This window comes from Ipomoea nil, unplaced genomic scaffold (genome assembly GCF_001879475.1).
Source record: "Ipomoea nil cultivar Tokyo-kokei standard unplaced genomic scaffold, Asagao_1.1 scaffold1034, whole genome shotgun sequence".
In the NCBI taxonomy this organism is placed as follows: Eukaryota; Viridiplantae; Streptophyta; class Magnoliopsida; order Solanales; family Convolvulaceae; genus Ipomoea; species Ipomoea nil.
In genome coordinates this window covers 989,396-1,061,484 of record NW_017617462.1, presented here as the reverse complement: position 1 = coordinate 1,061,484, position 72,089 = coordinate 989,396, and the positions used below count along the sequence as shown (strand labels likewise).

Genomic DNA, 72,089 nt, shown 5'->3' with positions numbered 1-72,089 from the left:
CCCAACATGAAAAAGGAAGTCGCAGACTTCGTGGGCAAATGTCTGAACTGCCAAAGGGTAAAGGCCGAACGATGCAAGCCCAAAGGACTCGTATAACCCCTTGAGATACCACAAGGGAAGTGGGACTCTATATCCATGGATTTCGTCGGAGGATTACCCACAACACCAACAGGAAAGGATAAGATCTGGGTAATAGTGGACCGGCTAACCAAGACAGCACGGTTCATTGTTATGAAAGAAATATGGACAATGACGCAACTAGCCCGGGCCTACCTGAACCGAGTAGTAAAATACCACGGGATCCCCCGAAACATTGTGTCCGATAGGGATCCCAGGTTCCTCTCACAATTCTGGAAGTCTCTACAAACAGCCTTAGGGACACAGCTGAACCTGAGCACTGCCTTCCACCCCACTACTGACGGCCAAATCGAGAGAACCATTCAGACTCTCGAAGACATGCTAAGAGCCTGCATGTTGGACTCCCAAGGGACATGGGAAGAACATCTAGACCTCATCGAATTCTCTTACAACAACAGCTACCACGCAAGTATCCGCATGGCTCCCTACGAAGCTCTGTACGGTAAAAAATGTAGAACCCCCTTATGTTGGGAAGACATGGTCGGCCCAGTAACACTAGGACCCCAATACTTACAAGACACCATAGCTAAAGTCAAACACATACAAGAAAGAATGAAGGCCGCCCAAGACCGCCAAAAATCCTACGCCGACCTAGGAAGAAAACAAGCCGAGTTCACCCCCGGAGACAAAGTCTGGTTAAGAATCTCGCCCACAAGAGGGGTAATGAGGTTTGGAAGAAAAGGGAAACTCAGCCCCCGGTTTATCGGCCCCTATGAAATCATAGAAAGAGTCGGGAACCTGGCCTACCGCCTCGCCCTACCCATCGAACTAGAATGGGTACACAACGTATTCCACATATCCCAACTAAAGAAATATATACACGATCCAAGCCACGTGCTGCAACCCGAGGCCGTGGACCTTGACGATACACTAGCTTACGAAGAAAAACCCGTAAGAATCCTGGACACCAAGACGAGAACCACCCGCCGGCGAGCCATAGAAATGGTAAAAGTCCTCTGGACCAACCATGGGACCGAAGAAGCAACATGGGAACTCAAAGACACAATGAGGGAACACTACCCCGAACTCTTCACACTAGGTAACCAAGACGAAAGCATAGGATAAGGGAAGAAGTCACTCAGCAAGGACCAAAGCTTCGGGGACGAAGTTTCCCGTAAAGGGGGGGAGAGTGTAACACCCCGTGTTACGGCCCATAAACCAATTCATTAATTACCCGGAAAGAAAGATTAAATCTCATTAATTAATTAGGAAAGGTCCACCACAAGCCCATGGACCCTTATCCCTAAAATCCAACCCTTAGTCCCATAGGAAATAGAATTAGCGAAATCCATGCTATTTAGATCCTAAGTAGGATTCTCAATTATATAAATAGGGACACGGGAGGCACCTAGAACTCACACCACAAATAATCTCTCACCACACAAGAAGTTCCAAGAATTCCCTTAGGAGAAATCAAGAAAGGAGAAACCTTAAAGAAAGACCCTTCATAGCCAAGGAAATTAATTAAGGCTAAGAGGTAAACCATGTCTCAACAAAACCTATTTTCTTCATTATAATCTCCTTCCTTGGCCTCCTTCTATATGCTTGTATCTTGATTTATACCTCTATGCTATTGTGATATATTCTTGATGATTGATAAGATGATTTGTGGTATTCTTGATAATCTAGATGATATTGATGATGAAAAGAGGTTCTTGATATTGATGTAACGATTCTTGACAAATCTTGATAATTCTTGATGTTAAAAATAAATTGTGATTTTGATGATTTGGGAGGGATTAGAGCCCTAGGATGGATTGGGAATTTGTGATATAATGTCCTTGATATATATTGGGTGGGAATTCGCATTTTCGGGTGTTGTTTATGTTTAGAAGTCGTAATAGGATGAGTTATACGTGATTCTTGCTTTTGATCCATTAATTGATTACGTGGTGTCGTGAATTGCGTTTAAAAAGTGTCTAAGCATGGTTTCGGGTTCCACAAAGGATCCCTGGACGAAATCGTGATGAATGAGTCAGTGGGGGATAGGTGGGGGTAGGGGTACCCGCCACCTACCCGCTGCCAGAAGATCAGCGCCGGGCAGCGGGCAGGCGTCCGCTCGCTGGCAACCCGCTGCCGGGCAGTGATCTCCGGCGGGTGATCCCTCACCCACCGGCTACCCGCTGGTCAATGACCCTTCCCGGGTCCCCGGCTTCCCCGTTTGATGTCCCCTATTCCCCGTGGCGTCCCAACGGACCCCGTTGTCGTGCCTGAGTCTAGCTTGATGTTTTGGGTGTTGTTCGTAGGATAAATGAATCTTAGGAATTGCATGCTAGTTGAATTGGTAACCCGTTGACCTAGGTGGAAGTCGTATGAACCCCTTAGGACGATTCTTAGTATGTGAAAGATCACACGTAAGCTTAATTATATGTCTCCCCTTCCCTATGTGCTATTATGTGTTATTATGTGTTATTGTGTGTTATGTGATGCATGATCCCCCAACTTGGTTAAGACCAGGTGGGCTATACGGGCAGTTGAATGGGCTGAGAACCATCCCAACTGTTAACCAGGCCGGTTAAGATCAGTCAGGTCCACTATACGGGCAGTTGAATGGGCTGAGAACCATCCCAACTGTTTACCAGGTTGATAAAGACCGGTCAGGTATATAAAGATTATATAAGACTAAAGGTCCACATGTGTAACACCCCAGATTTTCAGGATATTTAAAACTTATAAAATAAAGGTGAAATCTCGTTGAATCCCAAAACATAGTACAAGAGTATGGGGTGCTATGCCACACCTAAGCTAGAGAACTCAGGTGCACAGGCTAACTGAGTAATATCCTCAAATAGTATCAGTACTAAATCATGGCACACAGGCCGAAAGGGAAAAACTATCTAAGCTACGTCCAAGCTTCTAACGCGCTCCAGTGATCTACTTGTCTGTGCCTGAAAGCCAAATATATCTGTTCAGCGAGAGATGCTGGTAACCCACTCCAACGCGTTGAAATACAATACATATAGAGATACATATAGATATACGAAAACCATTTTGAAGCATGAAGATATATCCTACGAGACTCTAGCTTTTAAAACCGGGAATGACTCGACAGATAAGGCTAGACACAAGCAACAGTTATAACAAGCGTATACAATCCACAACAGGCAAGACAGATAAAGCTGAGCATAATTAATAATCATAACCCAACATAAACAATCCCCCGCATAAATCCCTTAGTCACATCCCCCAATATACTCATAAACACAACTCATCCATATCTCATCACATGGCACACTTGGTTGGCGCCACAGGACCAATCGCATGCCCATACATGAGGGTCAGCGCATATAGCTCTGACACGGCCCCGCAACACCCAGCCCCGTCTCACATTACGGAGGAGTCGATCGCAACCGACTAATGAACCGCAGTTCTATATAATATTTATATACCTGACCGGTCTTTACCAGCCTCGTTAACAGTTGGGATGGTTCTCAACCCATTCAACTGCCCGTATAGTGGACCTTTGTCCTATATAATATTTATATACCTGACCGGTCTTTACCAGCCTGGTTAACAGCCAGTATGGTTCTCAGCCCATCCGACTGCCCGTATAGTGGAACTTAGTCCTATATAATATTTATATACCTGACCGGTCTCTACCAGCCTGGTTAACAGCCGGTATGGTTCTCAGCCCACCCGACTGCCCGTATAGCCCGATTGATCTCAACCAACTCGGGGTAACATGCACACATAACACATAGCAAGCACATGCAACCCACATTAACACATTGGGAAGGGGGAGAAAACGTATAACAAAACCTATACGTGATCCTTCACATACTAAAAATGGTCCTAAGGGGTTCATACTCCTTTCACCTAGGTCAGCGGGATACCAATTCAACTAGCATGCAATATATAAGACTCATACAACCTACGAACGGTACCCGAAACATCAAACTAGACATAGGCACGATAGACGGAGTCCGTTGGGACACCATGGGGGTCGGGGAAACATCAAACGGGGAAGTCGGGGTCCCAAGTGTGGGAATTTCCAGCGGGTAGCCAGTGGGTGGGGGGCCACCCGCCGGCTGCCCGCCGGTAACACTGTTCCGGGCAGCGGGTCGCCGGCGGGCAGCTGCCCGCTGCCGGAACTGCCCCTTTTTTTACCGCGGGTAGGTGGCGGGTCCCCTACCCCCCACTGACTCATTAACACCAAAAACGCCCCGAGAACCTTCGTGGAACCCGAGACCATGCTTAGACACTTTCAAACGCAATTGATAACACACGTAGACGATTTAACGGATCAAAATCAAGAATCAAACGGTGCATAACCTATCATGCTTTTCTAGACCTAATAAACACCCAATCATGCGAAATCCCAACCAATATACCAAGAATAATACCATACGAATTCCACGATATAACCTAGGGTTCTAATTATTTTTAATCTAACAAGAATATGATTCGTCTTCTAATTACAAGATTCGGTAAGAATATCACATAAGCATCAAGAACGCCAATAAGAACATCAACCTAGGGTTCTAATTACTTTTATATCAACAAGCATACGGTTCGTCTTCTAATTACAAGATTCGGTACAAATAACACTTAAGTATCAAGAACGCCACACAATTATCAAGAACACCATATAATCATCAAGAACTCCACATAATCGTTAAGAACACCATAGTTATCAAGAATCTCCCGATGTCAGGATCACCCATGGAATTATCCCATCAATCATCAATAATAACATCACAAATCATCAATACACAATAATATGGGGAAAACCTACGGGGGAAATCATAACTATGAAAATAGGTTTTGTTGAGACATGGGTTACCTCTTAGCCTTAGTTAATTCCTTGGCTATGAAGGGTCTTTTCTTTAAGCTTTCTTGCTTTCTTGATTTCTTCTAAGGGGATTCTTGGAGCTCTTTGGGGTGGTGGAACGTTTATTGTGGTGGGGCGTTTCTAGGTGCCTCTCAAGCCCCCTATTTATATATTTAGGAGTCCTAGTTAGGAACTAATATTATAGGCTTGCTAATCCTATTTCTTTTGGAATTAAGGATTGGGTTTAGGGATAAGGGCCCGTGGACTATGGTGGGCCTTTCCTAATTAATTATTGTGATTTAATTCTTTCTTTTGGGTAATTGATTAAATGATTTAATTGATTTTAGGGATCGTAACACGGGGTGTTACAACATGGGCCTCGGTGATATGACCAACCGACCTAGACGCGCTAGGCGGTGTGTAGGGCCAACAAGCCGAGGAAGGCTGTAGTCCACCGACCTGAGTAATCAGGTGGTGTGTAGGGCTACGGCTGGCTGCGATCCACCGAGTGATGGGACATCGGTATGTAGGGTCGTAGTCTCCGAGGATCTTCGCCCACCGACTGAGTTTAGCTCAGCGGTGTGTCGAGCTTGATCCGCTACGGTCCACCGATTGTGCGCATCAACGGTGTGTAGGGTCGTAAGTCCCCCCTTGTAACGGGGATCGCGGTCTACCGACTGGGCGCATCAGCGGTGTGTCGAATCGTGGTCCGACGTTGAGTTCGTCAGCGGTTCTCAAAGGGTTGGTTGCGATCAACTCCCCTCGTACTACGGTACTGAGGTAGGGTGCTGCGGGGCCGTGTTAATGCTATAAGCATTAACCCTCATGTTCGTGGTATGCGATTGGTCTCGTGGCGCCATAAATGATTATATGATATGAATGGTGTATGGATGATGATGTGTTTTGAAATTGAAAAGTGATCTGTGACCTTAGATGTGTATTCCTTATGATGTTATCTCTACTTAACTGTTTATTGTTGGTTGATGAGCTTATCCCTATTTGCTGAGTCTATCCCTGGTTTTCACACTAGTGTCTCTTAAGTATATATCTTCCTGCTTCGAAATGATTTTCGTATATCTATATATATCTATCTATAATGTATTTCAACGCGTTGGAGTGGGTTACCGGCATCTCTCGCTGAACAGATATATTCGGCTTTCAGGCACAGAGGAGTAGATCCAGAGCGTGCTAGAAGATCATGGATTAGTTAGATAGTCTTTCGTTTCGGCCTGTGTGCCATAATGATGTATTGAGGATATTTAGTTAGTTTAGCCTGTGCATCTGAGTTCTCCAGCTCAGGTGTGGCATAGCACCCCGTACACTTATAATTAGTAATACTCTGTTTGAGATTTTATGAGGAATTACCTTTATCATATAAGCTTTAAAAGTTTAAAAATTTGGGGTGTTACATTTTCCATGACAAAATTTAAAAGGTAGGGAGGTAAAGGATCCCCCTGTCTGTGGCCTCTCCTTGGCTGGAACGGAGGAAGCTTCTCTCCATTCCAAAGCACCCCAATTTTGCTTTCTTTGAGGGTGAAGAGAATAAAGTGGATTAACTAAGCCGGGAACCCAAAGTCCATTAGAACCCTTTTCCAAGAAGCGCCAATCAATTCTATCGTAAGCTTTGTGGAGATCCACCTTCATAACTAAGGCGCTCTTTTTGCCTTTTTTCTTGTTAATGCTGTGAATGATTTCCTGAGCTAAAATGATATTGTGAAGCATAGACCTGTCCAGTAGGAAACTGTTTTGGTGGGGCCCAATGAGCTTATCCATTGATGGTGCCATTCTGTTGACAATGACTTTAGACACAATTTTGAAAATGACATTAAGCAACGTGATTGGACGAAAGTCCGCAGCACTTTCGAGATTATCTTTTTTCGGAATCAGTGTGATAAACACCTTCAACAAGCTGACCGGGATCGTGCCAAAGGTAAGAGCCTTGTTGACCAGATTAGTAACAGGCTTACACACCTCCTGCCAAAAGTCTTGATAAAAGGCTGCTTGAATCCCGTCAAGACCCGGGCTTCCCATTCTCTTCATCCCAAAAACAGCTGATCTGACTTCCTCTATGTCTGCCGGACGGACCAAGTTTCTGGTTTCGGAAGGGTCGAGCTTATTACCACAGTGAGGAGCTGGGAAAAAGGTTCCCTCTTGATCAATCTTGCAAAAAAAGTTAGAAAAGAAATGTATAACATGATCTTTAAGAACGTTACCATCCGAAGTCCAATCGCCATTGATTTTGAGGGCTCTAATTCTTCCACTGCTTCGTCGGATGATGGTGGAACGGTGATAGAAGCGGGTATTTTTGTCTCCGTCTTTAATCCAGGATTTTCTAGATTTTTGGAACCAGAGAAGTTCCTCTTGTGAAAATTTTTCTTTGCCATACAAAACTTTTCTGGAAGCTATTATTTCTGAAAAGGAACCAAAATCTTTTAAGGAGGCGATGACACACAGTGGTTGGAAAGAATCTTTGAAAAATGAAATTCGAGCCTTGGAAGACAATCAAAGTTGGACTCTTGAGCATCACCCACCTAGGAAAAGTGCTCTTAAGAGTCATTGGGTGTATCGAATCAAATATAACTCAAATGGGTCGGTTGAAAGACTCAAATCAAGATTAGTGGCTCTTGGTAATCATCAGAAAGAAGGCGTCAGTTACACTGAAACTTTTGCTCCTGTTGCCAAAATGACTATTGTTCATGCGCTTCTTGCCATTGCAGCCTCTAAAAATTGGGAATTACATTAGATGGACGTGCACAATGCTTTTTTCACTGTGATCTCAATGAAGAGGTGTGTATCATGCTTCAGCCAGGTTTTGAGGCATCCGATCCTAAATTAGTATGTCGATTGCGCAAGTCCTTGTATGGATTACAACAGGCACCAAGGTGCTGGTTTGCAAAACATGTTACGTCCTTGAAAGGATATGATTTCTTACAGTCCTATTCCGACTACTCCTTGTTCACCTTTGCTCGGGGTGGAATTCAGATAAATGTACATGTTTATGTCGATGATCTCATCATTTCTGGGAATGATTCTGCTGCTCTAAAGATGTTTAAGGCTTATCTCAGTGATTGTTTTCATATGAAAGATCTCGGCTCTCTAAAGTACTTTTTTGGTATTGAGGTTGCTCGTAGCTCTTCTGGACTATTTTTGTGTCAAAGAAAATATACGTTTGATATTATTTTTGAAATAGGATTTTTAGGGCCAAACCGGTTTATTAGTGTTCCTATTGAGCAAAACCACAAACTCGGCCTAGCTTGTGGCCCAATTTTCTCTAATCCTGCAGCATATCGGCATCTTGTTGGAAGACTTATCTACTTGGCTGTAACCCAACCAGACCTCGCATACTCTGTTCATGTGTTGCCTCAATTCATGTAAGAACCGCATGATGAGCACGGGAGGTAGCTCTAAGAGTTGTCCGTTATTTAAAAGGTACCCCAGGTCAAGGGATTCTCCTATGAGCAGAAAGTGATCTAACACTACAGGGATGGTGTGATTCGGATTGGACCATATGTCCTACTACTCGACGATCTCTTACTGGTTGGTTGGTGTTTCTTGGTCATTCTCCAATCTCATGGAAAACAAAGAAACAAAATACTGTTTCTCGTTCTTCCGCCGAAGCGGAATATATATCTATGGTGGCCGTTACTTGTGAACTCAAATGGTTAAAGGGCTTGTTGTTAAGTCTGGTGGTTCATCATCCCAAAACTATAAAATTGCTTTGTGACAGTCAATCGGCTCTTCATACACTACTACAGAAATGGGTTACAACGTCGCCTTTTTAACGTCGGTTCTTTACAAAACCGACGTTAAAAATTTAAAATAATTTTTATTTTTTTTATAAATACATATGGCGTCGGTTTTTAAGTAAAACCGACGTTTTTTGCATTTATATTTAAAAATAAAAAGAAATTAAAAATTATACGACGTTAGCTCGTAAATGAGCCGACGTCGTATAGTTATCGAATTAATTTTAAACTTTTTTATTGAAGTTACGGCGTCGGTTCTATGTAAAACCGACGCCGTAACTTTAATAAAAAAAATTTAAAAATAAATATTTAAGATTTACGACATCGGCTATATTGTTGCTGACGTCGTATATATATTAAATACCATATAAATCTAAAATTTCTAACCAAAAAAAAAAAAACTAAATCGCTCACAACCCTTCTTCAACACACACCGCCGTCGGTCGCTACTGCTACGGCCCTTGATCGACACTGCCATCACAAACCTCATTCTCGTCGGCCCAGCCGTAGCCCCCTCGACGAACGCCAGCAGCCGCAACAGCCCAACGTTGCCTCTCCGCAAAAGCTTTGCCGGACGTCGCCTCGCCACCACAGCTCGCCGCACGTCTATGCCTCGCCGCCACAGCTCGCCGCACGTCGCCGCAACAGTCGGACGTCGTCAACAGCCCAGCCGCCACAGGTACGGTAATGTATATTTATTTTTATAAAATCGTTTTGAATATATATTTTGAATTTTATAAATTATTATTGTCTATATTTCGAAATTATAGAAATAGTTGTGTATATATTTATAATTTTATGGGTTATTGAGTACATATTGAATCATATTTTGTACATATTGTGAAGAATGAGAAAAAAACAGGTTATAATTAGCCAAGAGAAATCTGCAGGGAATGAGTGAATTATGAGGCGGCAGAAAATAAAGGGCTATGAATCTTTCATTCAAGATATGATCATGTCCACCATTACCACCTATACTAGCTAGTATTTGTTTCTTTGTTGCTCCCTGCCTGCATGTTTTATTTGAAGTTCATGGCATGGCACCAAGGGGGGAAGACCAGTGGAGGACAAGTTCTTGCACTTTTTAATTTCATTTCACTTTCCCATAGCAAACAGCTTAAACTCTTTGATTTACAATGATTCCTTGCCTCTATGCTTGGTTTTGTTAAAGGTTTACACACTATTATTGCATACATTCAAATTATACATCAACCCTTTAGATAGCATGCATCTTCGTCAGTTTTTAACCTCTTTTATTGATGTACCATGAAAACTTTGATTCAATTTGTTGAATTCCAACCGTGCATGTTCTTTGATCATGATGATGAATTTGATGACAATGAGGATGCTAAGGATGAGGTGATGAACTCTTTGCCATGTTTATAGCTGATGGTGGTGATAAACAATTGGTGTTGTTAATTATTTGATGTATATGGAGGTTTTTGGCTAATAATGTATTTTTCAGCTGGTGCATTTTTAGTGTATGATTTTTAACCCATCTTATTGCACTTTCAGGTTATTATTGGTCCAACTACAGTTGGAGGAATTCAAGCTAGTGCTTTTAGAATTGGTGACACTACTGTGGAACAATTGATAACATTATTCAATGTATACAGACCTCGATCTGTTGGACTGTGAGTATTTCATAGACGCTCCTCAATTTGATAATACTTTACGAGTATAATTATTTATCATCATCTTTGTGTGTTTATGATTTTCAATCTTAATTGACAATTCATATATGATTTACAGTAGTTTCTTAAAAAAAAAAAGATTTTACTGTATGTTAAATCAGATAATGCTTCCCCAGATCTTTATAATACTAATTAATTGCCTCATTAAGTTGTATTTGTGATTGTTGTTCCAAGAGTAATATTGTTTCTCTTAAAATACAGGGCGGTATGTCTAATGAATTGTACAATACTATTGCCCGAGTGATAGATGGAATTTATGAAGGTGTGTCATTTTACTCTATTCATTATTTTTTTCTGTGGTTCTGAGGTAGCTATTGAATCTAATTCAGATCAATTCAAGCTTGCAACGACATTCCATATTTCTTTATTTTTTTTTGTTGGTAAAGATTAATGCAACGGAAAAGCTTAAGTTTCCCTGTTTGTTCCAGTATGACTTCTGTTGAATCTTAATTTGATTAGTTGTAGCTCCGGAATGATAATTGCCTATTTTTTTTTTGTTTCTTTGGTAGCCTATATATTAAGTTACGCATCTATCTGTTGATGCCATAGTGAATCAGTTTGCTTTTGATTTGCATTAGAAGTATAATTTGGCAATTGTATAGGTTCTGGATTAAATGTTGCCTTGCTTTACTGTCATTCAGGTCTTTTGTCTGTTACACTTTAATTGCTTCTTGCAACAAAAAAATGAGCATAGTAAGGTTTGATGTTGGGAACGAGAATATGTTCTACATGTTTGACTTCTAAACTTGATTTTTTAGGCAACTATTATCTAACTTTTATCTTATGTGATTTTTATTTTTCAAATTTGCTTTAATCTTTTTTTTTTTTTAAATGTAACCTAGCATCATACGGAGTAATATATCATATGAATTTGAACAAGTGTGTTAGAGCTTGGGTCACAGATGGATTGAGTATCCTACTAAATGGAGAAATAGGAAACACAAGAAAGGAAAATAGAGAATATGTTTTATATTAATAGGTGTATCCATGCAGCAAGCTTCTTGATTGAAAAGAAACCAAATCGTTCCCTAAAATGGAGTATATGTTTGGTAAGTATTTCATATATTTTGTAAAACTATATTTATCTTATTGTTTTTTAGTAAAAAGAATTTGTAATTATATTCTACTTCAATTGTAGTGTGCCATACAAAGAGGAACTATCGAATGTGGTTATTATGTTATTATGAAATTCATGTTCGAGAGACAAGGATGTTTGCCCTACACTCAACAAGAGATTGATGAAGTTATGGTGTAAGTCTTTTATTGATGAATGGCTTAAAGCAATCCTTGAAGTTTAGTTGATGTTGATAATTTAAGTTTGAAATTATTATTATTATTATCAATTGTAGAATTACCATAAATTTAACTTGTTTAGTTGATGATATGAGTTGCTTTTGAATTAATTGTAAGATTTATTAGTTTTGATTAATTATGAGATTTGGAATATTAAATTGCTGGACAGGTTAAGAAAATTTGTGTGAATTGTAAAAGCTATACAGGATTAAAAAAAAATTTTAAAAAATGACGTCTTTTATTTTTTTTTTTAAAGTTAACATAAGACGTCGGTTTTTTCAAATAAACCGACGTCTTATGTTTATTTATTTTGATTTTTTAAATATACGACGTCGGTTTTTTTGAAAAACCGACGTCGTTTCTTAATTAAAAATAATTTTGAAAAATTTACGACGTCGGTTATTTCTTAATAACCGACGTCATATGTTAATATTAAAAATTTTAAAATTATACGACGTCGGTTTTTTCAACCGACGCCGTATCTCATTATTTACGACGTCTGCTACCTAGACGTCGGTCGAAAACCGATGTTAAATGGGGTCAAAAATCCGACGTTAAAGTCCTTTTTTGTAGTAGTGATATTGCAAAGAATACAGTCTTTTATGAACGAACAAAACACATTGAAGTGGGTTGTCATTTTGTTCGAGATGCAATTAAAGATGGTTTGATTTTCCCTTCCTACATTCCTACCAAAGGCTCTTGGGCAAAGGCAATTTGAATTTCTTCTTCACAAGTTGGGCATTTCATATTCGCATGCTCCAACTTGAGGGGGGGATGTTGAGATATTGAAGACATTAATCATCTTGTGTCTCTTTGTCTTCCCATGTGTCTATTTGTTTTCCATCTCTTTGTTTTCTCACTTCATGGCACTATATATACAGTGCTTGTATTGAAGTTTAGGGCCAAGACATAATATATCAGTGTTTCCTCTTCTTCTTATTTCTTTGTATTCTACATGAAGACATTAATCATTGTGTCTCTTTGTTTTCCCATCTCTTTGTTTTCCCATGCATCTATTTGTTTTCCATCTCTTTGTTTTCTGACTTCATGGCACTATATATACCGTGCTTGTATTGAAGTTTAGGGCCAAGATATAATATATCAGTTTTTCCTCTTCTTCTAATTTGTTTGTATTCTGCATATTCCCTATTACTTTTCTATAAATATTATATATAAAATTATTTTATACCCGTCGTACAAAAAAAAAAAGAATAATAAACTTAACTTTCGAATTGACAAATAAAATAATAACAAAAATCAAGTTAAGACCTTTCAAAAGGTTTAAAGGATGGCAGACACTGCACTTTGAGAATAGAAACTAATTAAAATGAGAAACATTTACTAAAACTCGAGAACGCAAAATGAGTAGTCCACTATCAATAATATGATTCGTGTAATTACATTTTCATACATTTAGAGATCAAGTAGACTGATACGCTTATAGTCAAGGAAATTGGCTATTTAAATTATAAATCGATGTCACAGAATGACAAGATTTTAAGTGTCGTGATTGTAAAACGTAAAATAGGGCGACATTGTATTCCATAGCTTGGGTTCAAAAGGAGAAATCCTTTGACTCATGGTCCCGTACTCGGGCCCTATAGGTGACATACATTCCTTAAATAAGTCATAAAATGAGTGGGGCTTGGGTATCCATGGGAGGATGCATCATATGTGTTACAAATTTGGAAAATTTGACAACTTTTTTTTTGAATGACGAGGGATGTAAAGCAGTAGTATTCTCTGCATTGTTTTAGTTTATTTATGTTATATTTATTCTCCTTTAGACTAGGACTTTTATGTTATTTTCTCTTCCCTGTACAGTTTATATATGTGTACATGTTTATGCTTGAATACACATTATCTTTCACATTCTATATGGTATCAAGAGCTTCTTCATACTCCTACGAGTTCTCCAAATTTTAAAAAAAAAAAATTATTTTTACTCCAATGGCCATCACAAAAACCACTCATATCATTCAATTGTCTGCCCCTACTCACTTTCCTATTCGGATTACTGCCATCAACTTTCCGATATGGCGCCGTCAAGTTCATTCTACACTCATCGGCCTTGGTCTCCTTGGCTATGTTGACGGAACGCTCAATGCACCGGTTGAGTTTTTAGATGCTGCTCAAACAAATCCAAATCCTTGATATACGATTTGGTTTCGCCAAGACCAGGTACTTGTGTGTGTAGACTAATTTCTTGATTGTGCTGCTTTAATTTAAAGCACTGACAGTCTTCAATGCCTTCTTGAAGCTTCTATGACCGATCAACTCCCATTTACACTCAACCTCGAGATTTATCTCCTTCTAAAATGCTTGGTGTTGATGTCACAGATAGCGTTATTGGTGAAAGTTGTGTAATCAAGGTAAGTGAATTGAACTTTGGTTGTAAATCCTTACATATTATAATTTGTTTGGTGCAACCTTATACTGGTCTAGTTTGCCCACCAGGAAAAGAAAGAGCATCATAATTTGTGTCCTTGCACATCATAGTGTGATGTGTCTACTTTTTATGAGAGGCTTAAAACTATTTTGATTTGAGAGTTCACTTGTTTTTATTGGATTTTGTTTCAGTACATCATGACTAACCTTACTCTACACAGTACTATGAAACCTATGTGGTATGTCTTCACAAGTGTGTTGTTTGGTGCAGAACTGTAAAATTCACCATTCTGTGGTTGGACTTAGATCATGCATATCTGAGGTAGCAATTATAGAAGATACATTATTGATGGGAGCAGTTTACTATGAGGTAATCATCCATGTAGATACCGAATGAATTTGCATTCCTGTTGGGCTAAAATTGGCTTTTGGGCAGGATGCGATATTTTATTAGTTCATGATCTAATGGATATCATACTCTTTGTTGTTGTTATGCTTCTTTCTTCCTTTAGCAATTTATAGCCATTTTCACATCCTTTGGTTTCTTGCTTCAAACGGATGTTGACAGGAGGCTTCTGGCTGCAAAGGGAAGTGTTGCAATTGGAATTGGCAGGAATTCACACATCAAAAGAGCAATCATTGGCAAGAATGATGTGAAGGTTCGATATCAGATAGTTTTCTGCTCTTCTCCTCTTTTTGCTTTTAAAAATTTGGCCATTAATCTAGTGAACTAGTGTGCTCAATCTTCCTGTGCACGTGTAACATAAAGAAGCATCTAACTTGACTCTTGATTGTTTCAGATCATTAATAGTGAAAATGTTCAAGAAGCAGCTAGGGAAACTGAAGGATATTTCATTGAAAGTGGAATCGTCACAATCATCAAGGATGCATTGATTCCCAGTGGAATCATTATATAGAAGTATTTGAAAATCATGTGTACATGATTACTGTAGTTAGCCGTTAGAGAGACTAATGATGCATCCTGTTAAACCTTTCATTTTAGTTTTGAAATTTTAAATAATAAAGCATTGTCGTCGTCTCTATGTTGTTTTTTTCCCAGCCTAAGGTGTTTAATTGCTATGATTGAGATATAGGCAAATAAGATATTTTAAAAACATTCATTACTATTTAAAATCACAATTTTATTTTAAAATAATTCAAAAACGCGACGGAATCGCGACGAAATATTTGTTGCAAATGATGGGACGGAATTACGACGAGAAACATTTTCGTTGCGAAATGAGTGATAGAATTGGCGACGGAAAAGATAATATGACGACGGAATATTTGGTTCAGAAATAACGACGGATTTGCGACGGAAACAGTTCCGTTGCGAAATGGGTGACGGAATCGCGACGAAATACTTCCGTTGCCAAATGGCAACGGAAATATTCCGTCGCTAAGTCCGTCGCCAAAAGTTGCGACGGAATTATTCCGTCGTCTATCAAAATACGACGAGGTGATAGGCGATTCGCGATTTTTCTTGTAGTGCAACCTATTATTTCCTCTGCCACCACTGCTGCTAATGCATGGTCTCGGTTGGTTTCTAGCTACGCTAATGCATCCAAAGGGCGTATAATCTCCCTAAAAGCCAAATTGGCTAGAAACCCAAAGGGATCCCTCTCTATAGTTGATTTTCTACAAGATATGAAAAGTATTGCAGATGACCTTGCTTTAGCTCAAAGCCCCATCAGTGAAGAAGATTTGGTCATTAGTGTCATTACTCAATTGGGTGATGATTTTTATCCAATCCTTCCAGCTATTCGAGTACGTACAACTCCCATCACCTTCGCAGAGCTTCATGACATTCTCACAGATTACGAACAATCAATGAAACACTCTGCTGATCAACAATTATTATTGGCCACTGCAAATGCCACTCAGAAGCAATCACCTAAGGGCCCGTCGACTAGGAGATCACCAATGTCTACAGGACAATCTCTAGATCATAATGTAAGTTATCGAAACAATCGTGGTGGATCATCTCGTCGGGGAAATAACTCCACTTATGGTCAGGGAAGATTCTGAAACTTTTGTGAGATTCCAGTCCATGATATTAAATAATGTAGGAAGCTAGAACTCACACCACAAACAATCTCTCACCACACAAGAAGTTCCAAGAATTCCCTTAGGAGAAATCAAGAAAGGAGAAATCTTAAAGAAAGACCCTTCATAGCCAAGGAAATTAATTAAGGCTAAGAGGTAACCCATGTCTCAACAAAACCTATTTTCTTCGCTATAATCTCCTTCCTTGGCCTCCTTCTATATGCTTGTGTCTTGATTAATACCTCTATGCTATTTGTGATATAGTCTTGATGATTGATAAGATGATTTATGTGTATTCTTGATAATCTTGATGATCTTGATAATGAAAAGAGGTTCTTGATATTGATGTAATGATTCTTGACAAATCTTGATATTTTTTTATGTTAAAGGTAAATTGTGATTTTGATAATTTAGGAGGGATTAGAGCCCTAGGATGGATTGGGAATTTGTGTTGTAATGTTCTGGGTATATATATATTGGGTGGGAATTCGCCTGTTCAGGTGTTGTTTATGTTTAGAAGTCTTGATAGGATAAGTTATACGTGATTCTTGCTTTTAACCCATTAATTGACTACGTGGTGTCGTTAATTGCGTTTAAAAGTGTCTAAGCATGGTTCCGGGTTCCACAAAGGATCCCGGGACGAATTTGTGATGAAGGAGTCAGTGGGGGGTAGGTGGGGGTAGGGGTACCCGCCACCTACCCGCTGCCCAAAGATCACCGTCGGGCAGCGGGCAGGCGTCCGCCCGCCGGCAACCCGCTACCAGGCAGTGATCTCCGGCGGGCAGCCGGCGGGTGACCCTCCAACCACCGGCTACCCGCTGGTCCGTACCCACCCTGGGTCGTTGGCTTCCCCGTTTGATGTTCCCCCATTCCCCGTGGTGTCCCAACGGACCCTGTTTGTCATGCCTGAGTCTAGTTTGATGTTTCGAGTGCCGTTCGTAGGATAAGAGAGTCTTAGGAATTTCATGCTAGTTGAATCCGTAACCCGTTGACATAGGTGGGAGTCGTATGAACCCCTTAGGACTATTCTTAGTATGTGAATGATCACACGTAAGCTTAATTATATGTCTCCCCTTCCCAATGTGCTATTATGTGCTATTGTGTGTTATGTGATGCATGATTCCCAACTCGGTTGCGATCAAGTTGGCTATACGGGCAGTTGAATGGGCTGAGAACCATCCTAACTGTTAACCAGGGTGGTTAAGATCGGTCAGGTATATAAATATTATATAGGGCTGCGGTCCACTATACGGGCATTTGAATGGGTTGAGAACCATCCAAACTGTTAACCAGGCTAGTAGAGATCGGTCAGGTATATAAAGATTATATAGGAATGTAGGTCCACATGGGCCTCGGTGATATGACCCATCGACCTGGACGCGCCAGGCGGTGTGTAGGGCCAATAAGCCGAGGAAGGCTGTAGTCCACCGACCTGAGTAATCAGGCGGTGTGTAGGGCTACGGCTGGCTGCGATCCACCGAGTGATGGGACAGCGGTGTGTAGGGTCGTAGTCTCCGAGGATCTTCGCCCACCGACTGAGTTTAGCTCCGCGGTGTGTCGGGCTTGATCCGCTACGGTCCACCGACTGTACGCATCAACGGTGTGTAGGGTCGTAAGTCCCCCCTTGTAAAGGGGATCGCGGTCCACCGACTGTGTGCGTTAGCGGTGTGTTGGATCGTGGTCCGATGTTGAGTTCGTCAGCGGTTCTCAAAGGGTTGGTTGCGATCAACTCCCCTCGTACTACGGTACTGAGGTAGGGTGCTGCGGGGCCGTGTTAATGCTATAAGCATTAACCCTCATGTTCGGGGCATGCGATTGGTACGCGGCGCCATCAACGATTATGTGATATGAATGGTGATTGAATGATGATGTATTTTGGGAATTGAAAAGTGTTCTGCGAACTTAGATGTGTATTCCTTATGATGTTATCTCTACTTAATTGTTTATTGTTGTTCGATGCGCTTATCCCTATTTGCTGAGTCTATTCCTGGTTTTAAAATTAATGTCTCCTAAGTATATATCTTTCTGCTTCGAAATGATTTTTCGTATATCTATATATATCTATCTATAATGTATTTCAACGCGTTGGAGTGGGTTACCAGCATCTCTCGCTGAACAAATATATTTGGCTTTCAGGCACAGACGAATAGACACCGGAGCGCGCTAGAAGAGCTTGGAATAGATAGATAGTTTTCCTTTTTGGCCTGCGTGCCACAATGATGTATCGAGGATAGTTAGTTACTTTAGCCTGTGCATCTGAGCTCTCCAGCTCAGATGTGGCATAGCACCTCGTACCCTTATGTTTAGAAATACTCTATTTTGGGATTTAATGAGAATTTACCTTTATTATATAAGTATTAAAAGTTTCAAAATTTCGGGGTGTTACAACACCAGTATAGAATAGGGAGCCAAAGAATACGATTATAGCAAGGAAAATAGGTTTTGTTGAGACATGGGTTACCTCTTAGCCTTAATTAAATTCCTTGGCTATGAAGGGTCTTTCTTTAAGATTTCTTCTTTCTTGATTTCTCCTATGGGAATTCTTGGAAATTCTTGTGTGGTGAAAGTTATTGTGGTGTGAGTTCTAGGTGCCTCCTATGTCCCTATTTATATATCCAAGAGTTCCAATTAGGGTCTAAATGGTATGGGTTTACTAATTCTATTTCCTATAGGACTAAGGGATTGGTTTTAGGGATAAGGGTTCATGGGCTTATGGTGGACTCTTCCTAATTAATTAATGAATTTTAATTCTTTCTTTTGGGTAAATGATTAAATAATTAATTGGGTTGGAGGCCGTAACACGGGGTGTTACAGGTTAAAATGCTACAGGTGTCTTTGTTTTCCATGGTTGAGGCCCTATATGAAAACTAAGTTACAATCCAAATCAATTCTGTGTTTGTTCCTAGGATATTCTACTTCATAGTCTGCCTATAAATGCTGGGATTCATAATCAAATCGATTGTATATTTCACGGCATGTGAGGTTTATTGAAACAATATTTCCTTCAGTTACTTCTACACAAAAGTCTGATGCCTATAATAAAAAATATGCCATATTCCCCCACTCCACACAATATTAGTTTGCTTCAACCTCTAGAATCTATTTCTTATAGGAATGGTCCAGGAGATATTGTTTCATCTGCCAATAACAATGCTCCAGTACAATCTCTTCAACAAAATTTTTCAGGTCTCTCCTTCCGAAAATTTAACTCCATCATATGAGGCCTCTTCTTCCAACAATAATATATTAGCGCTATCTCTTCCGCAAAATGTGACCGCTTCCTCCTCTCAAGAACCCACACATCAGACAATATTAAATTCCAATCACTCTGCTTCATCCTCAGAACCAACCTGCCATTCGCCTAACACTTTTGCGTCCAGTTCTAATCCCACTCCAGCTTCTGTTTTGAGTCAACCTTTGTCCCCAACCCGTCCAAAACGTACTTGTAACACCCCGTGTTACGATCCCTAAAATCAATTAAATCATTTAATCAATTACCCAAAAGAAAGAATTAAATCACAATAATTAATTAGGAAAGGCCCACCATAGTCCACGGGCCTTTATCCCGAAACCCAATCCTTAAATCACAATAATAAATTAGGACTCCTAAATATATAAATAGGGGACTTAAGAGGCACCTAGAACGCCCCCACCACAATAAACGTTCCACCACCCCAAAGAGCTCCAAGAATTCCCTTAGAAGAAATCAAGAAAGCAAGAAAGCTTAAAGAAAGACCCTTCATAGCCAAGGAATTAATTAAGGCTAAGAGGTAACCCATGTCTCAACAAAACCTATTTTCATAGTGATGATTCCCCTCTTAGGATTTCCCCATATTATTGTGTATTGATGATTTGTATTATTGATGATTGATGGGATGATTTCCATGGGTGATCTTGATGATGAAAGGTTCTTGATAATTATGGTGTTCTTGATGATTATATAACGTTCTTGATGATTATATGATGTTCTTGATGATTGTAGGATACTCTTGATGTTTATGTGATATTCTTACCGAATCTTGATATTTGAAGATGAATTGTGTCCTTGTTGATTTAAAAATGATTAGAACCTTAGGTTGTATCGTATGGAATTATTCTTGACATATTAGGTGGGATTTCGCATGATTGGGTGTTTATTATGTCGAGAAAAGCATGATAGGTTATGTGCCGTTTGATTCATGATTTTGATCCGTTAATTGTCTACGTGTGTTATCAATTGCGTTTGAAAGTGTCTAAGCATGGTTTCGGGTTCCACAAAGGTTCCCAAGGCGTTTTTGATGAAAAAGAGTCAGTGGGGGGTAGGTGGGGGTAGGGGACCCACCACCTACCCGCGGCCAAATCGGGCAACGCCGGCAGCGGGCAGCCGGCGGGCGGGCAGCTGCCCGCCGGGCACCCGCTGCCCGGATTTGTAGATCGCCGGCGGGCAGCTGGCGGGTGACCCCCACCCACCGGCTACCCGCTGGAAATTCCCACCCTTCGGGACCCCGGCTTCCCCGTTTAATCTCCCCCGACCCCCGTGGTGTCCCAACGGACTCCGTCTATCGTGCCTATGTCTAGTTGGATTTTCGGGTACCGTTCGTAGGTCGTATGAATCTTATATATTGCATGCTAGTTGAATTGGTATCCCATTGACCTAGGTGAAAGAAGTATGAACCCCTTAGGACTATTCTTAGTATGTGAAGGATCACGCATAGGTTTTGTTATACGTTTTCTCCCCCTTCCCAATGTGTTAATGTGGGTTGCATGTGCTTGCTATATGTTATGTGTGCATGTTACCTCGACTTGGTTGAGATCAATCGGGCTATACGGGCAGTCGGGTGGGCTGAGAACCATACCGGCTGTTAACCAGGCTGGTAGAGACCGGTCAGGTATATAAATATTATATAGGACTAAGATCCACTATACGGGCAGTTGAATGGGTTGAGAACCATCCCAACTGTTAACCAGGCTGGTAGAGACCAGTCAGGTATATAAATATTATATAGGACATAGGTCCACTACACGGGCAGTTGAATGGGTTGAGAACCATCCCAACTGTTAACCAGGCTGGTAAAGACCGGTCAGGTTTATAAATATTATATAGAGCTGCGGCTCATCGGTCGGTTGCGATCGACCCCTCCGTGCTGTGAGACGGGGCAGGGTGCTGCGGGGCCGTGTCAGAGCTATATGCGCTGACCCTCATGTATGGGCATGCGATTGGTCCTGTGGCGCCAACAAAGTGTGCTATGTGATGAAGTATGGATGAGTTGTTGTTATGAGTATCTTGGGGATGAGACTATGGGATTTGTACCGGAGATCATATGTGTTGGGTTATGATTATTAACTGTGCTTATCTTATCTGTCTTGCCTGTTGTAAACTGTATATGCTTGGTATAACTGCTGTCTGTGCTTAGCCCTATCTGTTGAGTCTATCCCTGTTTCAAAAGGTAGAGTTCGTAGGAGATATCTTCATGTTCAAAATGGTTTTCGTGTATATATATATATATATATATATATATATATATATATATATATATATATATATATATATATATATGTATGTATGTATGTATTGTATTTCAACGCGTTGGAATGGGTTACCAGCATCTCTCGCTGAACAGATATATTTGGCTTTCAGGCACAGAAGAGTAGGTCACTGGAGCGCGCTAGAACTTGGAACATAGGAGTAGATAGCTTCCCTTTCAGCCTGCGTGCCATGTTTATGCGTTACATTATTGAGGATATTAGTTAGTTAGCCTGTGCACCTGAGTTCTCTAGCTCAGGTGTGGCATAGCACCCCGTACTCTTGTATTATATTTTGGGATTTAATGAGATTTTACCTTTATTTTATAAGTTTTAAATATCTTGAAAATCTGGGGTGTTACAGTTGGTATCAGAGCCTAAGATTGACCCTAGGGTAAGACTCTTAAGACCAGACTTTAGGACAATAAGCTCAAACTCTAGGTACTTAGGAACATAAGATTTGGAAATCCTATGACGCGCGGTGAGATTGTGAAACCTACACATAACCCACCCACTTACTCCCTCTCTGAAAATAAACTCCCCCCTTCACTTGTTGCATCCAGGTAAGAATACAAAATAACATCGACTTATGAACACCAGGATGACACCGAAAAAGGGACAGACAGGAACACCGAAACTCCCCACTCAGGAATTCTTGACACAGAATCTGCAACGCCTGGCCCAAATTGCCCAGGCACTGAGGACTACCATTCCCCAACCCTTACTATCAAACGAGAACTTGGAAATCCACCACCAAGTCTCGGCACATCAACCACCCACCTTCTCAGGGAACGAAGACCCTACAGCCCTCGAGGAATGGATCGGAACTTTCGACAAGATATTCAGGGCAACCAAATGCCCCGAAGACCACCAAGTAAGAATAGCCTCCTTCTACTTCAAGCATGAGGCCGATACCTGGTGGGACCACGAGGGACCCACATGTAAACATAACCATGAATTCAACTGGGAATCCCTAAAGGCACGACTACGAGAACGATTCTATCTCAATCATCTAAGAGCCACCATATACGAAGAATTCTTCCAGCTAAGACAAGGTGCAACCTCGATCAAGGAATACTACCAACAATTCCACCGACTGGCTCGCCTCATCCCCGAGCTAGTACCCACCGAGAGGATCAAGATCGAAAAGTTCATAACAGGCCTTGACCCCGAATATCAAAAAGCCCTGGTCATGCAAGAGCTAGGAACCCTCGGGGAGGCCTATGCCAAGGCATCCCAACTACAACAAGTGCTCAACCAACCCCGGGGAGACACACCTGGGGTACAAAAGGAAATCCGAAGGAAATCATATGAACTCCAACCGCGGACCTAAAAACCCCAGGGCCACCTCACCTCAACAGGTCACAACACCAACCACTCAAGGGAGAATACATACTCTAAGCAAAGCCAGGATTGGAGATAGCAACATAGTCTCCGGAACCTTTCTGGTACACGCCACCCCCGCCACTATACTATTTGACTCGGGGGCTACCAACTCGTTTATAGCAACTGAGTTTGCCACTCAGCTCGACCTCAACGCCAGCACCAAGGTCCGACTTCAGGTCAAGGTGGACTCTGGCGAGATCCTGAAATGCGACCGCATGTACGAGAATGTAATGATTACCATACAAGGGGTGGATTTTCCCAGCGACCTTATCCGATTCAAACTAAATGAAGTACAGGTGATTTTGGGAATGGATTGGCTAGGGAAATACCAAGCACAGATCCTATGCGGAGAACAAAAAGTGGTCCAACGGGGACCGAACGGTAAGAGAGTGTCATACCGTGGGACCCACCGGGAAGCCGGGATCAAATTGGTAAACATGGTGAAAATGAAGAAATACCTAAACAAGGGGAGCGAGGCCTTCCTATGTACGGTCGAGGACCTCAACACCAAAATCCCCAAACCACAAACCATTCCAGTAGTAAACGAGTTCACCGACGTCTTCCCGGACGAAATCCCCGGGGCACCCCCAGCCAGAGAAGTCGAGTTCACCATAGATCTCGTACCAGGCGCTGCCCCGATTTCTAAACCACCCTACCGGTTGGCACCAAAAGAAATGAAGGAACTGAAAACGCAACTACAGGAATTGCTGGACAAGGGTTACATCCGCCCTAGCACATCGCCATGGGGAGCGCCGGTGTTGTTTGTTAAACAGAAGGATGGAAGCATGCGCCTGTGCATCGACTACAGGGAACTTAACCAAGTCACAATCAAGAATAAGTACCCCCTTCCCCGAATTGACGACTTATTCGACCAACTTAAAGGTGCAGGGGTATTTTCGGAAATCGATCTGAGATCCGGGTATCACCAAATACAAGTGGCCCGATCGGATATTCAGAAAACAGCTTTCCGAACACGTTACGGCCACTACGAATTCACAGTAATGCCCTTCGGACTCACCAACGCACCTGCCATATTCATGGACCTTATGAACCGAGTATTTCGACCCCACTTGGATGAATTCATCATTGTATTCATCGACGACATCCTAGTCTACTCCCGCAACAAGGAAGAACATGAAAGACACCTCCGCATAACCCTGAAAACACTAAGGAAGCACCAACTCTACGCCAAGTTCTCTAAATGCGAATTCTGGAAGGACAGTGTGGCCTTCCTGGGCCACGTAATAACCAAGGAATGAATTAAGGTAGACCCCGCCAAAATCCGTGTCGTTAAGGAATGGACCACACCAAGCTCACTCACAGAAGTCCGAAGCTTCCTAGGCTTGGCAGGCTACTACAGAAGGTTTGTACCCGACTTTACCAGGATAGCCCAACCCCTCAACAAACTCATGAAAAAGGAAACCCCCTTCTGATGGGACAACGACTGCATCTCGGCTTTTCAAGAATTGAAGGATAAGCTAACCACGGCACCCGTACTCGCCATCTCCTCCGGAGAAAAAGGATTCGAGGTCTTCAGTGACGCATCCAAAAAGGGACTGGGGTGCGTGCTAATGCATAAGGGCCGAGTAATAGCCTACGCATCCAGGCAGCTCAAAACCCACGAAGAGAACTACCCCACCCACGACCTCGAAATAGCCGCCATCGTGTTCGCACTAAAAATTTGGAGGCATTACTTATATGGGGTGCAATGCAAGATCTACACGGACCATAAGAGCCTAAAATACATCTTCACCCAGAAGGACCTAAACATGAGACAACGAAGGTGGTTAGAACTCATAAAGGACTACGACCTGGACATCCAATACCATGAGGGAAAAGCTAACGTTGTGGCGGATGCCCTAAGTAGGAAGACTAGCCACGCCCTCAACACCACCTGGATCCTACCGGACCAGCTGTACAGGGACTTCCAAAGACTGAATTTGGAAATAATAAAGCAAGATCAAATCTACCCCGACGCCCACTTGCTCAACGCACAAGTCATACCTACACTCTTCGAAGAAATCAAAATAGGACAACAGCAGGACCCGGAACTAGATAAGATCCGCCGCGACCTGACCCAGGGGAAGGAAGGGCCCTTCAAAATACACGAAGACGACAGTCTCCGTAACCAAGGAAGGTGGTGCGTGCCCTCAACGCACCCCCACTTGAAACAACAAATCTTGGAAGAAGGACACAACTCCCCATACTCAATTCACCCTGGAGGTGACAAACTATACCAAGACATAAAAAGGTCGTTTTGGTGGCCCAACATGAAAAAGGAGATCGCGGATTTCTTGGCCAAGTGCCTGAATTGCCAAAGGGTGAAGGCCGAACGATGCAAACCCAAGGGACTCGTACAACCCCTTGAGTTACCACAAGGAAAGTGGGATTCCATATCCATGGACTTCGTCGGAGGATTACCCCAAACAAAGACTGGCAAGGATAAGATTTGGGTCACAGTGGACCGACTAACCAAAACTGCGCGATTCATCGCTATGAAGGAAACGTGGACAATGACACAATTAGCCCAAGCCTACTTGAGTCGAGTAGTAAAGTACCACGGAGTCCCCCGAAACATCGTATACGACAGAGACTCCAGGTTCCTATCACAATTCTGGTAATCCCTGCAGCTAGCCTTGGGAACACAACTAAAGCTAAGCACCGCCTTCCACCCCACCACGGACGGCCAGACCGAGAGAACCATTCAAACTCTCGAAGACATGCTAAGAGCCTGTGTGTTAGACTTTCAAGGGACATGGGAGGAACATCTAGACCTCATCGAATTTTCATACAACAACAGCTACCACGCAAGCATTCGTATGGCGCCCTACGAAGCTCTATACGGACAAAAGTGTAGAACCCCCTTACGTTGGGAAGACATGGTCGACCCAATAGCATTAGGGCCCCAACACCTACAAGATACCATCACCAAGATCAAGCACATCCGAGAAAGGATGAAGACTGCCCGGGACCGCCAGAAGTCCTATGCCGACCTAAAGAGGAAACAAGCCGAGTTCAACACCGGGGACAAGGTTTGGTTGAGAATCTCGCCCACACGAGGGGTGATGAGATTCGGACGAAAAGGGAAGCTCAGCCCACGATCCATCGGCCCCTACGAGATCATAGAAAGAGTTGGGAACCTAGCCTATCGCCTCGCGCTACCCGTTGAACTAGAACGAGTACACAACGTATTCCACGTATCCCAGCTAAAGAAATACGTGCACGACCCGAGACACGTACTTCAACCCGAGGTCGTGGACCTCGACGAGTCACTAGTATACGAAGAAAAACCCGTGAGAATCCTGGACACCAAGACGAGGACCACACGACGTCGAACCATAGAAATGGTGAAAGTTCTCTGGACCAATCATGGGACCGAGGAAGCAACATGGGAACTCGAGAACACGATGAGGGAACGCTACCCCGAACTATTCGCACCAGGTAACTAGAAAGAAGTCACTCGACAAGGACCAAGCTTCGGGGACGAAGCTTCCTGTTAAGGGGGGGAGAGTGTAATACCCCGTGTTACGATCCCTAAAATCAATTAAATCATTTAATCAATTACCCAAAAGAAAGAATTAAATCACAATAATTAATTAGGAAAGGCCCACCATAGTCCACGGGCCCTTATCCCTAAACCCAATCCTTAGTTCCAAAAGAAATAGAATTAGCAAGCCTATAATATTAGTTCCTAACTAGGACTCCTAAATATATAAATAGGGGACTTAAGAGGCACCTAGAACGCCCCCACCACAATAAACGTTCCACCACCCCAAAGAGCTCCAAGAATTCCCTTAAAAGAAATCAAGAAAGCTTAAAGAAAGTCCCTTCATAGCCAAGGAATTAATTAAGGCTAAGAGGTAACCCATGTCTCAACAAAACCTATTTTCATAGTTATGATTCCCCTCTTAGGATTTCCCCATATTATTGTGTATTGATGATTTGTATTATTGATGATTGATGGGATGATTTCCATGGGTGATCTTGATGATGAAAGGTTCTTGATAATTATGGTGTTCTTGATGATTATATAACGTTCTTGATGATTATATGATGTTCTTGATGATTCTAGGATACTCTTGATGTTTATGTGATATTCTTACTGAATCTTGATATTAGAAGATGAATTGTGTCCTTGATGACTTAAAAATGATTAGAACCCTAGGTTGTATCGTATGGAATTATTCTTGATATATTGGGTGGGATTTCGCATGATTGGGTGTTTATTATGTCTAGAAAAGCATGATAGGTTATGTGCCCTTTGATTCTTGATTTTGATCCGTTAATTGTCTACGTGTGTTATCAATTGCGTTTGAAAGTGTCTAAGCATGGTTTCGGGTTCCACAAAGGTTCCCGGGGCGTTTTTGATGAAAAAGAGTCAGTGGGGCCTAGGTGGGGGTAGGGGACCCACAACCTACCCGCGGCCAAATCGGGCAACGCCGGCAGCGGGCAGCTGCCCGCCAGGCACCCGCTGCCCGGATTTGTAGAACGCCGGCGGGCAGCCGGCGGGTGACCCCCACCCACCGGCTACCCGCTGGAAATTCCCACCCTTCGGGACCCCGGCTTCCCCGTTTAATGTCCCCCGAACCCCGTGGTGTCCCAACGTAACGGACTCCGTCTATCGTGCCTATGTCTAGTTGGATTTTCGGGTACCGTTCGTAGGTCGTATGAATCTTATATATTGCATGCTAGTTGAATTGGTATCCCGTTGACCTAGGTGAAAGAGGTATGAACCCCTTAGGACTATTCTTAGTATGTGAAGGATCACGCATAGGTTTTGTTATACGTTTTCTCCCCCTTCCCAATGTGTTAATGCGGGTTGCATGTGCTTGCTATATGTTATGTGTGCATGTTACCCCGACTTGGTTGAGATCAATCGGGCTATACGGGCAGTGGGGTGGGCTGAGAACCATACCGGCTGTTAACCAGGCTAGTAGAGACCGGTCAGGTATATAAATATTATATAGGACTAAGATCCACTATACGGGCAGTTGAATGGTTTGAGAACCATCCCAACTGCTAACCAGGCTGGTAGAGACCGGTCTGGTATATAAATATTATATAGGACAAAGGTCCACTATACGGGCAGTTGAATGGGTTGAGAACCATCCCAACTGTTAACCAGGCTGGTAAAGACCGGTCAGGTATATAAATATTATATAGAGCTGCGGCTCATCGGTCGGTTGCGATCGACCCCTCCGTGCTGTGAGACGGGGCAGGGTGCTGCGGGGCCGTGTCAGAGCTATATGCGCTGACCCTCATGTATGGGCATGCGATTGGTCCTGTGGCGCCAACAAAGTGTGCTATGTGATGAAGTATGGATGAGTTATTGTTATGAGTATCTTGGGGATGAGACTATGGGATTTGTACCGGAGATCGTATGTGTTGGGTTATGATTATTAACTGTGCTTATCTTATCTGTCTTGCCTGTTGTAAACTATATATGCTTGGTATAACTGCTGTCTGTGCTTAGCCCTATCTGTTGAGTCTATCCCTGTTTCAAAAGGTATAGTTCGTAGGAGATATCTTCATGTTCAAAATGGTTTTCATATATATATATATATATATATATATATATATATAATATATATATATATATATATATATATATATATATATATATATATATATATATATATATATATATATATATATATATATATATATGTATTGTATTTCAACGCGTTGGAATGGGTTACCAGCATCTCTCGCTGAACAGATATATTTGGCTTTCAGGCACAGAAGAGTAGGTCACTGGAGCGCGCTAGAACTTGGAACGTAGGAGTAGATAGCTTCCCTTTCAGCCTGCGTGCCATGTTTATGCGTTACATTATTGAGGATATTAGTTAGTTAGCCTGTGCACCTGAGTTCTCTAGCTCAGGTGTGGCATAGCACCCCGTACTCTTGTATTATGTTTTGGGATTTAATGAGATTTTACCTTTATTTTATAAGTTTTAAATATCTTGAAAATCTGGGGTGTTACAGTTGGTATCAGAGCCTAAGATTGACCCTAGGGTAAGACTCTTAAGACCAGACTTTAGGACAATAAGCTCAAACTCTAGGTACTTAGGAACATAAGATTTGGAAATCCTATGACGCGCGGTGAGATTGTGAAACCTACACATAACCCACCCACTTACTCCCTCTCTGAAAAGAAACTCCCCCCTTCACTTGTTGCATCCAGGTAAGAATACAAAATAACATCGACTTATGAACACCAGGATGACACCGAAAAAGGGACAGACAGGAACACCGAAACTCCCCACTCAGGAATTCTTGACACAGAATCTGCAACGCCTGGCCCAAATTGCCCAGGCACTGAGGACTACCATTCCCCAACCCTTACTAACAAACGAGAACTTGGAAATCCACCACCAAGTCTCGGCACATCAACCACCCACCTTCTCAGGGAACGAAGACCCTACAGCCCTCGAGGAATGGATCGGAACTTTCGACAAGATATTCAGGGCAACCAAATGCCCCGAAGACCACCAAGTAAGAATAGCCTCCTTCTACTTCAAGCATGAGGCCGATACCTGGTGGGACCACGAGGGACCCACATGTAAACATAACCATGAATTCAACTGGGAATCCCTAAAGGCACGACTACGAGAACGATTCTATCCCAATCATCTAAGAGCCACCATATACGAAGAATTCTTCCAGCTAAGACAAGGTGCAACCTCGATCAAGGAATACTACCAACAATTCCACCGACTGGCTCGCCTCATCCCCGAGCTAGTACCCACCGAGAGGATCAAGATCGAAAAGTTCATAACAGGCCTTGACCCCGAATATCAAAAAGCCCTGGCCACGCAAGAGCTAGGAACTCTCGGGGAGGCCTATGCCAAGGCATCCCAACTACAACAAGTGCTCAACCAACCCCGGGGAGACACACCTGGGGTACAAAAGGAAATCTGAAGGAAATCATATGAACTCCAACTGCGGACCTAAAAACCCCAGGGCCACCTCAGCTCAACAGGTCATAACACCAACCACTCAAGGGAGAATCCTAACTCTAAGCAAAGCCAGGATTGGAGATAGCAACATAGTCTCCGGAACCTTTCTGGTACACGCCACCCCCGCCACTATACTATTTGACTCGGGGGCTACCAACTCGTTTATAGCAACTGAGTTTGCCACTCAGCTCGACCTCAACGCCAGCACCAAGGTCCGACTTCAGGTCAAGGTGGACTCCGGCGAGATCCTGAAATGCGACCGCATGTACGAGAATGTAATGATTACCATACAAGGGGTGGATTTTCCCAGCGACCTTATCCGATTCAAACTAAATGAAGTACAGGTGATTTTGGGCATGGATTGGCTAGGGAAATACCACGCACAGATCCTATGCGGAGAACAAAAAGTGGTCCTACGGGGACCGAACGGTAAGAGAGTGTCATACCGTGGGACCCACCGGGAAGCCGGGATCAAATTGGTAAACATGGTGAAAATGAAGAAACACCTAAACAAGGGAAGCGAGGCCTTCCTATGTATGGTCGAGGACCTCAACACCAAAATCCCCGAACCACAAACCATTCCAGTAGTAAACGAGTTCACCGACGTCTTCCCGGACGAAATCCCCGAGGCACCCCAGCCAGAGAAGTCGAGTTCACCATAGATCTTGTACCAGGCGCTGCCCCGATTTCTAAACCACCCTACCGGTTGGCACCAAAAGAAATGAAGGAACTGAAAACACAACAACAGGAATTGCTGGACAAGGGTTACATCCGCCCTAGCACCTCCCCATGGGGAGCGCCAGTGTTGTTTGTTAAAAAGAAGGATGGAAGCATGCGCCTGTGCATCGACTACAAGGAACTTAACCAAGTCACAATAAAGAATAAGTACCCCCTTCCCCGAATTGACGACTTATTCGACCAACTTAAAGGGGCAGGGGTATTTTCGAAAATCGATCTGAGATCCGGGTATCACCAAATACAAGTGGCCCGACCGGATATTCAGAAAACAGCTTTCCGAACACGTTACGGCCACTACGAATTCACAGTAATGCCCTTCGGACTCACCAACGCACCTGCCATATTCATGGACCTTATGAACCGAGTATTTCGACCCCACTTGGATGACTTCATCATTGTATTCATCGATGACATCCTAGTCTACTCCCGCAACAAGGAAGAACATGAAAGACACCTCCGCATAACCCTGCAAACACTAAGGAAGCACCAACTCTACGCCAAGTTCTCTAAATGCGAATTCTGGAAGGACAGTGTGGCCTTCCTGGGCCACATAATAACCAAGGAATGAATTAAGGTAGACCCCGCCAAAATCCGTGTCGTTAAGGAATGGACCACACCAAGCTCACTCACAAAAGTCCGAAGCTTCCTAGGCTTGGCAGGCTACTACAGAAGGTTTGTACCCGACTTTACCAGGATAGCCCTACCCCTCAACAAACTCATGAAAAAGGAAACCCCCTTCCGATGGGACAACGACTGCATCTCGGCTTTACAAGAATTGAAGGATAAGCTAACCACGGCACCCATACTCGCCATCCCCTCCGGAGAAGAAGGATTCGAGGTCTTTAGTGACGCATCCAAAAAGGGACTGGGGTGCGTGCTAATGCAAAAGGGCCGAGTAATAGCCTATGCATCCAGGCAGCTCAAAACCCACGAAGAGAACTACCCCACCCACGACCTTGAAATAGCCGCCATCGTGTTCGCACTAAAAATTTGGAGGCATTACTTATATGGGGTGCAATGCAAGATCTACACGGACCATAAGAGCCTAAAATACATCTTCACCCAGAAGGACCTAAACATGAGACAACGAAGGTGGTTAGAACTCATAAAGGACTACGACCTGGACATCCAATACCATGAGGGAAAAGCTAACGTTGTGGCGGATGCCCTAAGTAGGAAGACTAGCCACGCCCTCAACACCACCTGGATCCTACCGGACCAGCTGTACAGGGACTTCCAAAGACTGAATTTGGAAATAATAAAGCAAGATCAAATCTACCCCGACGCCCACTTGCTCAACGCACAAGTCATACCTACACTCTTCGAAGAAATCAAAATAGGACAACAGCAGGACCCAGAACTAGATAAGATCCGCTGCGACCTGACCCAGGGGAAAGAATGGCCCTTCAAAATACACGAAGACGACAGTCTTCGTTACCAAGGAAGGTGGTGCGTGCCCTCAACGCACCCCCACTTGAAACAACAAATCTTGGAAGAAGGACACAACTCCCCATACTCAATTCACCCAGGAGGTGACAAACTATACCAAGACATAAAAAGGTCATTTTGGTGGCCCAACATGAAAAAGGAGATCGCGGATTTCGTGGCCAAGTGCCTAAATTGCCAAAGGGTGAAGGCCGAACGATGCAAACCCAAGGGACTCGTACAACCCCTTGAGTTACCACAAGGAAAGTGGGATTCCATATCCATGGACTTCGTCGGAGGATTACCCCAAACAAAGACCGGCAAGGATAAGATTTGGGTCATAGTGGACCGACTAACCAAAACTGCGCGATTCATCGCTATGAAGGAAACGTAGACAATGACGCAATTAGCCCAAGCCTACTTGAGTCGAGTAGTAAAGTACCACGGAGTCCCCCGAAACATCGTATCCGACAGAGACTCCAGGTTCCTATCACAATTCTGGAAATCCCTGCAGCTAGCCTTGGGAACACAACTAAAGCTAAGCACCGCCTTCCACCCCACCACGGACGGCCAGACCGAGAGAACCATTCAAACTCTCGAAGACATGCTAAGAGCCTGTGTGTTAGACTTTCAAGGGACATGGGAGGAACATCTAGACCTCATCGAATTTTCATACAACAACAGCTACCACGCAAGCATTCGTATGGCGCCCTACGAAGCTCTATACGGACAAAAGTGTAGAACCCCCTTATGTTGGGAAGACATGGTCGACCCAATAGCACTAGGGCCCCAACACCTACAAGATACCATCACCAAGATCAAGCACATCCGAGAAAGGATGAAGACTGCCCAGGACCGCCAGAAGTCCTATGCCGACCTAAAGAGGAAACAAGCCGAGTTCAACACCGGGGACAAGGTTTGGTTAAGAATCTCGCCCACACGAGGGGTGATGAGATTTGGACGAAAAGGGAAGCTCAGCCCACGATCCATCAGCCCCTACGAGATCATAGAAAGAGTTGGGAACCTAGCCTATCGCCTCGCGCTACCCGTTGAACTAGAACGAGTACACAACGTATTCCACGTATCCCAGCTAAAGAAATATGTACACGACCCGAGACACGTACTTCAACCCGAGGTCGTGGACCTCGACGAGTCACTAGTATACGAAGAAAAACCCGTGAGAATCCTGGACACCAAGACGAGGACCACACGACGTCGAACCATAGAAATGGTGAAAGTTCTCTGGACCAATCATGGGACCGAGGAAGCAACAAGGGAACTCGAGAACACGATGAGGGAACGCTACCCCGAACTATTCGCACCAGGTAATTAGAAAGAAGTTACTCGACAAGGACCAAGCTTCGGGGACGAAGCTTCCTGTTAAGGGGGGGAAAGTGTAATACCCCGTGTTACGATCCCTAAAATCAATTAAATCATTTAATCAATTACCCAAAAGAAAGAATTAAATCACAATAATTAATTAGGAAAGGCCCGCCATAGTCCACGGGCCCTTATCCCTAAACCCAATCCTTAGTTCCAAAAGAAATAGAATTAGCAAGCCTATAATATTAGTTCCTAACTAGGACTCCTAAATATATAAATAGGGGACTTAAGAGGCACCTAGAACGCCCCCACCACAATAAACGTTCCACCACCCCAAAGAGTTCCAAGAATTCCCTTAGAAGAAATCAAGAAAGCTTAAAGAAAGACCCTTCATAGCCAAGGAATTAATTACGGCTAAGAGGTAACCCATGTCTCAACAAAACCTATTTTCATAGTTATGATTCCCCTCTTAGGATTTCCCCATATTATTGTGTATTGATGATTTGTATTATTGATGATTGAGGGGATGATTTCCATGGGTGATCTTGATGATGAAAGGTTCTTGATAATTATGGTGTTCTTGATGATTATATAACGTTCTTGATGATTATATGATGTTCTTGATGATTCTAGGATACTCTTGATGTTTATGTGATATTCTTACCGAATCTTGATAGTAGAAGATGAATTGTGTCCTTGTTGATTTAAAAATGATTAGAACCCTAGGTTGTATCGTATGGAATTATTCTTGATATATTGGGTGGGATTTCGCATGATTGGGTGTTTATTATGTCTAGAAAATCATGATAGGTTATGTGCCATTTGATTCTTGATTTTGATCCGTTAATTGTCTACGTGTGTTATCAATTGCGTTTGAAAGTGTCTAAGCATGGTTTCGGGTTCCACAAAGGTTCCCGGGGCGTTTTTGATGAAAAAGAGTCAGTGGGGGTAGGTGGGGGTAGGGGACCCACCACCTACCCGCGGCCAAATCGGGCAACGCCGGCAGCGGGCAGCCGGGGACCCGCTGCCCGGATTTGTAGAACACCGGCGGGCAGCCGGCGGGTGACCCCCACCCACCGACTACCCGCTGGAAATTCCCACCCTTCGGGACCCCGGCTTCCCCGTTTAATGTCCCCCGACCCCCGTGGTGTCCCAACGGACTCCGTTTATCGTGCCTATGTCTAGTTGGATTTTCTGGTACCGTTCGTAGGTCGTATGAATCTTATATATTGCATGCTAGTTGAATTGGTATCCCGTTGACCTAGGTGAAAGAAGTATGAACCCCTTAGGACTATTCTTAGTATGTGAAGGATCACGCATAGGTTTTGTTATACGTTTTCTCCCCCTTCCCAATGTGTTAATGTGGGTTGCATGTGCTTGCTATATGTTATGTGTGCATGTTACCCCGACTTGGTTGAGATCAATCGGGCTATACGGGCAGTCGGGTGGGCTGAGAACCATACCGGCTGTTACCACAGGCTGGTAGAGACCGGTCAGGTATATAAATATTATATAGGACTAAGATCCACTATACGGGCAGTTGAATGGGTTGAGAACCATCCCAACTGTTAACCAGGCTGGTAGAGACCGGTCAGGTATATAAATATTATATAGGACAAAGGTCCACTATACGGGCAGTTGAATGGGTTGAGAACTATCCCAACTGTTAACCAGGCTGGTAAAGACCGGTCAGGTATATAAATATTATATAGAGCTGCGGCTCATCGGTCGGTTGCGATCGACCCCTCCGTGCTGTGAGACGGGGCAGGGTGCTGCGGGGCCGTGTCAGAATGCGCTGACCCTCATGTATAGGCATGCGATTGGTCCTGTGGCGCCAACAAAGTGTGCTATGTGATGAAGTATGGATGAGTTGTTGTTATGATTATCTTGGGGATGAGACTATGGGATTTGTACCGGAGATCGTATATGTTGGGTTATGATTATTAACTGTGCTTATCTTATCTGTCTTGCCTGTTGTAAACTGTATATGCTTGGTATAACTGCTGTCTGTGCTTAGCCCTATCTGTTGAGTCTATCCCTGTTTCAAAAGCTAGAGTTCGTAGGAGATATCTTCATGTTCAAAATGGTTTTCGTATATATATATATATATATATATATATATATATATATATATATATATATATATATATATGTATTGTATTTCAACGCGTTGGAATGGGTTACCAGCATCTCTCGCTGAACAGATATATTTGGCTTTCAGGCACAGAAGAGTAGGTCACTGGAGCGCGCTAGAACTTGGAACGTAGGAGTAGATAGCTTCCCTTTCAGCCTGCATGCCATAGCACCCCGTACTCTTGTATTATGTTTTGGGATTTAATGAGATTTCACCTTTATTTTATAAGTTTTAAATATCTTGAAAATCTGGGGTGTTACAGTACTCGTAAGCCTAATCCCAAATATTACAATTCCAACTACATAAACCACACCACTGTTCATCTGTTGCCCAACTCTCTTGAACCTTCTACTGTTACTCAGGCCTTAACTACTGTTGCTCAGGCCTTGAAGGATCCCATGTGGCGTGAAGCTCTGGACAATGAATATGCTGCGTTGTAGAAGAATGAAACTTGGGTTCTTGTGCAAAACACTGGTCAGCGAGCTATAGGCTGTAAATGGATTTTTCGTATCAAACGAAAATCAGATGGTACGGTTGAACACTATAAGGCACGTTTAGTGGCTAAAGGTTATTTGCAAGAACCCAGGCGTGACTACTCTGAAACCTTTAGTCCGGTAATGAAGCCGGTTAGAATCCGGGTAATTCTCACTATCGCTTTAAGTCATCGGTGGCCTATTCGTCAATTAGACGTGAATAATGCATTTTTGCATGGTACACTTCATGAAGCTGTCTATTTGGAACAACTCCCGGGTTATCGCGATGTTCAATTTCCTTCACATGTTTGTAAGTTACAGAAGGCGCTTTATGGCCTTAAACAGGCCCCTCGTGCCCGGTACATAGAATTATCCAATTTCTTATTGGCGTTTGGGTGGCTTATTTTATGGTGTATGTGGATGACATAATTTTAACTGGTAACAATACATCTTTTTTGGATAAGTTTGTTACCGTTTTAGATCACAGGTTTTCCATTAAGGATCTTGGCGCTCTCCATCATTTTTTGTGGGTAGAAGTGGTACCTACCTCCTCTGGCATGTTTTTATCTCAAGGTCAGTACTTAGCAGATATTCTTAATCGGTTCAAAATGGAAGGGGCAAAGGAGTTATCCACGCCTATGGCTTCAGATATTACACTTCAGGCCAATGACTCTAGGCATGTGATAGATGCAACAGACTATCGGCGTCTAATTGGTTTGTTACAATATCTATTGATTACTAGACCAGATGTGGCCTATGTGGTAAATAAATTGTCTTAGTATATGCATGCGCCTAATGATGTTCATTGGCAAGCGGCAAAATGTGTGCTTCGTTATCTAAAAGGCACATGTCATCATGGCTTATTCTTGAAATAGGGATTGTCTTATGGTGCTAACAGCCTTTTCAGATGCTGATTGGGGCAATGTAAATGACAATGGTCGATCCACTACTGCTTATATACTTTATCTTGGTACAAATATTATATCCTGGAAGTCTGTTCGTCAGAAAACAATGTTAAGGTCATCAACGGAAGCTGAGTACCGTGCTTTGGCTCATGCGGCAGCTGAGCTAATTTGGGTTCAGAGTCTCCTTCGAGAAATCGATGTTATCTTATCTCAACCACCAAACTTGTTTTGTGACAATTTGGGGGCTACATATATGTGTAAAGATCCCGTTTTTCACTCACGAATGAAGCATGTTGCCTTGGATTACTTCTTCGTTAGGGTTATGGTGGTTGATGGTTCTCTTTCTGTGTGTCATGTCTTTTCTCATGATCAAGTGGTTGATATGTTAACTAAGTCGTTGGGTCGTGTGTCGTTTCAGCGGTTTCGGTCCAAGATTGGCGTAACTGATGGTTCCTCCATCTTGTGAGGGCGTGTTAAGCAGTAGTATTCTTTGCATTGTTTTAGTTTATTTCTGTTATATTTATTCTCCTTTAGACTAGGACTTTTATGTTATTTTCTCTTCCCTATACAGTATATATACGTGTACATGTTTATGCTTGAATACACATTATCTTTCACATTCTATAAGGGAAACATGTTATTATTATTCGAGAATGTGCAATAGGTAATTAAACCACATATTATGACCCTAATCGACAAATGACCACAATGAGATAACCTATCTTAGGTTGTCAACCAACTCAAACCAAATATACCAATAGGCTGCTCACTACAACCCAAAAGAAAAAAAAAAAAAAAAAAAAAAAAAAAGGAATCTGACTTTTTGCTACCCTTATTAAAAGATGGGTAGTGCGTGGTGGCCAAATCGTAAATAAATGAATAAGAAACTGCGTCCCTTTTTAACTAAAAGGGACGTGATTTGAGAAAAAAATGTGATCAGTTTCTGTTATCCTTTCTCTCAGAACGAGTCAAGGAAACTCATATTATATTAAAAAAAATGATTAGGGATGTGGAATGAGGTTAAACAATTCCTCTCTAAAAATGTTGACATGAAAGGTATGGCTGAGGCATCCTATGTCATTTACATAAAGATTCATAGGGATAGATCTCACGCTATTTTTGGTCTATCACAAGAAACCTATATCAACAAAGTTTTACAGAGATTTCCGATGAAGAATTGCTTACCGAGTCCTACTCCTATAGTGAGAGGTGAAGAATAATTTTGGGTACCTCGGGTATGTTCAAGTCTGTACCAGACCAGACATTGCATTTGATGTTGGGATGTTGGGTCGATATCGGAGTAATCCGAGTTTTAACCACTAGAAAGCTGCAAAGAAGGTTCAGAGGTAAAGGGTACCATAGACTACAAGCTTGTGTTTAGGCAGATGGACTCATTGGATGTCATCGGATATTCTAATGTTGATTCTATTGGCTACATGGATTCATGAAAATCAACTTCATGGTACATCTTTATCATGGCTGGTGGGGCAGTTTTATGGAGAAGTGTTAAACAAACTTTGGTCACCACTTCTACTATGGAAGTTGAGTTGGTTTCATGTTTTGAGGCCACTTCTCAAGGAACGGCTTAAGAATTTCATTTCTGGGCTTAGAGTTATAGACTCCATTTCTAAGCCATTAAAAGTTTATTGTGACGACTCAAATACGGTCTTCCTTGCTAAAAACAATAATGGGCTATTTGGTTCACAGAATAGGCCTGGAATGCATAGCGTTCCCAGTATTAGGCTTATTCTTTTGTTTGTTAACCACTATATTCCCAGGAACATTGTTCCCGGGAATGACATATTCCCCTTCCAAGGGGAATAGAGATTCCTGGGGGGGAGGGGGGGCTGGTATTAGGCTATTCCTGAGTTCTCAGGAATAGCCTAAAGTTTCTATTTCCTATTTTACCCCCTATATAAATTTATTTCATATTTCACCACCACCACCGTCGCTACCGCCACCACTACCACCACCTCCACCACTAGCACCACCACCCCAGCACCGCCACAACCATCACCACCTTCATCGCCGCCACCACCACCCCAGCAGCACCACCGCCACCACCACTACCACCACCCCAACACCACCACCACCATCGCCACCACCATCATCACCACCACCACCGCCGCCGCTGCCACCACCATCATTGCCACCGCCGCCAGCAACGCCGCCACCACCACCACCGCCACCATCACATATTTTTATAAGGGTATTTATGTCTTTTAAAACATATTTCATTTCTATTCCTTAAATCAAGCAAACACTGTAATATAATTCCTAAAGTTTATTCCTTCCGCGAACCAAACAATATAATACAATTCATATTCTATTCCTTGCATATTCTATTCCTTATGGAATAGCATTCCTATTACCTCAAAATTCATTCCGTGAACCAAACGTGCTGTAAAAGTGGGAGTCGAAGTAAGCATATCGACACCAAGTACTTGGCTATTAGGGAGCGTGTAAAAGCTAAAAAGGTTGTCATTAAACATATAAGCACTGAGTTGATGATTGCATATCCCTTCACTCAAGGCTTGCATTGGTATCATCATTCAATTAAGTTCAAGGATCATGTTAAAAAAATGGAGCTTGTCCCCACTTTGTAAAAGTTGTATACATTTAGTTATTTTATGGAATTCTTAAAGCATTCAGACATTTTCTCATTTTTGTGCACACTTTATCCATTAAGTTTCTGGATACCACATGAAGTACTTAGAGAAAGAATTACATTGTGATCATAGTAGATACTACTCACATTAAAGAAGACATATCTCTGTAGTTCATATTTTCTATTTCTTTAAGTTTTGCTTGTACCAAGTAGAAGAATATAACAATTTTCTGTAATTAAAAGCATGTTAATTATGGTGCAAGATAAATTGGGTCTTTATGACAATTAGTGGTACCATTAAGGAATGTAACGAAAATAACAACTTCCGTTACAAAGTCTATATTGATGACATATAGATTATATAAGCTAAGATCCTAGCAGTGCTTAGATTACACTAAAAAACACACCATCATATTGAACTGAACACTAAGTGAGAATACTCATTAGAAATTGCTATTACGACTTGGGCATCAACACAAGTTACACAACATTACAAAGAAACAATTGGAGGTTAGATCGTAATTTATACATATACAATTCATGTATGTATGTTGTATATGTTTTATATTCCGATATCATAAATATCTCTCTTGATTGTTTTGCTTAAATTTGGCTTAACGCCTCGACGTACGTCAAGAGTTAGGCTTCATATGTTTTAAATTGAACATGACGTACTTAAGCACTGATATAAATTAAACTAGCTCAGTGCGGATAATTTCCTAGCTTTAAAGTAATATGTTAACAGGATGTACAATAAGCAGTAAGTGGTAGTGTTGTAATAAATGATTCTTTTAAGGAAAAAAAAAAAAAAAGTTATCAGTGGACTGTGTCATCAATGGCTTATAAATATACTAGTTTTTTACTCGTATTACACGATTGGGATAATGCTCAATGCTTTTTTTTTAAATAAGTACTTTAAAGTATATTAAGGCAAGATTATATTGAAATTGTTCATGCATAGATAATTGAAGGTTGAATTTGCGTATTTAAAAAGGTAATTCTTCTCCCAAAGGTTGAGTCCCCAACCCCAAGGGCCCCCCACACTCCGACCCGACAGAGCATTGTGGGAAGTTGTAAATCACGGTGACTCAATGGTTCAGCAGACAGGGCCAAATGTTGGTACGCACAAGGACTCTGCCCACTTTGGACATAATTCACGCATTGCCGCCGCTGAGGTTCAAACCTTGGTCTCTTCTCTCAAATACTATCCACTAAACCATTGAGCTAAGCCCGTGCAGGTTAAATAGGTAATTCTAAGTTTACAAATGCAAGATAATATAGTCAATATTGATTATAATTGTCAATAAAATAATTGTATATGTATGATTGAAACCAAATACGGGACATAAGGGAGAACAAGAAAAAATTAGGGCATAAAATATGAAATATATACTAATATTGTTTGAGGAGATTCCGACATTAGGATTTGTGGTTAAGTTCTATTAAGACTTTAATATTAGAATTAGATTAATGGTGTAGTTATAATTCTATATTAGACTTTAATATTAGAATTAGACTAACGGTGAATTAACTGAAAAGTTAAATGGATAATCATATAATGAAGGATAAATTAGAAAATCTTAAAAGAAAAAAAAATTAAAACCTGAACAATATGAACCATTCATTTGATTTAATAATTTGGCGGTCATTTTTTCTACCCAATGTTAATAATTAAATAAATTCGCTGGTCAAATCCGCTTGTATAATCCGCTAACGTTAACCGCTAACTGCTGATTGTCAAACAAGGACATTGCGAGGTAGTTCTAACTTGTTGTGTGATTTGAATACTCTCTTTGTCACAAAATCTCTCAAGTAGTTAATATGGTTGGCTTTATTAATTATATTTTTTTAATTTTTTCATGATATTAATAAAATACTTGGTAAATAAATATATAGCATTATTTTATGTTATAATTTTGATATTTAATTAGAAAAATAGTGCACAAAAAAGATAATAGATAATGTAGTAAATATAATCAATTGATGAATTTGAATATAAAAATTTTTACATTTCAGAAAAATTAAGACAATATAACTAATGAAAATATTTCTTTTAATTAATTTATTGAAATCAATGAGTAAGTTAACGGTGAACTAACGGCAATTCTTAAAATTTTAACAGAATTAGTAACGTTGTATGGGTATTTTAGGAAATTTTAGTGTAAAATTTAAATCTGATCAATCTTTTAATCAATCTGAGCCATTCATTTGATTAAAATTGTGACCGCCATTTTTTCTACCCATTATAGGCCTAACTCTCTTGGGTTCTTATTAGTATAGTAGATATTGGGAATAACTTATTATTCAAAAATTAAGTATATATGTTACTTAGAATTTTAAAATATATTTTTTTAGGAAAAAATGTGTCAATATATAGGTCACTATTTTTTTTATTTTTTTTTTTTTGTAATTGAGTCATTGAACTTAAAAAATAAAAAAAAAATAAAATAAAAAAAAAAGTGCCCAATCGAATCATCAAACAAGAAAAATAAATGCAATTGGGACATTTTATGATTTATTTTAATGCAATTTGAATAGAAAATATTTCAATCTTTCATCATAACTAGTATGACTGAGGAAATGACGACTCTTAGTACATACCATTTAAACAATATGATCATATTCTATCGAAAAAAGTTAGAAAGATATCACAATTGCACATATTTTACTTGTTTGATCGTTAAATTGCACACTTTTAAGTTTAGTTACTCAATTGCATAGAAGCGATAAATTTAGTGGTTTATGTGACATTTTTTGCTATGTTTTATTTTATAAGTTGATAAGTGCTAACGTTACTTTAGGGAAATAGAAATGAAGCACAATGCAAACATTCCCATGATCCCATCGTTGGTTCCAAGTGTTTTATTTTAAAAGCTTTCCCATTTATCAATTGGATTGGATGGAAGTGAATCACTTTATTTGATTGATACTCTAACAGTTGAATATATGTACTCTAACCGTCATGATGCTCAAAGTTGGGCGCCTTACTCGAGTGAGTGGTATCCAACTCGGTCGAGTCGACGCTCAACTCAGTCGAGTGATTTTATTTTTGGTTGTTCGGTTACTCTTCTTCTATATATCCTCTAGTCATGTACTCAACTATCCATTTAACATATATATAGTTTACTAGTTTGAAAGATTATAATAGTCTGACAACTCATAATCCTAATTCTCGAATGAGAAAAATTGAGAGGATATACTCAAATTATTCGGCCACCTAGGCGCTCTAGGCGTTAGGCTCCCGGGCGCCCAACTAGTGTCCAACGTCTTCTACAACATTGTATATATTATTAGGATACTTATTGAGTTTGATAGGAAGCTAAAGGGTGTTCATAAACCATCAGGAGGTAGTGAAAGGTTACCTTTTAAGGAAAGGTAGGCCAAGTATTTTGTGATCATAAGTTGACACCTCTGTGACGACTCTCTTTGAGGGAAGGTCACATGATCAAATCTGGTGGTGGATTATAGAGTCAATAGTACTCAAACAAAAAATCCTAATGTTTCTCCATTATTTGATGAGTTGCTAAAACTCAACCTCGTTGACTTACCAAAAATGAAGCAACCACATAAAGCATTAAATGTGAATAATTCAAATAAACAATTGACAATTAAATTTCAATCTCATTTGCAAAAGTTACTCAATATGGACAGTGATGAGGAAGGTGGGAGATGACACAAGAGTCCACTCCCTTTCACTACCAAGTCCCATAATGTTAAATTTAATCATAATAATCCCCACGATATTAAGCAAGCTAAGTTTCAAGGCTTCACCATTTCTCACATATTATGAGTTAATTCCATAATAAGGTGAAAATTTTAAAATTTTACATAGATTATTTAGAAAATGAGTTGTGGCATCAAAATCTACATAAAGCGTGATATTTTGATCTTCATTTATTGCAAGAGCTTGCAAAAGTTCTTCGGAGTGGTAAGAGTGATCAAACCAATTCTAACACTTTAAAGTAGTGTTATTTTGTTTTCCACATATTTGACTAATCACAACATTGTTTTTTTTTTTATTGTGGACATTTGAGAGTTTGGGCCACCACGAAATTTTTTGAAGTTATTATTTTCTTCTATCTGTAAACTCTGAGGTTGGCTTTGATTGGCCGCATAAATAAATATTCTTCCTCTTGAGTTAAAGTGACCACTTATATCTCTTCCACATCCACGATCGTCGTAATAAGCTTGTTCATGATTAATTGATTGCTCACTATTTATTGCTTCAAGTTATATCTCTTGCTCATAACTTTTTAGAGACAAGGTAAATTGATGATTATATGATGGATATGGTGGTTTGGTAAGCATTGCCATATGAAAGTCCTTGTATTTTGCATCGAGACCTCTTGTCAACTGAAACTCTTTGACAATTTCTTCTAGACATTTTGAGTTGATACCCAATTTGGTCCCTCGACTATTAAAATTTCACCACTTTGATCCTCGACTTCTAAAATTGTATAATTGCATCATCGACTATGCAATTTCTCACTGAGTTGGTCCTCAGCCCAAATTGTCGTTTGATATACGTTAAAATTGAGGATAAAAATGTAATTTCATTGTCTTTGCCCTCTCGGATGTCTATTTTCATCTTAGTTGTTCGCTTAGTTTACAGAACGAATAAAGAAAAAAACCACCAATTCTTAAAAGCTAACCCTAATTGCAAACTAAATGACCTAAATGTTGAAAGTTTGTCCGAATTTCACCCCAAAATCATAACCCTACAACAATCTTAGCTTCTACATAAAGTCATGTTGGTCACTGTTATTTGTAAGGTATTCATCAAGAAGAAATGTTGTTTCGAACTACAATACATGTACGGTTCTTTTCTTTATTTTTTTTAGTTAGATATTCGTTTATCAAATTATCAAATTATCAAATTGGATTCTAAGCAATACAAATACTCACATTTTCGGATTCACACAGCAAAAACCTACAACCTGTCGGATTGTCTTTTGTCTATAAACTGCATATCTTCTGTTGTTGCCTACACTGACAACTATGCCTCGTTGAAGATTCTCTGTTTTCAAACACCATTTTATTCTTATTGGTTGATGACCCATAACTATCTTCAGTGCAGTTTGGTTGCATAGTAGATAGAAGAGAAAAAGTAAATAGCGTTTAAAGGTAAAATGGGAAGGAGATGAAGGCCTAATTCGAATAGGAAGGAAGGAAAAATGTAATCTTAACCTAGATATATAAACGAAACCAGAAGCCAATTAGGGAAGAAGATGAATATTGGAACTTTCTATTTTACCCTTCCATTTTGACGATAAACAGATTGAGGACCATTTCAATTAACGTTTTCATAGTCGAAGATGCAATTGAACAATTTTGGAAGTCGAGGATCAAAGTGGAGAAATCCTAATAGTCGAGGGAACAAATCGGGAATTAACTCAGACATTTTTTTAATGGTTGCTAAGCTATCACAAATACATTTGAATTTTAGTAAATATTCATTAGGTGATAAATTGTCTTTGATCAATGTCATAATAGTTTATATAACAAATTAAACATTTCTTTCTCTTTGGGTATAGGAAAAATGGAAAAGTTTTATATGCCTCCTTAGCAATAGTGCTAAGTAACCACATTATTAGAAGGTTGTCATTGTTGAAGCATGTAGCATATGCCAAATTTGGTGTTTCGTTGCCATCCTTCTTTTAAAACTTCTGGTGATTTGCATTCCTTAATAGGCTATGAACCAACGAAAGAATTTGAGATTTTCAAAGCAAATAATTAATTTGGGTTAACTTTTTCGTGGTTACAAAACTAGAGCATTGGTGAAAGTTTTGAATAATGAACATGGGATCATGGGATCATGCTTTTAATATTTTGTTTTTAATTTTCAATCATGGAATCATGCTTTTCTTTCTAAGAAAATTTTGACTACATTCCTTGATAAAATAGGTTAGAAACCTCCCCCCTCCCCCTAATGTTAGAAACCTATATATATACATACCCATGAGAGAAGAAATAATGATGAAAAAAAAAAAAAAAAAAAAAAACTGTACTCTAAGCATAAATTACAGCAAAAGATTTGTTGCTAGCCATTGCTTTCCATGCAAATCAAGTCTTACTAGGAACGGTAACCATAATTTGAGAACAACAAATGGAATTAGAAGGATTATTTGCTATTAGTGATTGGCTATATATTCTTCACTAACTAGTTAAGATTTTGAAGTAATATTTTTATCAAATTTATGTTAGAAATATATAAATAAAATAGACATGTATCATATATAATCTAATCTCAATTGCGGAAGCATAGGATCAAGCATACCTCCTGCCATAGGTGATACCTTCATTGAATCATTTTGCCTCAAGAACTCCAAATGGGTTAAAAGTTTGTTGTTTACCACTAATCTCATGTAGTAATAATTAACTAGATGGGCGATGTAGTTGTAACTTGCAAGGCTGTAACATAAGCAGTGGAAGAACCATGCTTAAATAGCTTATGTGCCAACATTATAGGTTAAGTAACGGAAACAGTTGCTTCCATTTCCAACAACAACATAATGACCTATTAAACTTGCATTTGTATCACTTAATAGTGTCATTATAATGGAAAATGTTACAATTTACTGTAAAGTTTGGCCATGAGAAGTGTTGGAATACTAACACCAACTCTGCCATTAATCATGAAAGTGTTGAAGCTATTTCTTTTATTAGAAGTCAGGTTTTCTTGGTTATAAACTATTTTGCTTGATATCTCCCGCATCATCCTCTACTACAGCGCAATTGGATGGATTGCTTGTTACATCCTATATATACCAATATGTAAAAGGCAAAACCAACAAAGTCGTTGTAGTATAGTGGTGAGTATTCCCGCCTGTCACGCGGGTGACCCGGGTTCGATCCCCGGCAACGGCGTTTAATATTTTTGAACAATTTTTGTTTTTCTTGCGTTCTAGGAGAAACGGAAATATTAATTGACAAAAAGATCCGACCTGTGGATTCGAACCAGCGACTTAAGGATTTCAGTTAATAAAGAGTCAGACTACAGTCCTCCGCTCTACCAACTGAGCTAAGGTAGGATACGTTGCTAGGTACCTAATGAAATTTATTTATACACATTTGAAATAGTGAGCTAAGGTCGGATACGTTGCTAAGTCCCCAATGACATTTATTTATACACATTTGAAATAGGACGAAGAGAAGTACTCTTATTATGGTTTGAGACTATGAGCTAAACATGACTGCAGTTTGATTTTGATTCATAAAAATTATATCATGGACCAAGTCCATAAAAATAATACTAATACTATATAAATTGTCCATAAAATTACAGTAATATTTTAAGTTCATAAAAATATAATAGCACAAAGTTTTCAATTATCACTTAAATATATTAATTTTTATTTCTTTTTGTATAAATAAGATCAATATATAAAAATATATATGGTTAAAATATAATAGTTAAGATCTTTAAAGCCACACCTATATTCATATATTTCTTCGATATAATATTTCTACAATTCTATGATAAACTTACAAGAATTTATATGAACATACAATAATACGTAATTTTATGAACTCATAATAATAATAATAATAATAATATATAGTTATGTTATATACGGATATAAATTTAATATTGGTCGGATGTAATTTTAGTTATGTTATATACGGATATAAATTTTGATTGATTATCAAATGTAAACATCTTATATATATTGAATTTAGAAGCAAAAATTATATTTATTCCTGACGGATATATTGGAAATCGACCCGAACCGACCCGAGGGCGCGAAGCAAGAACGGGTCCAGGGGCGGCGCCACGTACCCGCCCCGGCCGAGGCCTCGCCACGTGGCCCCCGCACGGGCCACGTTGGAGGCCGGGCCGGCCTCTCCAAGAGGCCGGACCGACCTCCACATGGGCCCGGTCCGAGCTCCAAATGGGCTCGGCCCGGCCCCCGCACAGCGGCCCGGTCAAGAGACCGGGCGCGGTCAACGCCAGATCCAACTAACCCCCCGTTTTAGGGGGAGGCGGTTGGGGGCTTGGCTTGTATAAAAGCCCCCCTCCTTGTCCTAACAAGGGACATGCTATCTATGATCTACTTTACTTACACACTTTGTCCTGAAATACTATTGTAATAGTCAATTCTACGGAATTTAATACAATCTACGGTCTCACGGCCTTTGCTATATCGTTCGTATTACTTATTTATTATTCCTATTCTTATCCGGATTTAGTGATTCGGGTCCCACCGGGTTAATTAAATCCATCATTGGTGCTCTTGTTGAGAGCTGTTGTACAAGCTTAAGCGCTCTCCCCATTATCGTTTATCCACAGCGATGGCAAGATCGAGATCCAGCTCTCGTCATACCAATGGTTCCGGCGACACCCAGCTCGTCCCGAACGGGAACGGTCCCAAAGGGCCCCCGCCCCCAGCATCCAACCAGCTGCCTCCACCAGGTCGGGGGAAGATCTGAGGGCCCAGCTCACCAACCACCGTGGCAGTGGTGCACCGTCACCACCCCCTGTCGCTCCGGCTCGCGCACTCATCCTGGAGGGGGTGGCGGTCTTTGAACAAGCCTCCACGGCGCTGGCGCGCGTCGCAGCGGGCCTTCGGGCAGAGGAACAAGCCGACCTAGGCGCCACCCGGGGGGCGCCGGCGTCACCTCCACCTCCTCCCACCCGGAGGCGCAGCGGTCCAAGCACCCGGCCACCCCAGGCACCTATCACCCACAGGGAGGTCAACTCGCCTCGACCATCGGAGAGGTGGGGAGGAGGGGACTCCCACCGAGGCCGCCAGCGCGACGGCGATGGAAGGGCACTAACCCAAACCAGGCCCACCCTGGAGAGATTGGGCGATCACGTATCGGCCCGGGACAGGCTAGGTCCGAGGCCAGCCAACGGGCCACCGGCGGAGGAATCATGCTCCCGCCGACCACTGCGACAAGAATCGGTTACTCGGAGGTCGCCGAGCCATGGGCCACGCGCCCAGCCGCGACACGAGGCAGCCTCGCGTGGGTCCGCAGGGCAGGTCCCCCGACCCCACCCGCGACATGAGCAGGCCTCCCGGGTCGAACGATCGAGTGAAACGAATGATAGAGTTCCGAGCTCCCATCGGGTAGAGGTCGAGCAGCTGCGGAGGAGGATGGACGAGCTCCAGAAGAAGATCGATGAGAGGGACGGATCTCCAGAGCCCCAGGATGTGTTGTCCTCCCCGTTCGCAAATGCCATCATGGAGGAGCCCTTACCTCGAGATTTTCGCTTTCCCACCATTAAAGCGTACTCGGGGACCACGGACCCGCGGGCACACCTGACCAGGTACAGGGCCGCCATGATGATCACCGAGGCAACAGACGTCATCCTATGTAGGGGGTTCTTCGCCACCCTGGATGGGCAGGCGCATGATTGGTTCGGATCCCTCCTGGCGAGGTCCATCTCTGCCTTTGCGGACCTCACCCGGCAGTTCCTATCCCATTTCACCACCCGCATACAGCGGAAGAAGCAAATTGCCGACCTGTGTGATTTGAAGCAGGGGAGCTCGGTGTCACTAGCCGAGTACCTCAGAAAGTGGAAGAAAGAGGCCATGGGGGTCGCTGACTTTGATGGGAAGTCGGCCATGGTGATTTTCCGAAACAACTTGAGGTCAAGCGCTTTTCATCAGGGCCTCATCAGGTACCCCCCCCCCCCCCCCCGCCCTCCAAGGACCTATACCGACCTGATGGACAAGGCAGCAAGGTACACTGACGCCGAGGCTGCCGAGAAGAGGAAGAAGGAACAGGAGGAAGGAAGAGGTCGAAAAGACAAGGCGCCCCAGGAGGAGCGCAAGGCGCCGCGACCACACCGACGTGAGTACACTGAGGGGCCCAGGCTGAACCCCACACGCTATCTCACCCCGCTGACACAACCTGTGGGTACCATCTTGGCGCACGCGGAGGACTAGGGAATCATGGTATTCCCGAAGGAGGAGTGCATGAAGATATCGGCAAGGGGGGACCCCAACAAGTACTGCAGGTTTCACCGGCAGAAGGGGCACGATACAGACGAATGCATCCTCTTAAAGAGACAAATCGAGGAGCTCATCCAAATGGGTTACCTCGGCCAATTCATTAAGAGGCCCGGCCAGGCGCAGGGCTAGAAGCAAGGCAAGGTATGGAGGAAGGGGGTGGCCAGACGCCATCCACCTCGGCTCCCCGTAAGAGGGACCACCACGACAACAGCTCCGAAGAGGAGGAGAAGACAACAGAGGACTCCCAGCCCCCGAGGAAACATACCATCTACGTCATCTTCGGGGGGCCCGAGGGAGGGGACTCGCCAGCCGAGCGGAAGAGGTGGGCGAGAAGCTTGTACGTAGGGGAGGTCACACGAACACCCCACGAGAAAAAACCAAAGAGGGAGCCCATCACGTTCACCGACGCCGACCTACCTGACGGGCCCCTCCCCCACCGGGACGCCTTGGTGGTCAAGCTGGACATCAACAACGTGGTGGTGCACCGGGTGCTCGTGGACACGGGTAGCTCGGTCAACGTCATGTACCATGACACATTCACCCAGCTGGGACTCTCAAGAGGGCAGCTGGAGCAGGTACGAACCCCCCTATCCGGGTTCACAGGGGACTCAATCGAGACAGAGGGGTCGATCACTTTGGAGGTGGAGATAGGCACCCCACCTTACACCAGGAGGTGGGAGATCGAGTTCGTAGTCGTCAAAATCAACTGCGCCCACAACATCATTCTCGGCTGACCCGCCCTAGAGGACCTCAGGTGCGTGATTTCCATGGAGCACCTGTGCCTCAAATTCCCGACACCGACCGGGGTCGGGGTCGCCCGAGGGGACCAAAAGGTGAGCCGCAGTTGCTACTTGAAGGCGTGCCGCCAAATTGGTCAGAAGGACCGCCGGGTCCACACCAGCACGGCCACGTAAGAGGTGGATCTTGGCATTGCTATCCAAGGAGGAGGACCATTCCCCTCCCCCAATAATGTCTTAGTGAACGACAATAAGCAAAATAAAGTTTCATGTCTCAAAACACGTTGTGAGTAGGACCCTTGTTACGAAGTTGGTTCTCCAAAAAAAAAAAAAAAAAAAAAAACATGAAACAAAGGGGGAACGAGTGCTCCCGCCGACCACTGCGACAAGAATCGGTTACTCGGAGGTCGCCGAGCCATGGGCCACGCGCCCAGCCGCGACACGAGGCAGCCTCGCGTGGGTCCGCAGGGCAGGTCCCCCAACCCCACCCGCGACATGAGCAGGCCTCCCGGGTCGAACGATCGGGTGAAATGAATGATAGAGCTCCGAGCTCCCATCGGGTAGAGGTCGAGCAGCTGCGGAGGAGGATGGACGAGCTCCAGAAGAAGATCAATGAGAGGGACGGATCTCCAGAGCCCCAGGATGTGTTGTCCTCCCCGTTCGCAAACGCCATCATGGAGGAGCCCTTACCTCGAGATTTTCGCTTTCCCACCATTAAAGCGTACTCGGGGACCACGGACCCGCGGGCACACCTGACCAGGTACAGGGCCGCCATGATGATCACCGAGGCAACAGACGTCATCCTATGTAGGGGGTTCTTCGCCACCCTGGATGGGCAGGCGCATGATTGGTTCGGATCCCTCCCGGCGAGGTCCATCTCTGCCTTTGCGGACCTCACCCGGCAGTTCCTATCCCATTTCACCACCCGCATACAGCGGAAGAAGCAAATTGCCGACCTGTGTGATTTGAAGCAGGGGAGCTCGGTGTCACTAGCCGAGTACCTCAGAAAGTGGAAGAAAGAGGCCATGGGGGTCGCTGACTTTGATGGGAAGTCGGCCATGGTGATTTTCCGAAACAACTTGAGGTCAGGCGCTTTTCATCAGGGCCTCATCAGGTACCCCCCCCCCCCCCCGCCCTCCAAGGACCTATACCGACCTGATGGACAAGGCAGCAAGGTACACTGACGCCGAGGCTGCCGAGAAGAGGAAGAAGGAACAGGAGGAAGGAAGAGGTCGAAAAGACAAGGCGCCCCAGGAGGAGCGCAAGGCGCCGCGGCCACACCGACGTGAGTACGCTGAGGGGCCCAGGCTGAACCCCACACGCTATCTCACCCCGCTGACACAACCTGTGGGTACCATCTTGGAGCACGCGGAGGACTAGGGAATCGTGGTATTCCCGAAGGAGGAGTGCATGAAGATATCGGCAAGGGGGGACCCCAACAAGTACTGCAGGTTTCACCGGCAGAAGGGGCACGATACAGACGAATGCATCCTCTTAAAGAGACAAATCGAGGAGCTCATCCAAATGGGTTACCTCGGCCAATTCATTAAGAGGCCCGGCCAGGCGCAGGGCTAGAAGCAAGGCAAGGTATGGAGGAAGGGGGTGGCCAGACGCCATCCACCTCGGCTCCCCGTAAGAGGGACCACCACGACAACAGCTCCGAAGAGGAGGAGAAGACAACAGAGGACTCCCAGCCCCCGAGGAAACATACCATCTACGTCATCTTCGGGGGGCCCGAGGGAGGGGACTCGCCAGCCGAGCGGAAGAGGTGGGCGAGAAGCTTGTACGTAGGGGAGGTCACACGAACACCCCACGAGAAAAAACCAAAGAGGGAGCCCATCACGTTCACCGACGCCGACCTACCTGACGGGCCCCTCCCCCACCGGGACGCCTTGGTGGTCAAGCTGGACATCAACAACGTGGTGGTGCACCGGGTGCTCGTGGACACGGGTAGCTCGGTCAACGTCATGTACCACGACACATTCACCCAGCTGGGACTCTCAAGAGGGCAGCTGGAGCAGGTACGAACCCCCCTATCCGGGTTCACAGGGGACTCAATCGAGACAGAGGGGTCGATCACTTTGGAGGTGGAGATAGGCACCCCACCTCACACCAGGAGGTGGGAGATCGAGTTCGTAGTCGTCAAAATCAACTGCGCCCACAACATCATTCTCGGCTGACCCGCCCTAGAGGACCTCAGGTGCGTGATTTCCATGGAGCACCTGTGCCTCAAATTCCCGACACCGACCGGGGTCGGGGTCGCCCGAGGGGACCAAAAGGTGAGCCGCAGTTGCTACTTGAAGGCGTGCCGCCAAATTGGTCAGAAGGACCGCCGGGTCCACACCAGCACGGCCACGTAAGAGGTGGATCTTGGCATTGCTATCCTAGGAGGAGGACCATTCCCCTCCCCCAATAATGTCTTAGTGAACGACAATAAGCAAAATAAAGTTTCATGTCACGAAACACGTTGTGAGTAGGACCCTTGTTACGAAGTTGGTTCTCCAAAAAAAAAAAAAAACATGAAACAAAGGGGGAACGAGTGCTCACTCATGACTTCCCCCCGCGGACCCTAAGGGGGCACGAGGTCCGACCTCGCGTACCAACCCCGACGGAGGACGCACCCTAAGGAGGCACGAGGGCCGACCTCGCGTACCAACCCCGACGGAAGAGCCCGATGGCACAGTCCAAAAGGACTTGGCCCGACCGGCTAACGCGCACCCTAAGGGGGCACGAGGTCTAACCTCGCATACCAACCCCGACGGAGGAGCCCGGTGGCTTGGTCCGACAGGACTGGGCCCAAGCGGTTAGGCGCACCCTAAGGGGGCACGAGGTCCGACCTCGCGTACCAACCCCGACGGAAGAGCCCGGTGGCACAGTCCGAAAGGACTTGGCCCGAGCGGCTAACGCGCACCCCAAGGGGGCACGAGGTCTAACCTCGCGTACCAACCCCGACGGAGGAGCCCGGTGGCTAGGCTTGAACGAACCAGGACGGAGCGGCTATCGCACCCTAAGGGGGCACGAGGCCAGACCTCGCGTACCAACCCCGACGGAGGAGCCCGAGTGCTTAGGCTCGAAAAAAAAAATCAGGGGCGGTTTGGATGACCTCGGCCCCAGGCCGAGGTCGAGGTCGGCCCAACCTCTGCGTGGCAGGTCGGCACGCGAGGTCGGTTCGACCTCAGCACCGGAGGTCGGCGCGACCTCGGCGCTGGAGGATGGCGTGACCCCGGCAGAGGGGGACGACCGTCGCCGAGGCCGACCCCGACGTGGCTTGAGCCCGGGAGGTCGGCCGGGGGGCCACGGAAGCGCGGCCTGCAAGCCATCCCCGTGGCAGCGTCACGGCGACGCCTCCGCTCCGGCGCCGTGACGGAGTGACATGGCAGAGACGCGGCGGTGCGTATGTGTCCTAGCAGATGAAGGAGTCATGTTCCGGATGGAGTTTTCATCATTATCACAAGAAGTGCACTTTGACGTCACCTATAAGGCTGGGACGCGGACATCTTGGGGTCGGCATTCTGAGGGGTCGGCCGAAGCAACTACTCTCCTTCGATGACGATTACTCGCAGCTCGGAGAGTGGGGGACTGATGACGGATATATTGGAAATCGACCCGAACCGACCCGAGGGCGCGAAGCAAGAACGGGTCCCGGGGCGACGCCACGTACCCGCCCCAGCCGTGGCCTCGCCACGTGGCCCCCGCACAGGCCACGTTGGAGGCCGGGCCGGCCTCTCCAGGAGGTCGGACCGACCTCCACATGGGCCCGGTCCGAGCTCCAAATGGGCTCGGCCCGGCCCCGTAGCGCCGGTCACGAGACCGGGCGCGGTCAACGCCAGATCCAACTAACCCCCCGTTTTAGGGGGAGGCGGTTGGGTGCTTGGCTTGTATAAAATCCCCCCCCCCTCCTTGTCCTAACAAGGGACATGCTATCTATGATCTACTTTACTTACACACTTTGTCCTAAGAAACTACTGTAATAGCCAATTCTATGGCATTTAATACAATTTACGGTCTCACGGCCTTTACTATATCGTTCGTATTACCTATCCATTATTTATTATTCATATTCTTATCCGGATTTAGTGATTTGGGCGCACCCCGGGTAATTAAATCCATCAATTTCATTTAAACAAAATTTATTCAAAAATATTTTGAATATAAGTCTAAAATCGCTCAAAATTATACTTGTGTTAATTTTATAACGTCAGCCTAAAAACTAAATTAAAAAGATATGAGTGTTAATAAAAGTTTCCTAAACAGAAACATAGAATACAAAATTAGAAAATATAAAATAGAAAAAAATTTCTTGAAGTAAAAGGATTTTTAGTTTGTATTTTACCTTCTCAAATATGTGTAATATACAATCCTTCACCCAGTGGCGGAGCCACAATGCGGACAGTGGGGGTAGCTGCCCCCACTCTCCCACCTCGTCTCATGTATATATATTGTATGTATAAGTTCCTTATATATACATAGTTAACTTATAGATATTAAATTTACATAAATTTAACTAAAGGATGAATTAGCTTAGATTGTAATATATCGATTCAAAATTTACAGTATGAATTTATAGTGAGATTAATTCTAATTGAATTTTTTATTTGTAATATTGTGTTTTTTTTTTTTAATTCCATTTTTAATATAAGTAATGATATTATTAATTTATAATATATTTTCTATTCGAATTTTTTTTATCTAATTAATTATATTACATATTTTGTGGAGTTTTATTTGTAACATTGTGTTTTTTCTCGATTTTTTAATATTAATACTGATATGAGCGTTTTATTATAATATGTTTTCTATTCAAATTATTTTATCTAATTAATTATAATTCATATTTTATTTTGAATATTTTTTTTATCTCATTATGATGTATTTTAATTTTTCATCTTAATTAACAATATTTATGACTCGGCTTCTAAGTATTTTTTTTTTCAAAATATCTCATTCAAATAATATCTTTTTCCTATATAAAAGAATGTACTTTCAGTATTCAAATAATATATTTTTCCTAAATACAATATACATTTTTATATATTAAAAGTACATTATTTGTGTACCAAATCTATATTATTTGATAGTGTAGTCCATACAGCTCTGTGAATCGTGGTCCACATAATAATAATTGCGAGAAGAGTTGTAACTATTCTAAAACAGTAAAACGGCATGAGTTCCAATTACATTTGTGATTACGTTTCAAAATAATTCCACATCCCAATGCACTTAGCCAATGAATAGAGATGAAAGTCCCTCGTAACAATTTATATGTAGAGGAATGTGCTTCATCAATCGTTATGCTGTGGAACCGTGTCAAGGTGGACACGGTTCTATTGTCATAATTATTGAACTATATGTTCATAATCATAAAGTTATATATACATAATTTTTAAATTTCATATTCATAATTATTGAACTTTATATTCACAATTACAGAACTACATGTTCATAATTATAAAGCTAAATATTCATAATTTTTGAACTTTATATTCACAATTATTGAATCTCTATATTCATAATTACAGAACCATATGTTCATAATTACGTTCACAACTTTATGTTCATAATTATGTTCACAACTTTATGTTCATAATTATAAAATTATATGTTCATAAGTTTTTAACTATATATTCATAATTATGAATAGTTTTGGAACCGTCGTGTGGAAAGGAGATATAGACATATTGTTGAAACTGGGCTAACTCTTATGGCTCACGCTTCTGTTCCATCTCGATTTTGGAATTTTGTTTTTGAAATTACTGTTTATCTTATCAATAGAATGCCATTCAATGTCTTGAATAATTCTAGTCCTCATCTTCTGTTACATAAATCTCCATCGTCCTATTTCTTTCTTCGTGTCTTTGGTTGCTTGTGTTATTCTCACTTAAGACCTTATAACCATCATAAAATGTCCTACATATCTCTCCTTGTGTCTTCTTAGGTTATTCTGACTCATTTCGGGGGCATGGGTGCATGGACTTACAATCTAATAAGATAGAGTTAATTCCACCAGAGGTCCCTTGTCTTTGGTGGCAATTCCAAATTTAGTCCCATCCTATCGTTTTTGCCATTGTACATCCAAGACTATCGTTTTTTGGACACTTTTAGTCATTCTCATGATTTTTTTCTACTTTTAGTAAGAGCATTTTTGTCTCTTTATATTTTTCTTTTGTTATTTTTCCGGTTTCAACCAATTTAGTTGGTTTAGGACTTTACTAAAAATTGGTTGAAAATATGATTACTAAAAATCAGAGGTTACCTAAAGTTCTAAACCAATTAAACTAGTTGAAATCGGAAAAATAACAAAACAAAAATATGAAGAGACAAAAATTCCCTTACTAAAAATAGAAAAAATCATGAGAAGGACTAAAAGTGTCTAAAAACGATAGTCTGGGATGTAAAATGGCAAAAATAATAGTCTGGGACTAAATTTGAAATTTCCACAAATGACAAGGGACCTCCAGTGCAATTAACTCAATAAGATATATGTTTGCAAGCATGTGCGGTTTGATGAGGCAGTTTTTCCCTTTGCTACTAAGACTGTTTTGCATGCACCTTCGGCTCCCCAGCCTCATCCTTGGGTTGAACCTGTCTTGCAGCCGTGCCATATGACATCCACTACAGCAGTCACGAATTCATCGCCCCCTGTGCAATCGGTTCCATCCGTCCCCGTTGTGGCTGCCACACGTGGCCATGCCTCGAGACCAAAGATGAGGACTCATTCCATGACTACTAAGAGTCTGTCTCGTCCTCCTCCTACGGTTTTGACTGCACAGGTTTGCCCTTTTGAGCCCACTTGTTATACACATGCAGTCAAGTATCCTGAGTGACGTGAGGCCATGGATCAGGAATTCAATGTTCTACTACAGAATTAGACCTAGTGTCTAGTACCTCCTCGTTCTACTACATGGTCTGAGGATTATTGTAGTGTGAACAACGACTTCAACCATAATCAAAAGAAAGGCAAACAAAAGTTTAGTCCTGAAGATGATTATCAGGAGGAAGTGAGCAGCCACTATGAAGCGAACCGTCATCCTGGTGAAAAGGTTGAGGACAACTTTGCTTTGGTTAAAGAATGTGGGTGGTTAGATGAGTGAGGTCACAACCAAGGTTTCTTTAACAGGTACCCCCGATGTGCGTTATGGGACCACCCTTCGTGGAGTAGACGGTTGAACAATTGAATGTGTCACACGGGTTCGAAGGACTACTACATAGGAATAATGGAAATTGGTTTCCAATGTATTTTCCTATTTATTTATTTTTTAAAATAAATGTTGTAGTATTCTTGTGATACATTTTTTTTGTTGAATAGAAATGATTTGTTCCATTTAGTTATTGAATCATGGTACATACGAATTTTTGATAGAATAATGTTAAATATATGAAATGATTCGATATGGATGCCTTGTACATTATGTAGCATTATTTGGAAAATGTTAAAATGGCTTAACGACCGAACCGGAATGTAACAAATGTGTTACATGTTGAGATCTCGTAAAAGACTTCGGTCCTAGTTCATGTTGAACGATATAGATTTCGTAGCTATATAATCGTGAACGTCACAGCTCAAGTGTTGAATACTTAAAATATTATTCGTAGTACGATTATATAAACTTGATTCAACTAGTCGTAAATTTGGTTGATTTGATATTGTTAATTGTGTAAGAATTAACTTGATCAAAAGTTCCAAATTATACTAGTATGAAATGTAATTTGAGACAAATTGTTGGGACGTCAAAAATTAAGCTTGAACTTAACGGGAAATGCTAATTGAATTTAGCATTGTTTAAGTGCTAATTGTAGTGCTTAATTGCACTGGACATCCAAAAATGTTGAATTAGCACTGTGCAAAGGGCTAATTAAATTTAGCATTGTAAAGTGCTATGTGATTAGCACTTAAGGAGTTTGCTAACGTATGAATAGTACCTAATCACATTTGTGATTAAGCTTTGCTTTGCTTAATCATGAAGTTGGATAACACTGGAATGTGCTTAAGGTAATTAGCAACTCTTTGTGTTGTTGAATTATAATGCAAGCGGTTGGTGCATTTAAAATTCACAGTAACGATTTGGTGCTTTACTAAGCACCGAATGATGCTTCAATGTCGAAAACACTGATTTGTAGTTTTGGCTTCGATCAATCCCGAATGGATTCATAAGTGCTGATTTGTTCGCACCTATGAGATGTGCTAACGTGTAACACATGTTTATTCTTTATAAGAATCGAGGGTACGGTTCGGTATTCACCTCAATCGAACGTTGTTGCCGAACATAAAAATCAAGACGTTGATAAGTTCGGGTCTACCTCAAAGTGTGTGGGTGAGACAATACTTTGGACAAGTAAGTACCTTTTAAATAAGGTTACCCGCATTAAACTCGATAAGGCCTCTTATGGGTTGTGGGTACGTAGGAATTTTTCCTACTAATACCTGAAATGTGGGGGTGTCTTGCCAAAGACATTTATTGGTTCTTAGTACACGAGTCCTATAGTTTGATGTACAAAAAAACACAATAAAAATTGAATCAAGAAATTCATCGTTCTTTAGAAGATGTATTTCTGTGAGGGTTCAATAAATGACCCAACACGTTGAAAGGAACGTTCGATGTAGCTGTGGTTGGAGGGTATGAAAGAGAACCCAAGCTCGAACCTAGACGTAGCAAAAGAGCTAGGATTGAAAAATCCTTTGGTCCAGATTTTCTAACGTACATGCTAGAATGTGATGCGCATATTCTAACTTCTTTACTAGAAAATGAACCGAATTTTCTGACAAGGTTGTTAGAAAATTGGCCTCAAACATATGTAGAAGTTATGATTTCTACGGAGAGGACCAAGTGAAAGAGGCTACAAAAAGTAAAGTAGATTCTATCTTAGAGAATCATACTTGGAACTGGTTGTTCTTCCTCCAGGTTGTAAAACCTTTGGATCCTAGTGGATCACGTGTCGGAAGATAAAAACCGGTTGGTTATATTGAAATAAATGGCCGGGTTTGTAATTGTAGATTACATGCAACGCGAGTGCCACAGTTACTTCGATATATATATTCTCTTGTGATGAGAATGAAATCCATTAGTATGATACTTGTCAAAGCCGTTTAGCGAGACTAGGAAGTTCATCAAAATGGATGTATCGCTTTCTTAATAGACATGGAACGACCTGAGGGTTTTGTGGTTCCACGCTGTGGAAAGAAAGTGTGTAGTTGGTGAGATCATTGTATGGTTCGAAACAATTGCCGTAGTATTTGGCATGTGAGGGTTGATCATGCATTGATGACCAACGAGTTTAGTATAAACAAATGTGACAAGTGTGTCTACGTAATGAGTATGATAAACGGTGATATCACTGTTTGTTTATACACGATACACTCATCGTGGGTAGTAACGATCAAATGATCAAATCTACCAGGAACATGTTAAATTTGATATTTGACATGATGGGCATGAGTTTGGCGAATCTAATCCTCGGGATTAAAAAAATGTGAGAAGACCGTATGGTCTCATGTTAAGCCAATCTCGTTGAGTTGATTGAATCCTCGCAAAGGATAATAATCAAGTGGCTTGGACACCAGTAGATACTAACGTACAACTAGCCAATAATCACAGAGATTGTATTTCTCACGGAGAATACGTTCAGATTATTGGTAGTTTAATTGTATCTAATAGGTTGTACTAGGCCGGATATTGCCTTTGCGGTAAACTCAGTTGTGACACCCTGGAAATTCATTCCCTAAAACCCGAATTAATTCCTTGTGGCTTTACAATTCTTATCCTAATCTCCCTTTGAAATTAGTTGAAGGACCTAGTTGACCAAATTCCTTATCCTTCTAATTTGGTCAATGAGTTGTACCTTGGGCTTTAGCCCTTGTACCCTAGACTTTGTCTTTCTCCTAACAAGTTTTGGGAGGAAGGGGCCCTTTTGGTCATTTCACATTAAAACCCTACCCTAACCAAGGAATCCAAATCATTTTTCAAGATTCCCCTTCTCTCTACATCTCTTTCTTGCCCCTACTCCTCCTTCTCTCTAGGAAATCCTAGAGTTGATCTTCACAAGTTCTTCAAGAAATCCCAAGCCAAGATTCCAACACTACAAGGCTAGGAATGGTAAGATCTATCCTTCCCTACCTTTTCCTTACAAGATTCCTCCATCTTTTCTCTAAATCTTTCTTTTACCTTGTGGGTTTTGGGAGTTTGTAGAATATCTAGTGGTGGGTGAAGTGCTAGGTTGATCTAGAGGAGCTTTGGTCTTGCTTTGAGGTTGAAGAAGGTTTTTTTGGTCTACAATAGGTAACCCATGCTACACAAAACCTATTTTCACTTGTTAATAATGATTATTGACTTCTATGTGGTATTTTTGATGTGTTGGAGTGATTGATGCATGATCTTGTGATAATACATGTTTAGAGCTTGTATTTAGGGTTCTTGACTGCTATTGTATGAGTTATTCATAGGTTCAAGTCATATCTTTGTTGTGTGGAAGATATGGGGTCATTTGGACTTGAACTTGGCCTTGAAAGTGAATTTTCGCGAATGCTGATTTTTGGGCCCTGATGTACCCCGCGGGTACTGCCGCGGGTGGAGCCCTACCTGTGGCCCCACCCGCGGGGAACATATATGCGGATTGCGGGGATTTGTTCCCCGTGATCCTTTCTTCTTGGTATTTGATGTTTTGACCTCCCGTTGTTGAATTATTGAGCTTTTGTGAGTCTTCTTGATGTTTCGTATGTCTAGAACGATGTGTTAGGAATCCATGTTAGCATTTGGCGTCTTGAATCGTGCTAAGTGTCCAACCTTGTGATTCGTTGGGCTAATATGAGTCTTGAAGGTTGGATGGAACCATTTTGGTTACCCGTTTGATATGCATGCTAGTTTTGGTGTCATTAATGCTAGTATGTATTGTTTGTCCCTTTTCTATTGAGGATTGGCAACTCGTGTTGCCAACAATGTTGATATTGGATTGAGGTCCATTGTTTTTGTTGAGTATCGTTTCATGTCCTTCATTGAAACCCCTTGCTTGGATCCCTTGATGTGATCCTATGTGTATGATTATTCCTTTATTAAGCTATTGTTGAGTGTATCCTTTGTTGTACACACTTTGTGTGGAATCTAGGTGTTGTTGTATCTCTAGATTCCGTGTGTATTGACTCTTGTTGAGATGATGGGTTGATGTGATGAGATGATTGAGCTGGTAAAGTGGACAGTGTGGGGGCTTATGTGTGATTGCATCCGGTAGTGGGTTTAAAGCTCCGGATTGCCATTTGGATACTTTACTTGTAGCCAACATGGGAAACTCATTCTAGTTGCCAGAGATGGTAGCTAACCCGTTGAGCTTGGAATCTCAATAGGGGGTGTATACACTTAAAGTTGCTAGCTCTACTTCCATTGGGTTGCGGTCCTTGTCATTGCGATGAGCCGATGACACTATGCATGTGATCCGGGTCGTTGTGATGACAACGTGATACATGATTGATGATTTGGAGCCCTCCACACTGATCCACTATGAATCGAGCCGTGGTGCTGACTCCACGGTATATGACTTGGTGTGATGGTGTCCTATGTAGACTTGGAACTCGTTATGGTGTGAATCTGGCCTTCCAATGCTTAAGTGCATGTCTATTGAGAATCCTTCGTTATGTGTCGCATGTTGTACCTTGTTGTTGAGCTTGTTGCTTGTGGTTCTATTGTCTTGTTGAGTATGATGGTCTTTGACCTTTGTTGTGAGTGATTGATGAGTCTATTGATGTTTCCTCTCTCGGCTTTAAAATGATATATAATGTATTCCCAGTTTCAAATGGTTTTGATTATATCTATGTATATTATGATACTTAACGCGTGTTGGTGGGTTACCAGCATTATTCGCTGTCCGGGTGTTATCCCTTGTCTTTTACAGGTTGAGTAGCTTGGAGAGCGCGCTAGTGGCCTATAGATAGATTAGATATCTTCCTTTATTAGTTGTAGAGGCCTGTGAGCCTAAGTAGTTGAATTGTTAGACTGCTTTAGTTGTAGTATCTTCCTGTGCACCTATGTTTGATATAGGTGTGGCATAGCACCTCCGTGTTTAGACGTTGCTTCCGTTGCTTAATTATTAATGATTGTATTTCTCACGGAGAATACGTTCAGATTATTGGTAGTTTAATTGTATCTAATAGGTTGTACTAGGCCGGATATTGTCTTTGCGGTAAACTCAGTAGTCTTATGAGTAACCCTAGTGATACGCACTAGAAGGCAATAGTAAGAGTTATGAGATATTTAAGGTATACTTGTGACTTTGGATTGCACTACGTCGGATATCTAGCTGTACTTGAGAAGTATAGTACGTTAACCGGATATCAAAGGACGCTAAATCCATTATAGGTTACGTGTTTATGTAGGCCAGCGCAGTTGGTTGTGTGAAAATTCTCGAAACGACTTGTGATAGCTAAGATCTATGACGGAATCTAAGCTGAGAGCCATAGACATGTGTCACGGAAAGTCTGAATGGCTATGCCATTTGTTCGAGGATATTCCTATTTGGGAAAACTCGTACCTCCAATTTGTGTGCATTACGATAGTGAAGCCAAAATTGGTTAAGTACTAAGTTAGATGTGGAATGGTAAGTCTAGACTCATAAGTCGTAGACATAATACCATTAAACAATTTCTCACAACAGGTGTTATCTTTATTAACTACGTGATGTCAAAAGATAACATAGTGCTGCTAACTCGTTAACCTGGTGTAACAACCCACTTTTCTTAAATCTAAATCCCACATACTTAACTTAATATGATAAGCTAAACAAGATTAAGGCTCCATTTGGAAAGTAGGAAAATGACTTCTGGAAAATGAGTCATTTTCCCGAAAACATTTTACTTTTCGGTGTTTGGCTACACAACGGAAAACTGTCTTTGTGTGTTTGGTTCATTTTCCAGAAAATGAGTTGGAAAACGAAAAGAGTTGAATACTTCAAAATTTTAATTGTTTGATACATTTGATAAAATTCTTTTGTGAATAACACTCTTTTGATATTAATATATATATATATATATATATATATATATATATAGAGAGAGAGAGAGAGAGAGAGTGTGTAAAAGACAATTTTGGTCATAAACTTATAGTGGCACAGACAATTTTAGTCCTCCATAAAAAAATCAGACAATTTATGGACACTCTTATTGTGACGAGGACAATTTTGGTCCTCTGTTTATATTTCTGTTAGATGGTCGTTTAAGAGGAGGGAAATTGCATCAATTCACTCTATCTTCTTCTCCAACCTTCAATTTTCTGTAAGTTCAACCTTCAACAGTCACAGACCAACTCACAATTGCAGGGTTGAGAGCCACACAAGTGCAAAATGAGATTGGCCATGGCTATTCCTTCCAACTTCAAAGCTTGAATTCCTCCTCGCGAAGAGCCAGCTCTGCAGCGTCTTCCTCGTCGTCATCAAGAGCAAAGTAAAATGCGAAGCAAGGAACCAGGATTGTACTGAAATAGCTTTGAGTAGATCTCCCTCCTCTCTCCTTCAAACGTTGCGACTCCTCTTCGTCCTCCTTCAGTCCTAGCTTCAGATTCATCAATCTCTCTTTCTCTGTATACACACACATTTATAGAGAGAGAGAGAGAGAGAAGGGAGAGCTACTCCTCCACCCCTGGCAGTGTACAACGTAATAGATAGGTATGGAGAATGGGGGCGTACAGAGCGAACGACAATTACAACTACTTGTTCAAAGTGGTGCTGATCGGCGACTCAGGCGTCGGGAAATCCAACCTTCTCTCCAGATTCACTCGTAACGAGTTCAGCCTCGAGTCTAGGTCCACCATCGGCGTCGACGACAAGGTCTTTAAGGCTCAGATTTGGGACACCGCCGGCCAGGAACTTTAGCTTCATCTCCCTATTCTGTCGTTTCTCTGTGTGTATAGGATTGAAATTTGAGATCTGGTTGTTCTCATTGTTTGTGTAGCGGGATGTGATTCGTGCATTTGAGTTTTGTTGGAGTGATTTTTGTTTTCAGTAGGTGGCATCTAGCTGTAGGAATAGATCTGATGTGGTTTCCATTTTGTTTCGCTGATATTGTGATTGATAGGGACAGAAAGGTGAAATGTGATGTATTTCGACGAAATTTCCCTTCTCTCAGACGGCCATTTAACAATATAGACGGAGTACCAAAATTGTCCTCGTCACAATAAGGGTGTCCACAAATTGCCTGATTTTTTTATGGAAGACTAAAATTGTCTGTGGCACTATAAGTCTAGGACCAAAATTGTATTTTACTCTCTCTCTCTCTCTCTCTCTCTCTCTCTCTCTCTCTCTCTCTCTCTCTCTCTCTATATATATATATATATATATATATATATATATATATATATATATATATATATATATATATATAATATTAACATTTTAAAATATATAATTTTTTTAAAATTTTTAAATACGAAAAAATTAACATTATCTGTAGACTTTACTTATTTTTTTGAATTTTGAATTTAAAAAAAGAGTTCGCGGAACGGCCCGCCAACCCGTATGGGGTGGGCTTTGGTAGGATGAACCCTAGCCCACGGGTTTGGTTGGCCGACTCGCAAAAGCCCGCAAAAAATTAAGCTCGAAAAGTTTTGCATGTGCATCCCTTGGAAAATGACTTTCCAAAAAAAAAAAAAAAAAGAAGTCATTTTCCCCCAAAACATACCTCTTTTCCTTTGACTAATGCATCATTTTCCATTGACCTCATTTTCTCCCCTCTTGCCAAACACTAAAAACTCGGAAAACATTTTCCGGAAGTCATTTTATGGGTTTCCAAACGCACCCTAAAAGAAAGATTCGATAACTTAATTCAATCAAAACCATCCAACGTGTGCTACCGCCACAATCACCGCTCGCGGTGACTACACAAACTAAAAAGGATAAACTAAGCAAAGTCAAACTTCAACAATTAACAACCTTAAATCTAAGTAACTAGCATCAATCAATTAGGTAGAATCTAAATCTAGAAACTACCGCTGCAACTACGCACTAATCTATCTCGTGCGCTCTCAAACACTGGGACCACCTTAAAGGGGTTAACAAACAAGCAAATAGAAAACAATCCGTTAGCACGAATGGCTAAGTATAACGCCACTCAACCCTGTAAAGTGCTATAGATATACTTTTGGAAAACATTTGGCAATCACACTTAAACTCAAGTACTTTGCAATCATTTATACAACAATCTCAAATCATGCTCACCAACAATTATATATGCTTGCAACCTAATTAACAAATATGCATACTTTCTAAAGTGCTCAACTTAACATAAATCCCATGCTTTAAACAGATATTTCAAATCATATCTCAATACTCAAACTTATGCTCAAACTGATAGATAAAGAGATACTAAGTAACTCAACAAGCAAATGAAGCAATCTCTTGCTAACAACAGATAGCCAACTATAGTCAATTAAGCTTTACTCACAGTCACACTGGTAGATAAAGAAATAACTGATACTTAACAAATAAGCTCATACTTTCATGCCAATTCTTAAACAACAATAAAGCTTCACTTCTCAAAACGTGCTAAAAGCAACTCATTCTAAGTCATAAACAACAACAGAGTGTTATACATCTCATCATTCTTTAATGCTCAACATGCAAAACATGTAAATCATGCAACAAGATAGTCATGATGCTTTATAGAGATATATATATACTCTCGCTAATAGTAAAAGGAAATACTTTTTCTTTGGAGGTTTCTATTGAGTCACATTGACTCACTTTCTCTTCTTTCTTGAGTCTCTTGACTCGCTTTTCTCTTCTTTCACTTTCTTTCTTTCTTACTTTCTGTTGAGTCACATTGACTCATTTTTCTCTTCTTTCACTTTCTTTCTTTCTTACTTTCTGTTGAGTCACATTGACTCATTTTTCTCTTCTTTCACTTTCTTTCTTTCTTACTTTTTGTTGAGTCACATTGACTCGTTTTTCTCTTTTTAAATAAATTCAACACCGGAACATGATTTGAAACAAAAATCCTAAATTCTCGAGTACATTGCATGCCAAGTTTCAAACTGAAAATTCAATTTGAGTTAAATCGGTAGAAATCTTAGAAGCCTAAATCAAGTGTATTTAGAAATCATTTTTTGGGAAATTCAATTTCAACCCCAAACTATTTTAAATCTTGATTTTGGTCCTTGGTTCATGAAGCATGGTGGACCACAAACAATCCAAAACTTTGTCTGATATAAACTTTTAGCCAAGCTTTACCTTTATACCCTCCACCAATCATTGGGTACCATCCTAGGGTTTTGAACCCATATAAAAGAAATAGTAAGCTCATTTCCCTTCCTGATTCCACTCTTTGCTTCCCCCAAACCTTAGCTCTGCAAAACCAAAGAGAAGAAAACATAGTAAGTTTCTCCAAGCTCTAGCCTTCCATTTCTTCAAGTTTCCTTCAACTCTATCTCTGAGAACTTAGTAGTAAGATGGTTGTATGGTTTGTTTGAGTTGTCTAGGAAGTGAAGGAGGGTGTAGCTAGCTTGGGAAGAAGGTGGAATCCCAGCCAAGAGAAGAAGTCTACAAAGGTATAACCCCATGGACTCCCAAAGCTATTTGACTCTGTGAAGTCATTATTCTGTGCTTGAAATTAGTAGAATTGCTAGAATAATGTTGTGTTTGAGCTAGTAAATGATCTATTGTTGAGCTTTGATGTGTTGTTGATGATTTGGGAGTGTTTATTTGCATGAAAATGTCTTAGAGGTGAAGAAGAAGCTCACTGGTGCACAACACAGTGTGCACCAGATGAGGCACGGATCTAGCCAACGGCCCTTGGGAGGAGCCGTTGGCTAGGGCCGTGGAGGAGCAGCCCTAGGGCACGGATCTAGGCAAGAGCGGAAGCGGCGGGGCTCGTCAAGGCCCGCCACAAGCCCCGCTAAGCAGAAGCTGTGCAGTGGTCGGACCCTTGTGGCTCAGCTTCGTGTCGTTTCGGATTGGGACTCGCGGGCTCTTGAGGCTCGGACACTCGGGGCCGTTACGACGCATGTTTAGAAATTGATTCCATGGGATTTGGAGTAAAATTGAGCATTGTGTGATAGAAATTGTGAAGAAGAATGTTACAGAAGTTGTTTGTGAATGTTTACAGTGAAGGAAAATGCTGAGTGTTGGTTTTAGCTATTTATTTGAGAAGCATGTCAATTATATGAATGTTAGATAATGAAATATGATCTATATTTGTTAAGTTTTGCTAGAAACGCATGCCCAAATGCAGTGTTGCAAAAATCGCGCCTAGGCGCCGATTAATTGGCACCTAGGTGCTAGGCGGCTCCCGACCGCCGCGAGGAAGGCCGGTTAGGCAGTCTAGGCGGCCGCCTAGATCGCCTAGCCGGCCAAACCGCTGGTTTTTTTTTTTTTTTTTTTTGCGTTGTAAAGTTGGAAAAGTTCAGGAAGGCATAACTTTTGACTCGGTTGTCCATTTTGGACAAAAAAAAAATTTCAAATCGCGTATTTTTCGAGATCTATCCACCGCAAATAGCCGTAGGTGGTTTAGCCCACTAATTTTTCAAAAAGATGCTTCTTTAGCTCTTAATTTTAGTTTTTTTTATGTATTTAGATGATTTAAACAATCTTTTGAACACTTTTACAACCACTTACGTAAATAGTTTCAAAGAAATAAATATGGGAACCTTATGTTTTATTAGTGAATTTTGATTTTTTTTAATTTTTAATTTTTTTTTTTAATTAAAAAAAAAAATCGGCGCTTAGGGGGTGCCTAACGTGTTTTGCAACATTGCCTAAATGTCTAATTGACTTGTTGCGATTATTGCCAAGAATATCACAGTACAGAGCATGATTACAGTAAATGAGTTTATGTTGAACATTTTGAGTTAAAGAGCATGCTGAATACTTGCTAAGTGTTTGCCAATGAAGAATAGCTAAATTATGATTTATGAGCATGTTTAAAGAATTTTTGAGAATCCACAGTGAAAAGATAATTGAAGTTCATTCTACAGTAAAGTGCATATTTGAGCATACCATGTTTTAAAATGCATAAGTGGCCAAAGTGAGCCTAAGTATTATTTTCAAAAACTCATATCTGTTTTAGAAAGTCATCTTCTTATTGCATTGAGAAATTGTTAAGAAGCTATGTGCATAAGTTTGCATAAGTAAAGAAGTTGCATGAGATATATATATGTTATCTATATAAGTGAGGAAAATCTATGGTTTGGAGGCCCTGTTAGGACTATGTCCTTTCGGAAGAAAAGAGATAAGATCGGATAGAACCGACAAACAGTGAAAGAAAGAAAGCAAAGCAAGAAACGGACATTGCGATCCGATATGAAGTAACGAGGTAGATATTCTCGAGTTACTAGGTTGGAAACTGCCCGCCAGGCTTGGAATCCTGGTCAAGGGGTGTGCACGCTGATAGTTCGATACTTGATTCCACAGAGTTTGAGAAAAGAACAAAGAGAGTGGTTCTACGGGCGAGATGAGTATTAGGTCGGCTAGATGCCGATCCCAGATAGGTCTATCCACCTTTTGGTGAAGTCCTACCTCACCTATGATTAAAGAAAGCAATCGAGTCAAGAGACTCAAGAGAAAGCAATCGAGTCAAGAGACTCGAGAGAATGTAATCGAGTCAAGAGACTCAAGAGAAATAAAGTGAGTCATTGTGACTCTAAGAAACCTCCACAAGAAAAAGTGTTCTTTTACAAAAGAGTGTATATGTATATCTATCTATACTTATACTAAAAGCATCATGTTCATTTTACTGCATGATCAAGTAGATTGCACGAGATTGCATATTGACTATATGATTGCACGAGATTGCATATTGAGTATATGATTGCATGAGATTGCATATTGACTATGTGATTGCACGAGATTGCATATTGAGTATATGATTGCACGAGATTTCATATTGAGTATATGATTGCACGAGATTGCGTATTGAGTATATGATTGCACGAGATTGTATATTAAGTATATGATTGCACGAGATTGAATATTGAGTATATGATAGTATGAGACTGCTTATAGATTATATGACTGCATGAGATTGCATGATGAATGTATGATAGCATGAGATTGCATATTGATTATATGATAGCACAAGTTTGCTTATTGATTTATGTGTTAGCATGAGATTGCTACTAAGGTGTTAGATAGACTTGAGATTGTTGATAAGTTAAGTATGTGATAGTATGAGCTTGATGATAAGCTAGATAATTGTGAAAGCATGCCTATTTGTTAAGTAGGTTGCAAGCATATAGAGACCATGTTAAGCATGTTAAAGTGTTGCCTAAGTGATTGAGAATGCTTGATGAACCAAATGTTTTCCAAAAGTATATATTGTAGTACTTTACAGGGTTGAGTGGAGTTATACTTAGCTTCGTGCTAACGGATTTGTTTTCTACTTGTTGTTTGATAACCCTTTTCAAGTGAGCCCAGTTCGTGAGAGAGTACGAGTTAGACTAGACTAGCATTAGAAGCTTTTGTAGTCTAAACTCTTGATGTTAATCTACTTTTGAGATTTGTAGTTGACTACCCCATGTTTTGATGGTGCTGGACACCGGGGTTTTATCCCCTAGTTATTGAATATTAGTGAAAGTTTGATGTTTTAGTTTTCTATCTTTGCCTGTGCAATTACCGTGAAGGGTAATTGTGGAGGCAACACCTCCTTTGAGTTGTTTAGTCAAGTTTATTTCGTTGCCTTAGCTTACCTTTCAAGGTTAAGTTTGTTAATTAAGTTTAAGAAAAATGGAGTGTTACATAGCTTAAGGCTTCACTTTGAGCCTTTACTGTGCTTACTCTTTAAAAGTGGCAAAATACCCTTTTTGAATGCAAGTTTGTAAAACTGTGGCTTATGCAAGAAATCTCAATAGTTTCAACAATTCTACTAACCATGAGCTAAGCAACACAATTAGCACATTTAGTCAAATAATTCTTGTAAGCAAAAGCCAAACTGATATTTCATAACTTGAACTCGAAAACTATACAAATACTCAAGGACCAATTTCATGTTTTGTCTACTATCATGCTCTTTACTGGGAAGAGGAAATATGTACTGTTTTATACTAGAATCTCAACACTTAGCAAATCTTCTCAATAAATACTTAACAAGTATTGATCATGCTTCTCAAAACATACTCAATTGCTAGCAAAACCTTTTACTGTGAAATAGGAATTTCATACACTAATCATGTCAAATTCTCAATAGCTTAGCAAATCTTCTCAGTAAATACAACAAGTATTTAAACATGCTTCTACATCATTTCTAACAAATATTGATCATGTTTTTCATCTCAAATTAACGAAACTCATATGCTCCCACTTTCCCTTCATTGTAAAACATTTACAGAACACAAACAAAATTCATTTCTCACAATTTCGACTATAAATCATGTATTCTAACTCCAAAATCAACGAAACTAACTTCTACTAGTGCGTCGTAACGAACCCGAGTGTCCAAGCCTCAAGTGCCCACGAGTCCCGGTCCGAACAACGCGCAGCTGAGCCACAGAGGGCCCGGCTAGTAGGCTTTTTGGCCTGGCGGAGCTTGGTGGTAGGGCTTGAGGAGCCCCGCCACTTGGCTCCGCCAAGCGGCGGACCATCTCATGGTTCGTCCCTTGGGATCGTCGCTCCACGGTACTAGCCGACGGACCTCCTCGAGGTCCGTTTGCTAATGCCGTGAGACTATCTGGTGCACACTGTCTGGTGCACCAGAGTCTTTCTCTTCACCTGCAAACAAGTTCAAAGCAATCCAACACTTCCAAATCCTCAACAACACAAACATAGATCAACAATAAATCACTAATAGCTCAACAACAACATTAATCTAACACTTCTAGGCATATACACTTCAATTTAGACTTCACAGAGTCAAATAAAACTAGATGGGAGTTCATATGTTATACCTTGATTTTCTTCTTCTTCTTGAGTGGATTTCCCCTTCCTCACAACTCAGACAACACCTCCTTCACCACCTAACTTCCCTAAACAAACCACACAAACCAACCTTAAGGGAGAAACTCAGAGATTAAAGGTAAAGAATGAAGAAACTAGAAGGAAAATGAGGTGAAAGGATAAGATGAAAGCTAGGAATTTCTTACTGTGTTTTCTTCTTTCCCTTGGCAAACTTAGAGAGTGGAGAGGCAAGAAGGAGATCATGAAAACAATGGAATGATGAGGCTTATAAAGGGTGCAAAACCTTAGGATGACCTTCAATGATTGGTGGAGGGTGAAAGAGTAATTTCAGCTTGTTTTCTAAAACATCAGACAAAGTGGTTGAAGCTCATGGTTCACCTTGCATCATAGACCATAGTCTAAAATGTGATTTTGGATAATTTGGGGTCAAACATAGATTTTCTAAAAAATAGTTTCTAGTTAAAACACTTGGTTCAGGTTTCACAGGTTTCTTTCCGGTTTCACTCAGATTGACTTTTTGGGTCAAAACTTGGTACATAAATGTATCCAAAACTTGGGATTTTCGAATAAGAATAAATCTTGGTGTTGTATTTATTATTTTTTTCAATTTAATGATAGAATTGCATTTTTGCGTTTTGTTCATGACTAATTTGACTTATATTGTTTCCAAATGATTAAGTACTTAAATAAACTAAACTAAGTATTAATTAGCCAAGCACCTTGTCTTGTGCTTAGATGGCACGTCTGTGGCTCCCTTGAAAGAAGTTCACAAGATCGAACTCCGGTGGTGGGGTATTCTCTTTGGACGGCAGTAATTAAAGAAAGTATAATCAATAGTATTTTTTAAAAAAGTATTAATTAAAATGTATTGTAGTCGAGTGGTTAAACATTAAAAAAAAAAAAAAAAATTATTCATAATATGGTATGGGTTTAATTTTCACTAATAATGTTTTGATCTATTATTATTTAAATAAAATAAAAGATGCATGATGTGATAATGACCACGTT

At 41.6% G+C, this 72,089-nt stretch overlaps 4 protein-coding genes and 1 non-coding gene across 5 annotated transcripts; all 5 read left to right on the top strand.

Annotated features, from left to right (window-relative positions):
• The first annotated feature begins 9,921 nt into the window (after positions 1–9,921).
• On the top strand, positions 9,922–14,427 carry LOC109180745 (glucose-1-phosphate adenylyltransferase small subunit, chloroplastic/amyloplastic-like). The gene is made up of 4 exons (XM_019330454.1): positions 9,922–10,014; positions 10,171–10,289; positions 13,903–14,014; positions 14,302–14,427. Exons 1-4 carry the CDS (start codon positions 9,922–9,924, stop codon positions 14,425–14,427), a joined length of 450 nt encoding a protein of 149 aa, XP_019185999.1.
• A 31,897-nt stretch (positions 14,428–46,324) lies between these two features.
• Positions 46,325–46,396, top strand: TRNAD-GUC. Its single transcript has one exon. It is a non-coding gene; the product is annotated as a tRNA-Asp (tRNA).
• A 2,231-nt stretch (positions 46,397–48,627) lies between these two features.
• On the top strand, positions 48,628–49,422 carry LOC109180744. The gene has a single exon (XM_019330453.1). The coding sequence runs from the start codon at positions 48,628–48,630 to the stop codon at positions 49,420–49,422; it is 795 nt and encodes a 264-aa protein (XP_019185998.1).
• A 209-nt stretch (positions 49,423–49,631) lies between these two features.
• On the top strand, positions 49,632–50,222 carry LOC109180743. Its single transcript, XM_019330452.1, has one exon. The coding sequence runs from the start codon at positions 49,632–49,634 to the stop codon at positions 50,220–50,222; it is 591 nt and encodes a 196-aa protein (XP_019185997.1).
• A 590-nt stretch (positions 50,223–50,812) lies between these two features.
• LOC109180742 lies at positions 50,813–57,316 on the top strand. The gene is made up of 2 exons (XM_019330451.1): positions 50,813–51,339; positions 57,148–57,316. Exons 1-2 carry the CDS (start codon positions 50,813–50,815, stop codon positions 57,314–57,316), a joined length of 696 nt encoding a protein of 231 aa, XP_019185996.1.
• Positions 57,317–72,089: the final 14,773 nt, after the last annotated feature.

Coding starts and splice junctions, on each gene's coding strand:
- LOC109180745 (XM_019330454.1), top strand. CDS start 9,922: ATGAAAACTTTGATTCAATTTGTTGAATTCCAACCGTGCATGTTCTTT. Junction 10,290..13,902: donor AGACCTCGATCTGTTGGACT/GTGAGTATTTCA, acceptor GCCTTCTTGAAG/CTTCTATGACCGATCAACTC. Junction 14,015..14,301: donor GTGAAAGTTGTGTAATCAAG/GTAAGTGAATTG, acceptor TGTTTGGTGCAG/AACTGTAAAATTCACCATTC.
- LOC109180744 (XM_019330453.1), top strand. CDS start 48,628: ATGGACGAGCTCCAGAAGAAGATCGATGAGAGGGACGGATCTCCAGAG.
- LOC109180743 (XM_019330452.1), top strand. CDS start 49,632: ATGGAGGAAGGGGGTGGCCAGACGCCATCCACCTCGGCTCCCCGTAAG.
- LOC109180742 (XM_019330451.1), top strand. CDS start 50,813: ATGGACGAGCTCCAGAAGAAGATCAATGAGAGGGACGGATCTCCAGAG. Junction 51,340..57,147: donor TTTCATCAGGGCCTCATCAG/GTACCCCCCCCC, acceptor GGATTATTGTAG/TGTGAACAACGACTTCAACC.